The sequence below is a fragment of the Kryptolebias marmoratus genome, linkage group LG4 (genome assembly GCF_001649575.2).
Source record: "Kryptolebias marmoratus isolate JLee-2015 linkage group LG4, ASM164957v2, whole genome shotgun sequence".
Taxonomy (NCBI): domain Eukaryota; kingdom Metazoa; phylum Chordata; class Actinopteri; order Cyprinodontiformes; family Rivulidae; genus Kryptolebias; species Kryptolebias marmoratus.
The window spans coordinates 5,864,379-5,935,721 of NC_051433.1; the positions used below are offsets into that span (position 1 = coordinate 5,864,379).

Consider the following 71,343-nt stretch of genomic DNA (forward strand, 5'->3'; position numbering starts at 1 on the left):
TTTGCATGCATACAGTAGCTACAGCAGAGGAAATTTGTTGCCAATTTTTTTTATTTTATTTTTTTAATATGATCAAAATTCCAGCAACACGAGAGCGAGACCCTGCAGAACCGTCCCAAACGTTTTGAGACATCACGGAAACTCCCTCGGGAATCCCATTAGCAGTTTGAAATGAAGTACAAGCATCAGCTGTGGCGGCCATCTTGAACTGGGCAGACTCCAGACATCCATTGATTACTTGAGTGTCTGGGTAAAATCAGTCCACTGGTTCGGGAGATATTTTGCTAACAAACAGACAGGCAGACAAAAGCAATGACATAACTGTCTGCCTTTTTTTAGGTGATAAAAAAGTTGACTTTAAAAGTAAGAGTTTGTTACACAAGAAACAGTGACACCATGTTTCCAGTCACAAGTAAGAAATATTAAAACAAGGTTTTTAAAAAGTAAGTAAGCCATAAAAGTTTGACAAATGCTGAAAATAAAGAAACTTGTTACCCTGTTGTGTCAAAGACAGTTCTGTCACTGTTTGGAGGTTCTGGTGTTTTTATTCTGTCTGTCGGGATTTCTCTTAGTTTTCAGTTGTTTGGATCAGAATGCTCCAGTTGTCTTGTTTCTGTCAGCTCCCTGACGCTGCTCTGTGTCTCACACGTCAGTCTGTTCAGCCCTGTTGTTTGGTTTCACCTTCACTTCTGGTTTTGTTATCAGTTAATAAACAATATTTCTGGAGTCTAATCCACCTGCCTGCACTTCCACCTCACCAAATACCACCCGACCATCACAAGTACTGAACCTCGCAGCCCTTATGATCTATTTAATCATTCTTTACATACATATATTAAAAAAGAAGAAGCTGGAATGTCACATTTTTAAAGTAAAACAAAACGATTCAGGAGCTGTTCAGGGTGAAGTCAGTTTATTTATCAGATGCAGTCATTGTCTAACCATCAGTTTGGAACAGCAGAAACATTTGAGGGTTTAAAGCTGTTTGTTTATATATAAATGATTATTAAACTGCATGAAAGATGGCTTCAAAACATCTCTGACACTCATAAGATCCTATCTCACTGAAATGTTTCCATGTCTATCATTGTTTGTTTGTTTTTTACTAATTCTTTCAATAATTCTCAGAATAGACATCATTCCTTAAAGTTGTGATTTTCTTGTTCAATAAGTACCATTTCCATATTCCTGTTTATATTTAACCATAATCAGCAGGAAAGCAGGATTTTGACGGCTAAGTCCCAGATTTAAAGCTTGAAAACAGCAGATTAACATCAAGGGTATTTATGAGTTAAACCAATTAAAAAAAGAAAAACACTTAGATGTGTTAAAATGATGTGTAGCATTAATACAACGGCTGTACGCCTTTAATTTGGCATGAAATGAAAGTGAGTTCCAACTGATTGTATTTACTTACCTCTCACTGGGGGAAAGTTGTTTGCTTAAATGCTGACTCAGCATTAACACCTGTTCCTGTTTCTGTACATTTTTGGCAATTAAACTATTTCTTCATACCTGGCCCTACTTTAATCAGTTATATATCAAAATGTTTGGCTCAATCAGGAACAGTGTGCTGGGACTATTAGTATCTGTAACTATTTTGACATATTTACTTTATTTACAAAGATTTTCCTCATTTCCCTTCAAAAACTTTATTCTCTGAAATCTACTTCAGCATCTCTGCTCTGTTTTGGCTTTTTATGTTTCTTGTAGCTTTTAGCTACTGTCTTGATAATTTTGTCTTTTAGCTACCATTTTGCTAAATTTAGCTTTTTACTACAGTTTTGCAAATTCTAGATTTTAGCTACAATGTAGTTGCAATTTTTAGCTTTTAGCTGCTGTTTTTTTCTAATTTTAGCTGTTAGCTGTTCTGCTTGTTTTAATTAACAATTCACTTAATTTATTCTTGAACAGATTCCAGCAGTCATTCAGCTGTCTGCAGTCACTCTGTGTTTTTGCAAAAACTGCAAATTCTCTTGCTTTTTATTTATTTCTTTAATCTCTCACCACTTTCAGTTGTCTCACCTAAGAACTGAGGTCAACTATTGGAGTTCTGAACCAATCTTGAAGGAAATGCATGCCAACACACACACACACAAACCTGGGTTGTGTGCAAAAGTAAACACGGCTGCCCTATAAATATAAATTGCAGTCAATGGTGCTGGAATTCCTTTTCACTCAGTCACCGAGTCACTTGCCCTGGCTCCGTCTCCCTTTGTACACTCCCCCAGCAGGTGCTTTCACTTGAGGTTTAGCTTGCAGTTTTGCTTTAGGCTGTGTCTTTCAGGTTAACTGTAATTCTGCCAAAAAGCCTTGGAAGGAGGGGTCTCAGGCCTCGACCTGGGGCTCAGCGTCGACCAGCAGGAGGAAGTGGACCGAGGAGTCCCTGCTGTCTGCCTCACCTCCGACCTCAGGCTGAGCATCGATCGGAAAACTTCTGCCCATCGGAGCATCTTTGCTGAGGTGAGAAGACACTGGCCTGAAACAGATCGCTATTTCTCTTTAAGGGAACGATTTGTATTTTTGAAAAAGGTACATTTGTGTGGTCCAAGCTGTGCTTTAAGAGTGCATGTGTTGCTGCTCATGTTTAAACGGCCCAGATGTGCAGTTTGCACCTGTCTTTTTCTGCAGTTGATAAGAGAATTGTCATTTAATGTTTCAGAGAAAAGCAGAATAAAAGCAGGAATCACATCAGGCACAAGAGCAATGATGGGAGACGAACTGTCATCATTTTTAACAATAATTAATTGGCACAGAGACACTAAATATTATGTGAAAATAACATAATTAAAATGTGTTATAGCCACAAGTTTGGATTTTATTCTAAATCGAATAAAGACAGATATCACATGATTTAAACTAAGGTGTCTTAGTGATGTAAGACATTTAGGAAACTGCTGAATTCCCTGAAAATGAAGAAGAAAAAAAAAAGAGGGTGAGAGGAGTCAAAGTGTGTGTTTGTGTGTGTTTCTTGTAGTTTTCACTCCGATGGATCAAGTTACGGATGTGGTTTAATACAAGCTGCCTCTGGGGTTGTTGAAAGGCAAACACTACAACTTGTTTCATGAATTCAGGAATTTCCAACACTTTTGTCTTTGCTGTCCCAGTTAAACCAGTAAATAAATACTGTGTTACTTTCATGTAGTGAAAAAAAACCCTTAGAATTAGAGATAACACATCTGGATGGGATGTTCTGTTACTTTTGTTTTTTTATTGAATTAATGTACATCATTAATTCCAGCCCAACTCTAATCTGACTTTATTAAAACTGTATGAAAATCAAACGTCTGTCATTCCTTGGAGGAATGCATATCGCCCGCTACCTTTCATGCCAGAACTTGATCACGTTCTGTTGAGAAGGGACAGAGTTGTAGCTATTCTGGTCAAACGTTGAAAATGATTTTATGCAAGATCTTAAGAACTCACACACACACACGCACACACACACTGGCAAAAACATAATTATCCGTCTCCACCTTTTGGTTATAGGCGATAATTAAAAATGTTAATAGTTGAGTTTACTTTTCATGACTCAGAAAACTTAATAAAACTTGGCCCATGTTGATCTTTCGCTAACTATTTTGCGTCATCAACGTTTATTTAATGGGTAACTAAGAGGAAAGAAAACTCCAGCACCACCTTTTATTTTGATCTGTTTGTTCGGTCCCTATCCAAGGCACCGAAGTGAAACGTGTTAACAACCTCAGAAACACACGGCATTTAAATATCATGCACAAGAAAAGCAGGAGTGGATGCTCCTTGTCTTCTGGTGGACCATCTTCACATAACAGAAGGGTGTGATGAGACGACACACATGAGAATATGTTGATGTTAGAAAGCCGACTTTTTTATTTGTTTATGGGAATGTTTGATCTTTCTGTGCACAACTTTGTTCTCTCTCGTTGGCGGTGGCAATAATTACTGTCACACTGTTGATTAAGGCTTTTGACATGTTGTGATGATAATCTGTGTTTGTTCTTGGCGTTGAAAACTTTTAGTAGTTGATTGATTCTTTCTCTGAGGGTAAAAGTTGTTCTTTTTTTTCATTTTGAACTTCTGGCAGATAACTCCTTCATCTTTTGTAGGCTACAAAATCTTAAAAAAATATTTTATTTAAACTATTAATTCAGCTACCAAGACAGCAGCAATAAAGTCAAATACAGGTTAAAAACACTAAATGGTGAAAATATAGAGATTTATGTGTTGCTAATAAGCACAAAAGGATACCTATTTAATAGCATTTGTACTTCTAAATGTAAAAACAAACGACAGATTGAAGTTGTATTTATGATGGAAATTCTTCTCATTATTCCTCCCATGTTTCAGAAACATGGGAATCAGAAATTTGAAATTCAGCTTTTTTTTGTCAGTTCAACTTTAGAGAAAAACTCTAACCCTGATGTGCACCAACCCAAAAGACCAAACCTTCATCCACATCATCTCAGCTCTGCTGATTAGACTATTTCAAGGCAGATGATAATAAAAATAAAAAATTGAATAATATCAATTCTGATATTTTGAGCCACCCGGACACAAGTTTCTTGTCGGTCTTTCTATGAAGCAGATGACGGGTAAACTTCCTAATTAGTGTGAAAGTGTATCAGAGTATCTAAATACAAGCACCTGACAGCAAACGATTTAGACCAGCAACAAAGTTTTTGATGTGGTTCAGTTTCCAAGACTACTGGCCTGATGCCTGTGCACCTGACAGCAGGAATGATTCACCATCAATCCCCCACCAGCCGTTAATTTATCCCACACAGGGCTGGTGCAAAATAAAATAAAAAGCTGTAAAGGTAGACACACTTGAACAGATAAGAAGAGGGGATTTGTGATGGTCGGAGCAAATGATGCAAGGTTCTGCAGATAACACAGAATTAGCCTTTATCTGCATTTCATAAAATAGACTAATACCTGTAAACTCACGCTTCACAGGAGTTTATTTATAATGTGAACAGAGCACCTGCACTTGTTACTGTGGCCATAAAAGGTGGCTAAAGCTGCAGTACACAGATCCAAGTCACTTCACCCCCAACCATCCGAGTTTCTTTCAAGCAGCAGTTATATGAGAAGTCTGGTCATTTTGGACGTAATGTTTCCGTCAGATAGTTAACAATAGTTAGTACCTTATCAGCTGTGACTTCAGTATTAGAGCTTGGAGTTTGGAGAAAAGGGCAGAAGTCTTTGTCCAGATTTGGCTAACGGATGGACGAATGGCTAGCCACCAAAGACCCTTTTATTAAAATCAAATTAAACTTCTACACATTGTGTGACACTGTTTGTTTACTTTGTCGCTGGTGTGTGTGCTGTGCACAGCCCATGTATATAACAACGGTGCTGAGAGGCTGCTGAATGTATAAACCTGCATGTCAAAGTGCCATCAGTCCAAATGTTTACTCAACTCCAGCTGGACTGATACGTTTAGAAGCCTCTCAGCACACATACGTTCACGAAGTAACATGAACACTGTTTGATTGAGAAGCATGACAAACTAAACAAACACGGTCATGCAAAGGTTTAAAGGTTTAATGTCAGATAATGTAGTGCTCTGTGACAATGATCTGTTGTTTTTGAGAAAGACTTTTTTAAAAGCCTGAAAAACAATTTAAAAAATGGGGCCCTGCGTGGCTAACCATTAGCCTAGCCTGAACAAAGACTTCTGCCCTTTTCTCCATACTCTGCTCCGATGTCACGGCTAATACGGTACTAACTATTGAAAACTATTTGACAGAACATCACTTTAAAATGATCAGACTAACCCTTCAGGGAAAACGAAGCTCAACACAGGGATGAACCTCCTTCTTTTACTCTTGTTCTCAGAACAATAACTTTCTTAGTTGGCCCAAGTTTCCCATGAGAAACAATAAAGAAGAAAGGAAAAACTCTCCCTTTAACACTTACATGGCAAACAGTCACGCCTGGCTGTCCACACTCCCTAAACTCCAGACTCAAACAACACCAGCACAGCGCTCTGCCAACATTTTGGTCAACATTAGATAGATGGAGCATCCAAGTTAAACAAGACCAGACTTTTTGGTTGTTTTAATCCCTATTCATTAACTTTAATTTAAACATTAGCTGACATAATGTCACAGAATTGGTCAGCAACGATGATGAATTAGCTCACAGGTTAATCTTAAGCTACACTGGTTGCACAGGTTTTAACACCTTCTCAGTATGAGGCTTCGAAATGGAAAATCTTAGTATTTCTTATCGGCATCATAAGCTTTTGTTGGTTTCATTCTAGCAGTAATGTCACAAACAAACAGATTTAGTCAGTTTATCGAAGCAAATACTTTTGTTGAAAATATTACCAAGCATTTAAAGTAAAAAAAAAAAAAAAAAATCTGGTTCTCATGATGGATAAATGCTTGCAGTGAGTTATTTTCTTTTGGTGTCAAAGCCTGACTTTGCTCAGTAAATGGAGCGAGCTCTAATGCTCCTGAAATGAATATCAGCGTCTTGACCAAACTCATTTAGAGATCAGTCAGGGTCTTAATCCCTCTCTCCTTTGGGGGGTGTGAGTTTGTGTCTTTTTTTTTTTCTTGTGTCTCCTCTTCCTTTTGGAAGAAGGTAATATGGCTAAATTTGCTTTGCTAATGGGTTTAGCGCAAGCTGTTGCAGAGCAGAGTTGACCCACAGCAGCAGGCTGGGATGCCAAAAGCTTTTAATCTGACTCCTGATGGAGTGAAAGGGAGGATGGGTTGGAGTTTACGGGAAGTTTAGAGATAAAAGGAAGACCAGAGGGAGGAGGTTTTACAGCAGGGGGGTTAAAGACCAAGAAGCAGACTTTTTGTGGGATAACTTCATTTAACTTTTGCAAAAAAATAGTATTTTTACAATTCTTTGATCAAGTATAAATTTGTGAAATCTTGTAAAGCTTGGAAAAAAATGTCCCAGAAATTAGTAAACTAAAGTTGCATACAAGCTAAACTGCTAATGTGTGGATTTAAACCCAACATATCCACCTTTAACAATCTGTCACAGTCACCAAACACAGTTACAAATGGTCATTTTTTGTTCCAGGACCTTCATAAGATTGTTTCTGCGTGGGGAGAGACTTCCCTAATGGTGAAAAACACAAGCTTTAATAAAGCTTTATTTTCACTTACGTTCATCTCAGATTCATCCTTTAAGTTGTTTCTTGCAATCAAATATTTCGCAAACTTTACGAGACTTTAATTGTTTGCCTTGCAGCAAATTGAGCTAATCAAGCACTGAACATGTGCTCTGTGGAGACACACTTCCTTTACTGCCACTTCACCCTCAGCCACTGATAACCTGGTGTGTGACAGTAATGTGTCGTCCCATATGCCAGCTGTGGCAGGTACAAATTATTGGTGCCATATGTGAGATTACGCTTGTGGTACAGCTTATGTCCGTAAATGCTCACCTTTGCTGACGATCTCTGAGGATCAACCTCACAGCCTTCAGTTTTGGCTTCATTAAAAAAACCACCACCAACAACAACAAAATTAAAAAAAACGTATGAGTTGTTTTTCAAGCATGCGGTTTGTTTGGGGCACATTTTGTTCACTCTCCTCTCTGCATTATCTAACTTCTATTTGATTAAAATCTCCAGCTGACAATGGAGACAGAGGACTGCAGAGACGGCACCTTGAAGGCTCAAACAGGCGGCAGAGCTGCCTCAGGTCTCAATACAAGTCACCTACCCCCAAGACACGCGGCATTCTGGGCCACTGACCCACACATAAGAGACTCAGTCCAATCCATTTTGCCCCATGCCTGTCAGCGCTGTGTGTGCTTTAACTCTCCTCGGGGTTCTCTTCCCAGTATCTCCGTTAGAACTCAGGGTTCCTATAAAGCATTAACCAGCACAAGTTCACCTCACACACACAGGCTGAACTCTGATGGAGCTTCTTACAGAACAGATGCTGGTTTAGCAGCTAAAGAATTTCAAATAAGGAACTTTTGGAAAAGGTACCGCTCAATTTTTGTCAGCTTCAGCAGCTGTTGTTTTATTGTTTGCATGATTTTTAGATCAAGTTCAGATCAATGGTTAGAAATTTATCCTGGCTTGTTTCGTCTGCATTATTTTCAGAACGCAGTCATGTCACACCCAGTGGGAGGTTTATCAGAACAGTACGGGTCCAGAATCGGGATGACGGAGGACTCCCTCATTCTTCTGGAGCGAAACAGAGGCTCTGAGGATCCCTGGGAGATGGTTGAGACCAAACCAAACTTAGAAGCCCTGGAAAGAGGCATCCCAGGCCTCTACTTCTCCTGCTACGACATGCTTCTCACTGAGGACGCCACTTGGCTGGTGAAAGTTTCGGACGCCCCCCCAGCGCTGGCTGTTCCCATGAATCACATGGAGAACCTCGAGGAACCGGAGCAGTGCCCCATCATCGACAGCCAGGAGCAAAGCCTCTCTCCTGGGCTGGTGGGGCAGGAGGAGGAGCGGTCTCTGGAGCAGGTTCAGAGCATGGTTGTCGGAGAAGTGCTGAAGGACATTGAAACTGCCTGCAAGCTGCTTAACATCACCCCAGGTAGGCTGTCCCCCTCCACACCTGTAGCTGCAGTTTGTCACCTTCAAGAGGCAAAGTGTTAATGCATCTAACTGACAAAGAAAAAAACAAGTGTTGCTCACAATTTGCAAATAATGAAATATTGATTCAGAGATTTATGAGCTACTGAACATTACTCCCAAAATCAACATATTCTTAGGGCAATCTGACAGATGTTCTAAATCATCTCCTTTCTGGTGAAAAGATGTGTTTACCTGCTCCAGGATCTGTTTAATCCTGACCTTTTGAAAACATTTTTCTGAACTGTGACAGTGATGATTCTGCACTGCCTGCAGACGTGTACACAGTCTTAAGGGCGAGGTCTCTCCTGGTTGGAAAGCAAACAATGGAAGTTTTTTTATATATATATGTATTGTACAGCCTCTAGCTGTTATAAACCTTGCGATACTCAGTTATCTGTTCTCCTGATTAGAACTGGAGAGACATAAAAACATAATTACTTGTGGTTTCACAAGATTTATTATGTGTAACAATAAAAAGCCAAAAATTGACCTAGTATGACTCTTTTCCTGCTGAAAAATGATTTAAAACTAGAAAAATGCTGAAATTTGTAAAAGAAATTGAAACTGAGTTGTTAATGTTAAAACAATCTGAACAAACGCTAAAATTAGCAAAGTAATAGTTTAAAGCCAAAATGAGCAAAATGTTAGATAAAAAGATAAGACCAACAAAACAGTAGCTAAAAGCCAAAAATGTCAAAACAGTAGTCAAAAGATAAGAATGATAAGAGAGCAGCTAGAAGCCAAAATTGTCAAATCACTAGCTAAATGGTTAATTTCAGAATGCTAAAACCAGCAAAAACAGTAGCTAAAAGATAAGATTTACAAAACAGTAATTAAACGTTAAAGCTGTCAAAACACCAACCAAATGAGCTGAAAGTTCTGATATATGAGTGGCTCTAATTGTGTGAAAGCTGAGTTCTGAGTGCTTGGTTGTGACAGCAGCTGGTGGTTTTCTCACGCCTTCCCACAGACCCTATAGAGTGGAACACAGCGAACGTCCAGAAGTGGCTGCTGTGGACCGAACACCTGTACAGGTTGCCCCATGCGGGAAAAGCCTTTCAGGAGCTGGCAGGGAAGGATCTGTGTGCCATGAGCGAGGAGGAGTTTCGCCAGCGCTCCCCACTGTGTGGAGACACGCTGCACGCACACCTGGACATATGGAAGTCAGGTAAGTCAGGACTATTTATTTAGGATCCTAGCCAGCTGCAGCTCATGATGGCTTTGTTATCTAAAGTTTGGCCGATGTGGGGCAGCTTCCAGTCTTTGTTTCTCTAAAAGACTGTGAGAACATTTTGAGTCATTTTTATTCTTTGCCTTCTTGGAACTTTTTAAACCCTTTTTAAGATCGTTCAATAGTTGTCTTTTTTGGACACTGGTTACTTTTCCATACATTTTCATTGCATTTCCTGATTTATGATGCCCTATAAAACATTTGGACATAAAAACGCCAAGTTTTATTTCCACCAAAACAGAAAACTTAAAGAACTAACTCTAACTGGAGAAACTGGTTTTTCTGTGAAAATGCTGTGTGAATACTGAGTGCTGAATAACTTTGCTGAAGTTTACACCTCAGTTTTAGCTTCTTTTTATGACAACGTACAAGTACTGGACAGAGAATAAGTGAAAAAGTAGGCAATGTCCAAATAAAAACTACCACAGATCTCCAGGAAGTCCTGAGAACCGATTAGAGGTGCCGTAAAGACCGCCGAAACCTTTGGCTGCTTGGAATCAGAGTAAAACAACTTTAGTAATGGTTTAAAACTTCTACAATATTGAAATGTTTCTGTGGCATTAATTAATTTGAAGAAAAAAAGCATTTTCTCCTGACTGATTGTTGTGTGTCACTCTTTTATCTCCAGCTGCCTGGATGAAAGAGAGGTGTTCAGTCGTAGAGACCAAAGCTTCAGGTAGGATTGATTTCCTTCTAATTTAAAGACATTAACCAGCCTTAATGAAAGTCACACAAAGTTTGAGGAAATAAATCTAATGCACGGAGCACTTTTGGCTTTTATTACCTCGAACCCATTCATTTTCTTTTATTTAACCCAATAAAATCTGCAAAGAAGTGGTCAAAAAAACAACTTTTGCATTTTCCATTTCATCCGTATAGGGTTTCATAATCTTTTGGTCTCCTATCCATGAGCCACAACATACTGACCTAAAAAAACCCCTTTGTGTTCTGTTGATAGGACACGAGGAGCTGTGGTCCGAGGCAGATTCGTCTTGTTCGGGTCAACCTATTCATCTGTGGCAGTTCCTCCGAGAGCTGCTGCTCAAACCTCACAGCTACGGACGCTGCATCCGCTGGCTCAATAAGGAGAAAGGTCAACATCTCACAGAGTCGTTACACAATAAGAGCATGCTGGAGTTGTTTTAATGGACAGGTTGTGATAAAAAGGAGCCACATGGTCACCAATCAGTGGTGCCAGTTAGAGGAAGGACGAGTATCAGTCTCTGCTGAACTTTTCTTCTGTTTTGACTAAAAGTTTAAGCTTATATTAACCCTGACAATGAAGTTTTGGTGCCTAAACATACCTAGCACTATACATTAGCTAAAGGAAGAAAATCACAAGCTAAAAGCAGCAAAGGTTAGCTAAAAGTTGCAAAACAGTAGCAATAAATAGCAAAATGCAAGCTAAAAGTAGCAAAAGGCTAGCTAGAAGCTGAAACTAGAAGGCAAAAGGCATACAAAACAATACAAAATACAAAAAATCATGTTTTTTCTGTTAAATGGGAACAAACAAACACATTGAACAGAAAGTAATGTTTTACAGAGCTAAATGTAGAAGCTTTGTTTATTTCTCCACCACCACTCCTACATTCACAACCAAAAGGTTTTAAAATAAAAAAGCTCCTTCCTGAGTCTGAAAGACTCAGTCTGATCAGATATGAAGGTTTAGGTTTAAAAGTCTTCCTTTGTGATAACAAAACATCTGAAGCACTTTTACCAGCTTTTATTCATCTTTAAAACTGCATCCCATCTGCTCCCAGATTTACTCGTTACCAGTTCTGAACACCTGGCTGTAATAAAAACAATTAGCAAACATTTTCACTAATATACTGCTCACGACTTTTAATTTTCCTCTTTACTTATCAAAGTTGGAAGTAATAAGATAACTGCTATATTTTTCTCTACATAAGCCTTCATCAAACCCTACCTTGTGTTTCCCTGCAGGTATTTTTAAAATCGAAGACTCGGCCCACGTGGCGAGACTATGGGGACTCAGGAAGAACCGACCCGCCATGAACTACGACAAGCTGAGCCGCTCCATTCGTCAGTACTATAAAAAAGGCATCATCCGCAAGCCCGACGTGTCTCAGAGACTGGTGTACCAGTTTGTTCACCCCGTGTGAGGCTGCAGCCGACGACCGGGACAAGAAAATGAGACACTTGCACTTGAACACCTAAACCTGACCTGAAACGTGTGCACTGACCGTCCCCAGCTCCACTGCCAGCTCTGACGTCACATCTGGCAGCAGCTGTGTGGAGGCCTCCCTCTCTCTCTCTGCAGGCGGCTGTGAGACAAAACAAAGTGGCCGTGGAAGCCTTTCCCTGCTGCAGAATCAAACAAACACAGATTACAATAAACGAACTGCCTTATCGTTTGCATGATCTGCCTGTTTCTGCTTCCATCATGAGATTCATGCCACAAAACGTTACACTAATTACTCTCCCAAACAAGCTTCAGGCAAGCGCCACTCAGCTACTCTTGTGTCTTTTCGGTTTCAGTCATTTTCCACCGGATACTGCCGTGCTTCTGAACCTGTTCGGCTCTTTCTCTGCACCTCACCTGAGGAGGAAATTGGACCTGAGAGTGAGCTCCTGAAAGCCTCCTGCGGCTGAACTGACAATGCCCCGTGTGTCATTTTGTCTCCTTGGTGAAAAGGGATGTCCTGATGAGGAGCTCAGTGTTTTTTTCCTGTCAGCTCTGGTTCGTTCAGCTGTAAATTTAACTCTAAGTTGTTGATGTTTAAGAACAAAGGGGCTCAAAACTAAACGAGCAGAGACACATTTTTTTTTAATGAATGATCAGATAAACAGATTAAAGGCCTCACATTCTTTGCCCGTTGCCTTTCATGCCAGAGTTTTAGACCAAGCTCATTTTATGTTGAGAAAAGAAAGAGCTGGAGCCTAACCTGAGAAATAATGTGATCTCTTGCTGTGTTGTGCTCAGAGTATGTGTTATGGATGACTCACAGCTACTGCCACCTCAAATTTTAGCTCAGTATCTGCAAAAATAGGCATTTTTGTGTTGGCTAATATGAATTAGCTATGGTGACCATCTTGAATTGAAGTTAATCAGTTGTAGATGTGCATCCAGTCATTACTTTCTAAAGGTTTCAATAAAATCCATCCAGTGGTTCATGAGATATTTTGCTAACAGACAAGAGCAGAAACATCATCATCCACCTTTGACTTTTCACAGTGGTCACAATAACTAACCTGCTCTGTCTGACATTTAATTGAAGGAATAACCCAGAATAGTTTTCTTCATTTTGCGCCACTAACCATGTTTTTTTAACAGATGTTGGATTGATTGCAGATCGCTTGAGTTTTCAAATTGCAATCCAAATAAAATAAGTCAAAATAGTTCAGTTTTAGACCTAATCTGTGCCACAGTGGTCAGCTGTCCTACACTTAAATAAAACGATTAGAGAAACGAGACAGAAGAATATTAATCTCAGTGACACGGTTGTGCATATTGTTTATATTTAAATCTATATTATTGCTTTTGAACTGTTTCATACTGTTTGTTTTCCCACCTTTGTTTCCTGTTTTGTCTGCGAATTTGACCGGCTGAGGAGGAAAGGAAACAATAAACTATTTTTGAACTGTATTTGTGTGAGATTTTCTACTACAAGTAAATAAAACTACATCAGGGGAGAGCATAACCACATGATTGGTGTTCTCAGTCAAATTCTCCACCGCAGCTTTCTTTTATCTCATCCAACAGATTTTATAAACGTGTCATAATTACCCCTTTTTCTCGGCATGAGTCAGAGAGTAAACAGCAGGCAGGACAGGGAGGCCCTGAGCAAAATGAAACACGTTATTCCCAGATTTTGTTTTGTTTTTTGTTTTGTTTTTTTTTAACAGAAGGAAAGCTTCCCTTTTTTTCTCAACGAGTAAGAGGTGAACTTGCCCTGACGTGTTCTGCTCCGGATTCTGATAGCACTGAAGAAAACATCCAGAGTCAGCAGGAAGTGAAGACATGAATCCCTGAGAGGATTCAACATCAGAGTGAAATGGAAATATGGAGGGAAACGATGTAACATCTCCTACAGACATGCAGTTGCATTTTCATGTATTTAAATCATCTGTATAAATGAAGGCCGTTTCCATCTTCCCTGTTTTGTCTTTGTTTTCAAAATAGTTTCTCAAACTTCTCTAAAAAAAGCCACAAAGCATCCGATTTTTATTTCACGCTGAATTATTTGTCATTGTCTTCATAGAAGCATCATTAAAAATGTCTAACAAGTTACTTTTACTCATTCTGTGAAGAGTTTTCTTTAAAAAAACACCTGAAGGAAGTAATTGTACTTTAATTCTGACGGTAATTGTGGGTTAGGACTGTCAGTAAGCAAACTCAAAACACTGTGGGTTTAAACTAAATAAAACAAATAAATGGAAGCCAACCACAAAGTTTGCTTAGAGAAGAAGATAGAGGAGTTTGTTTTTCATGACTGGATTTCCTGGTGTGTTATGTGACATGATGTGTGTCAAGGAAACAAAGGAAAACACCAAATAATGCAGATGAATTTCATTCAGTCATTTGCATAAACTCTGAGTTTCTGCAGCCTGAATCGAAGTGTTTATATATACTTAAATCTTTACAGATAACAAAAGGTAAACAGTCTGCTGGTTGCGTTAAAGTAAATCCCTGGTTGAGAAGAATATCTGAACTTTGCTGCTTCTGACAGGAGGTTCTGTTCCTGACAGCTGGTGTGTTGGTTGAAATAAATGTCGGTTCTTTGGGCCGCAGGGTGCTGAGGTGATTCTGAACTGACCTGTGCGTGTAAAGCTGTCTCATGCGTGTCCTTGTTGGACCTGTGATGGACTGTTCAGATCCTACCTCAGCCTGAACAGTCTGAGACAGAAGACACCAGCCCTCAGAGATCCTGAACAAGAAGACTGAGAAGACGATGCTCAGAGCTCTGGTCACTGCTGACCTCTAGTGGCAGCTTCTGTTCAATGAACGCTGAGGAGAGTTGGACAGATAGGATGTTTTAGTTTTTACGTTAATCCTAAAACCAGAAAACAGGGAAGATCGAGCCCAGTTTTACTCTCAGTCTTCATTTCCAAGGAGCTTCAGAAACATTGTTTTTATATGGGAAATACTGGTAGAAAGGCTCTGTTCAGTCATAGAAACGTCGGTTTATTGTAATGAGTTTCACTCATTAGCCAAGTGTTTGTAAGTGTGAGTAACACTGAAATATATTATTTAAATTTAGAGGTAAAGCTTTTATAAAGCTTTCATCCCATGGTGCTTTGCTTTAATCTTATCGCATCTGACCAGTAACTAAACATGTCTGTTAAACAACTGGATCATTTTTCATTTCCACATTTTTCATTGCAAAAGACTTCCAGGTGACGACTGTTACTGTCTCTGCCGTTTTATTCTCCAAGACTTTTTAAAGTTCCCCGGTTTTCAGATGACATTTTTTTTTTATTTGTTGCTTATACAGAAGAACAGGCACTACAGTTTGGAAATGACAGCACTAAGCTAAAAAAAAAAAAAAAAACAGACAGAGAAGCCCTCTAAACGTTTTTCACTGACGTCGCAGCAGGAACGAGACAGACAGGAGGTGTTGGAGGAGTTTTAAATGTCTCACTTGATGTAAACAGTCCCATTCTGTTTGAAAATGAAGAGACATTAAGACAGAGAAGATTTTCCGTTTATATGGTTATCAATCAGTGAATGAAGGGGCTGTGTCGGTGTGAACTGATCCAGATCCAGATCCAGTGCGGTCCGGGTCGGTCTCGGTGAGGGCTGAACGTCTCTGAGGTGGTGTTTGTGACAGACGCACACAGAGCCGCGAACACAACGGGAGACGTTTTCCTCCTGCGTTCTGTAAAAATTTATTCTGCACCTGCAGCAGAAAAGTCGAACATCTCATCAATATTTCAAACACAGATCCTCTTTCCACTTTAAACGCTGCAGCGTTTTCCTCTGACTCCATCAGCATCACCTGCCTGCCGTTCTGTCAACAAACCAGTCCTTCCCAACACCTATAAGGACTCTCAGGTTAGATTTTCTGATTGAAGCAAAAATATTTAAAAAGAAAAAAGATTAAATTAGATCCAATCTGCATTTTGGTACACATGGAAATAGCTAATCGACATCTGGATAGTGTAGGAGTTTTAATTAAAATGAGATTTAGTCGATAATTAGGAGGGAGGAAATCAAGGCCATGCGCTGGAGCCGTTCAGTAAACAGTGAGTGGGAACATCAACGTGCAGAAAACCACAGAGGCAGGAGCTGCGAGTCACAGGCGTTCACTCAGAGTAAACTCATTAACTGCACAAACAAGTAAATTAAAACTGGTTGGGAAATGGAGCGAATCTTCGTTTTAAAAACCAGCGACGAGTCGATGTTTTTAGGCAGTTTGTGCTCACGAAGCCTGGATTTTCAACAGAGGGAGGAAAACACATGGGAAGTGGTAGATGCAACAGGCCCGTCGTAGCAGACGGATAAGACAACGAAGGTTAATGTAAACAATCCTTCTCGCAGCATTTTGTCGAGTAAATATTCCATTTCAAAGACGAGCCCCGCTGAGAGCGACTGGGAGCTTTATTTACTGACGACAGGCTGCCTTTCATCTCGTTTTAAGATGCTAATTCAGCGACAGACTGTGGGACGGGGCAGGGGAGCTCAGAGAAAATGTGTTTTTTTATGTTCTTTCAGAGTTAGATGAGAAGATTAAAACAAAACTCCATCTGAGCAAATATGACAACCAGGCTGTATGCTGGCGTCTGAGCGCTACTGCTCTCCAGGAAGTAACCTGTGTCTCCTCTGCCAGGATGAGATTTTTTTTTCATTTCTTTATTGTCTGTTAGTTAAACTGTAGGAAAACTACCAAGCTCACACCATCAACATATATTATAACACTACACCAAATGTAACTATCTGAGAAGTCTGTTTGTTTTGTTTTTTTTATCAAAAGGGAAACGTTCTGGTGGTTTATGTGGAGGAGGCGGGGCGAAAAAGTTGAACTAGGAGCAAATACAACTTCAGGGATCCTGTATGGTGTCCAGTTTTATAATACATGTGGATGGTTTGCACAGCTTGTAATTCTTCCCACAGGCAGGTTTAAAGGACTTTGACAGACAGATGTTTCATCCAATCTCATGTTTTCTTTTAAAATGTCCTATATGTCTTTCCAGTTGCTTTGCTGAAATAAAGCAGGAAAATAAAGAGCTCAAACGAATTTATCGCTGCAGATTTTTGGTGACAGTATCTTTCTTGTGCTGCCACTCTCTGAAGACGAGGCTGGAAGGTATTTTTCTTACATTTGACTGAGCGGCGCTGCCTGTTTCGTTGAGATTAGCTAACCACCTGCAGGCTGTAGCTCTGTGCATTCATAAAGCTGTGAAATCCAACCCACAAGATGAAAGATAAATGCATATCCAAAACTTCCAAACTACTCCTCTGAGGCTAAACATGTACTGTAAACACTAAAGAAGAAAACACCGTATTCAACAAGGGGAAAAAACTGTACAAGCATCCAGACAGTAAAAAAAAAGAATAAAATACATGAAATGCACAGCTCATTCTTGCAACTTATGATGCCTTATCAAGTTCGGCTGAGAGAAAATGTCATGTTAGAATCAGAGCTGATGACAAACAGCTACAGTTTCAGCTGCAGTTTCTGGAGGTGATGTGATCCCGAGCAGTCTTCTTCATGATGAAGGTGAAGAAAGCGCTCTGTGGCCCGACAGGAAGAGGAAGCTTTGCTTTGAAGTCTCTGGCAATGTGCAGGTATGAGCGGACGGTTCAGTCTTGGTTTTAGCGTCCTCAGCTGGAACATTTAGATTGGCTCCACATAATTGGCCGGGTACAGACCCAGCTGGCCGTTGTCAAGGCGACCTTTACACCAGCCCTGATCATCCTCATCTTCCAGCTTTGTCAGCATGTCACCTTGATTGATGAATAGAGGCAGAAAAGTCCATCAGAAAGTAAAGAAGTGACAATCATACAGATGTCAAAGAGAACATTTAAGGAGCCATGAAAAGTTCAAGCTTTGCAAATTTTTTTGAAGTTAGTTCTTCCCTTTCTTGTTGTTCTAACTTCCTAAATGTAGAAATTTGGGACAACTTGGAGTCACAACTCTAAAGCTTCCAAACAAAAGACTGTTGCACCAGAACAAACACAAAGAGCAGCCTAACCCTACCCTAACCTTAAACCCGAACCCTAAACCCTAACCCTAAACCCTAACCCACCCCTAACCCCACCCCTAACCTTACCCTAAACCCTAACCCTAACCCTACCCCTAACCTAACCCTAAACCCTAAACCCTAACCCTAAACCCTACCCCTAACCCTACCCCTACCCCTAACCTAACCCTAAACCCTAAACCCTAAACCCTAAACCTAAGCCTAAGCCTAACCCTAACCCTAACCCTAACCCTAACCCTAACCCTGCCTTTGGCTCCCTATACCAAACTGTTTCAAGTCCATTTGACAGATTCAGGGGGATGCCATCGTGATACTAAACCCACACCTAACAAACCCTAAACCCTAACCCTAACCTAAACCTAACCCTAAACCCCACCCCTAAACCTAACCAAACCCTAAACCCTAACCATACCCCTAACCCTAACCCTAACAAAACCCTAAACCCTACCCCTAACCCTAAACCCTAACCCTAACAAACCCTAAACCCTAACCCTAACCCTAACAAAACCCTAAACCCTACCCCTAACCCTAAAAAAACCCTAAACCCTAACCCTAACCCTAAACCTAAACCCTAACCCCACCCCTAACCCCACCCCTAACCAAACCTTAAACCTTTAACCCTAACCCTAACCCCACCCCTAACCCTAACCCTACCCCTAACCCTAACATTTAGCCTGCTGAGTTTTCACTCACTTTAAATATACGCTGTAATGTAACTTGAAATTGTCTACTGAATGTTTTTCAAACCCACCCCAGAGAATCGCTGAAATACTGAACTGTTGCAATCTTGGAAAAGAAAGATAACATAGGTAAGCTAAAGCATATATTGTAAACTATATGTACAATGTTTGCTAACAGTTGTTAGAACATATTTTAGTTGCCCGGATAAAGTGTAATAAATGTCTGATTAATGAGGGAGGACTTTTTTCTTGACCCAGGATCTAACAGCTCATGACGGCTTGTCAAAAATGTATATTTATGTAATTTATGCAAAATTACATCAGTCAAAGCTGTTTTTAAAAACAACATCAAATTATCTGACTGGTTGCCAAATGTCTTCCATGTTCTGACGATATTATCCCTGCGATGCCACACATTTCAGATGGTCAGTGCTTTTCTTTTACAACACTCACCTGCTCTAAAGCTGAGCTCATCCTGTTCTTGGCCTTCGTAGTCGTACAACGCTTTGACTCTCACACCTTCGCCTTCGCCTTCAGAAAAGGGGTTTGGGCCTCCATTCGTGTCGCTGCCTGAGTTCGAGCCCTTCTGTTCGTCGTCCGACCACTCCGTGGAGGCCGTGTACGCCTGGTTCTTCTCATAGCTGCTCACACTGAACACAACATTAAACGCATTAACCATCCGTCTTTCTGCACATTGATGCTTCCCCTGCTGCAACTAATACTGCCACTTGGAGCGTTTAGTGTTTTTTTATAGCGCAGTTTTGCTTGAATGTGACATCTGAAGTAGCAGTTTTACAATTTGAATCTGTATTAGTTACTCACGCCTGGTTGGAATTGTAATAAAATGATTAGTAATGAAGAGAAACCCTGGATATAGGAGAAAAACTGAAGCAGCACGTGAAGAAATGGTACAATTCTGGAGATTATTTGCTTAGGGGATAAATATAAAGATTAAACGGAACAGACGGTACCTCCCCCTGTCTCCGGACTGAGCGTTGACCGCCGGCGCCTTCATGTTTGTCAGCATAACTTCATCGCTTAACTTCTTTGACTTCTCCTTCTTGGAGATGTTATGGCTAATGTCTGGGTTGTACTCCTGCAAGGTAAATGAATGAATGAATGAATGAATAAACAGTAAGGAATGGGCACCACTTTAAAATGAGGGTACCATATAAATTACTAATGAATAATTAATAATGCGGTCATTAATAAGCCGTTAATGAGCAGTTACTGTGAGTTACATAAAAAGAATAATACTGAATCATTTCTTGCCAAATAGTGAGCCAACATTTATCTGTACTCTTCTTTCTCTCTGTTTACTTATATTTTTCATAATTTTCATAATTTATTTAGCAATAAGTTACCTGCATATTGGTACAGTTTGTTTTGGCATAAAATGTAAATAACTAAAATAAAATGATGAAATAGCATCATTTAGATTTTCCAATGTGTATTAAATTTTCCTTAACTTAATGCAAAAAAAGAGAAATAACGAATACAGAGGAAGAAATGAAGAAGTCAACCTCAAACTTTGGCCAGTTCATGTGCATGCCAGGGCCGTGGATGTTGCTGAACCACTTCAGATCTTCTTGGGGAGAGGCTGAGGTGATGATCCGTTCAAGATCTCTGTAAACTGTGGCATAACTGTGAACAAACAGGAGGAAATGAGCGTGTGCAGACGGATCACCTGTCCTCACACGTGAACAGCGTCACACTCCACCGACCTTTGGTTCTCTGTGAGGTTGAGGTGGCGTTTGATATCCAGCAGCATCTCCCTGAGGAAGCTCAGCCTCTTCTCCTCAAACTGCTGACACTGGTCAAACACCTGCTCCATGTTTTCCATGTACTGAGGGGTGCACTTACTCAGCTCCTCCAGAGCCTTCTCATACTTCTCCTTCGCCTGTGTGGAAACACACACAAGCAAAACACTCTTAAAGATATATTTACTTATTTTCTCGAAGTTTAGACACCGTACAAATACCAAAATAAAAGGGCACTTATGTATTTAATATATTATTAATATGGTGTAAAATAACTTTGTTACATTTTGTGAGCTATAGTTTATTTAAAAAATCTTCTTAGAGCCAGAAACACTTCACATTATGTCAGTGGATCCCAACACTCAAAAAGGCCACAAAATAAAAACTCTAAATTTGTGTTTCTAATATATCTTCAAAACACAGCTGAGTCATTTTTTTAAAGGTAGCACTTCCTCATAAAGGACCCTTTATAAAAGATTTATAAGTAGGTTATTCTTGAGTTTGTAAATACTTTATAAAACATCAACAGACATTTAAAAACTGTTCATACATTGAAGCAGACTCACTATTTGGCAATAACTGGTGTATTTTTATTCCTTAAGGTAAATGTACTTCATTGCTAGCTTACTCTTTTAATAAATAACATTTATGCCAAAGCAAACTTTGTATCTTTAAACACTCATAATGTTTACATGCAGGTAACTTACTGACAAATGGCTGATATTTCAAATCTAATTATGAAGAAATGAATAAAAGGGAAGCACTCGATCTTACCAAACAGTGAGTCTGCTTTAATGTACGAACAAATGCTTTATAGAGTATTTACAAACTTGTGAATAACCTGTTTAAAAAGCATTAATAAATCCTTTGTAAACGAGAAGAAAAATATAATATGAGTGACTCATTTATCATGTTTCCTGGTTTTTGTGAGAATCAAACTGATTGTTTTCGATGTTTTAATGACTCAAAAGGTTCACTTGCTTTTTACTTCTGTGAAAAAAAAGGCTGATAAAGTGAAAAGCTAAATGTTTCACACAGAAACAGGTGAGCACAGTCCATTTCAAGAAGTGATTTTAGAAATGTTTGCGTAATGGTTCCAGCTCATGTTCTCACCTTCTGTGAGTCCTGTTTGCATCTTTCCAGTTTCTCCTGAAGTTTCTTCTGTTCAGCAGGTGTCGAGGCCTCTCCTTTACTGTTGGCCTCTCTGGTGGCGGCCAGCTTCTCCTCTTTGCAGGCTATGTGGTACGACTTCTTAGCAACCTCGACCTGAGCAGGAACGGTAACATAAAACACCTCATCAGGAGGCCTTCACAACAAATAAGAGGCCAGTTTTCCAAATACCCATTTCTGATCCTAGTTTTAAAAGACACTCAAACCAGCACGCCTTCTCAGAAACAACATCCTAATAACCAATCAATTCTGTTAACACCACAAACTATGATTTATTTTAAAATTTTCATTTTAAAATCATTGTGAACATGGATAATCCACCTGAATATAGACCGTTCTTTTGGTTCTTTTGTATTTTTTAAACGAATGAGCCTTTGTTGCCCAACCTCCCTCACCTCTTTCAGCTTCTTAGCCCAGGGTTTCTGGGCCTTCTTAAAGCCCTCCTCTGCCTCTTTGGTCTCCTTGAATCCCCCCATCATCTGTTTGTGGTACGAGTCCTTTTGCCAGTTCTTCACCTTCTCAAAGTCTTCGTTGACGAGGCTGTTCCTCACCTCGTGGTGAAGCTCGCTCACCTTTTCAGCCTCACCCATCACCGCCATCCAAGCTTGCTCCACTGAGCCGTACTGAGGACCTGGTGGGGAAATAAATCTTTGTTTTCACCTCAATAAACAACAGAAACAATACTGATTTAGACTCTTTAAAGAGTTATCTTTAGAAACTAGAAAAATTAAATAGAACAGCATTTTTGAAACATTCTTTATTTACTTTTAAAGCCTGCCACTTCAGCATGGTAAACACGTAACCTTAATAAAAAAACCTCCACAGGATTATAAAACCTCTCTGACCTTTATCTACCAGCTGCCTCCATCTCTTGGACCACTCCGTCAGCTGCTGTGCGTAGGCCTTCTCGATTTTGGCACGCTCCTGGATGCAGTTCATCAGATCATTGCAGAGTCGATGACCATCGTCGATGCGCTTCACTGTGCGTTTGTAGTTCCCAACCTGACATAATGACCAAAGACCATTGTGTAATATTCACTGTCAGATAGACATATTACTACTATTACTAGTAGTATTACCAGTTTTTCTAAGATCTATAAACATTTTGTTAATTTTCAAAAATCCATTACGTTCATGAAGAGGAATTACATAAATATTTACTGTATTTGGATAAAATTAGATTACTTTACAACAGTTGTGCCAATTACCAGTTACACCTTGCTTGTCCTCTAAATGTTACATGCTGGAACTCTAAAATTAGAAAAACATCATAAAATCCTTTTTTTAATCAAAAGAATATATACAAGTTTTATTAGTGGGTAATTTAAAAAGCCTTCTTTGTCATTCAGCTAACCCTGTAGATCCTTTTAAGAATATATTTCTATTATTTAGGGCTGTTAGTGGGCACCACAGCCTCTGATTTGACTACAAATCCATTTCCTCTTTCCTCCTTTATGCAGTTTCCTGTCTTCATTCAAATATAAGCAAAATGACAAAAATCAGAGTCTAAGTTAATTGTTAAACAGACTTACAGACTATCACATGAAATCTGAAGCTTTTTGGTTGTTAGGAAATACAGATGCTGTGCTTTTAAGCTGTTTGGTGCGTTCCCTGTTACACAGAGCGCTGTGTGAGATGTCACTTCCCGCTCCTCTCAACCTGCAGGTGATGCACTGAACAGGCAGGAGGGAACAGCAGGGAAGAGACTGCAGCTGCTGTGTGAGGACTTACGCAACAAAAAGTATTGAGGAAGTTAATGTCATATAATTTACAACTCTCCAAGGATGCAGGCGAGCAGCACCCTCCCACGGAGCTAAACGTTTTGCCCGGATACAGAGCTGAATAAATAACGGGAGGAGACAGAAACTTCCGGTTGCTGCAGTTGTTTCTCACCTTTGTGATCGTGAACAGCTGAATACATTTTTTGCTCGGAGTCTGATAGATATTTCCCTTTACCTGACTGTGAAAAAGACAATCTACGAACCTTAAATTTGGACAGAAATGAAAGCAGCAGGAGGATAAACGATTGTATTCAACACGGGGTTTTGCTTCAGCAGCAGCCAGTCGAGTCAGCAATTAGCGGGCAGCACTGCAGCAGCTCTAATGTGATGCAGAGACTGACGGTGATGAAGTGACTGTGTGCTGGAAGCAAACATTTTTACTGCTTCAGCTGATTTCTGAGCACACAGCTGAGCTGAAGATAAAATTTAAAGCATGAGAAAAAAACGATTTTAAAACCTGAAACAACAAAGTTGTGATATTTCTCTTCAGTGTAAGATATCCTACTTTCAACTCTCTGGAAGTAAATAACTCACCTGTATGTGCTCTGTATTTGAGAGAAGGTGGATCTTTTCCAGGTTTGCACACTGAGAAGAGCCACCAGCTCTTATAAATAATAAATGTGCTTCTGGGAACTTGTAGCTCAAATAACCTGCGACTCTTTGTGTTCAAGAAAGCTCGTCAGTGATGTAATTTGATGGGAGAAACTAAGAACAACGTGATACCAGCTGAGATAAAGTCTTCAATTTATTTTGACTTTTAAGTTAGTATTTATTGGCACTGAAGGCGACGGCAGAGCAATGATGGCTCTGTCTATCTGCGTGTTTGTGTGTATCGTTAGACGTTAAAGAAACTTTCAGAAAGTAATCATTATAAGTACATCTACAACTGATTACCGTTAGAAGTAAACATAAATCAAGATGGCACCCACAGCGAATGAGTTTTAGTCTACACAAAAATGGCTGTATGTCAGTGAATTTTACAGATACAGAGCTAAAACTTGGCGTGGAAGTAGCTGACAGTCATTCATAACACATAGTCCAAGCAGTAACAGATCACCCAATATCGCACGAGTTTGCACATAATGTTCTTGTCAAGGTTTAACCAAAACAAGTCTCAGCATAAGATCATCCTAATCTAAAACTCTGCCATGAATACTAGGCCTTTAATTTATTAAAACAGTGATTATTAAGTAAAAAATGCCAAATATGTGCAACATCAATCATTTTACCTGACAAAAATAATAAAAGTACTGGTAGTTTGCTGCTGAAGTAATGTATTAAAAAAAACAATACCTGCTGAGGGAATAATCACCTCTAACAGAGAGATCTGAACAGGAAACAAAACCAAAAAAGCTCACAAAGAGAAAACTGTGACAAAGGATGAGTTTGGAATCCACTGAAGTAATTAATCTTCCAATTTCCGAGACATAATTGAACTTCCTTCTTGTCTTGTTCTTGCATAATGGCTCTGAAACTTAGCAGTTTGTTGGTTTGCTGGGAAACTGTGTGGGCGTCATAACTTGGTGCGTGAAGCTGAAGCATCCAAAGATCAGCGAACCAACTGTGTTGATAAATGTGTTGCTGCTGATCATGCCTGATTTCTGTGTGTCTGCACTCAGCTGATATCTTTTGTCTTCTCGCCTCCCCCCCCACATGAAGTAGGTTTACTGGGAGTTCATCACAAGCTGGTGCCACGCCACAGTTTGGTGTAATCTGTCAAAGGCTTCTGTCTCACCTCCCAGAAACTGTCTGTGGTCTCCTCCTGGATGGCGTACTCGTCGTAGGCTCCAGACATGGTCACAGATTTGACAGGATGGCTTCAGGCTGTGGGGGTCTGCAGCAGAGTGATGCTCCTCATGCACTGTCAGAGAAAATGAGCACGGAGGAACGTAAACACTGAGACTGTCAACTGCATGGAAATCAGGATGTGCGAGACAAATTAAAGCTCCTAAAAACTGCCACAGATCTCATAAATCTGCTTTAAAGCTGAATCTAATAAAGCAACAGAAACAGTGTCAGCAGTTTTATTCAAGACAATAACAATAACAAACATCATTCTGTAATGATAAAGTAATTTAAAATACCTTGACACTAATTCATATTTCAAAACATCTCAGTTTTAGTCTAAATGAGTTTTCTTTCAGTCACAAAACTATAAGAATCTGTTTCCAGTAAAATGATATTTAGTATGAAAAATACACAAAAAAAAAACATTTAACCACACAGAATCGATACACGTGAATAAAACTGTGGACAACGTGACTCTGTGAGTGACAAACCAGCAGCTAAAATGAGCAAAACTGAAGCTAAAAGCTAAATTTAGCAGCATAGTAGCTAAAAGCTTAAAGGAAAACAGATTAAGTAGCTCATTTATTCTGTTCATGTTAGATCTAAGAAAATAAAGCTTCTCATTAGACCCCAGATAACCAGTATAATAACTTCTAATGAAAGTGTTGTTTTTTCACCAGTATGAGCTGCTTTAAAGCGGAGCACAGACCAACATGCAGAGGTTTGTAGATGAAGACGATCGGCACTGATAAGCTACTACATTAGTACAAAGTTTAAACCAAAGAAAACACGATTACAGATGGTTATTAGGGGAAATAAAACGTCAGCTGCCATCTTTACCACACGCCGATATCGTGGGATTTCAAGTACTTTGGATCCCCCCCAATCTCCTTCATAATCTGAGTACTTCACGCTGCGTCCCTGTGAAAACTATCAGTAAATGCAATAACTATTAACTTTCAGAGGCATTGTCTCAGCTAGCTTTTTATACAGTTTCTTAACAGCAGAGTAATTCTGATCAGCTAACATCTCTTACTTGAACAACTGCAGAAAGAAAAAAGAAAAAAAACATGGACATGATTGCTAATAACAGCTCAAAACACAAAATCATGGAATGAAACGAGCACCAGAGCGAAGCAAGAAGGCCTTTTTCTGTCTGTAGGAGGGCCAGGATCTGTTTCTAATGAGCTACAAACTCAGCATAAACCTGAGCAAAGATAAACTCCCAACACTAACGTTATCCTGGTGCTGCTGCAGCCTCTCACCCACCTCCGTCAGTTCAGGTTCAGTTCACAACCCACACTGCAATTTTAAAACGAGCTCCGCTGTCAAACTGGCCTGAAACAAGCAGAGGTTTTTACTTAGCTTTCGCTAAGGGCTAATTAGCTGCTGCCGATTTTAAAAATACATCCCAGCTTTTGGAAACCTTTACACGCAAACAGTCAACACTCTGTAATCACTTCCCCCTGGAGTAAAAATGAGATATACTTTTATTAGAAGTAAAATGATGATAAATTATAATTAAAATCATCTGAGATCTGTTAGCAGAGTGTGTGTGGGGGGTCAGTCTCAGCTACTACCACACCAAAATTTAGCTCAATATCTGTAAAACTACAACCATGTTTGTGTTGATTAAGGTCGATTAGCTGTGGAGGCCATCTTGAATTGGACTGACTCAGTTGCAGATGCACGGCCAATAATTGGTTTCTGAGTTTCATTCGAATCCACCCAGTGGTTCATGAGATATTTTGCTAAAACAGACATTATCATCCTTTTTGCCTTCGGTGGTGGGCGACAAAAACAAGACATTTCTGTCCTCATTGTCAATCTTAATAAGTCCCCGCTGTGTGGTGAGCTTTATTTACTTTTATCTAAGCACATATTTTAGAGGGTAACTTAAAGATAAGGAAATCAAATAAACTACATCATCAGGAGTTACACAGTCCATGCAGGAGCCCTAAAAAACTGAAGTTTAGATGTTTACACAGGCTTCAATCACAAACATTACAAAAACATCTAATGTAAGATATGAGTGTGTGCAGACGAGACATAACCAACAAACCACAAAACAAAAGCAACACAAAAAGAAACAATGTCCCAAACACAATGAGATCAAGATAAAATGCAAAAGGAAGATGCAAATGAACTGGAAGGAAAAACATGACACGAAAACAACCGTACGGAGACTCGTCTGACAAAGCTGTTATCTGTGCAGGGAAATGCCATCTGCAGAGGCAGCAGCTTTCATGGAGCCTCTGCAGGAATACTAAATATCAATAAACAGATGATGTGACAGGGAGAGCATTTGATAGGGATTTGTAATGTGGTGCAGCACTGACTGATGCCTTTTTCACTGCAGACGTTCATTAAATGACCAAAAAATGCTGAGAAGCTGTCCAACCTGTGATGTATGACAAAGTTTGCAAGTTAAATTAATAATTTGGCATTTAGGGAAATGTGCTTATTTGCTTTCTGGCTGAGAGTTTAATGAGCTGATCAATAATGCTTTTTATGTCTGTAGCTAAATGTGAAGCTAAAGGGCTTGGCTTTGCAACCAGAAGTTGAAACAAGAAAGAAACAGGTGGAGTGGCTTCATGCAAGGAGGCCAATCCACCCACCAGGACATCTAAAGCTCATTTTCTATCTTTCTTAAAGACATAACTTAATCATCTATTGTTTAATAAAGAGATATGAGATAAGCCAGTAAGTATTTAAAGTTTTTAATTACACTATTTAAAGAAAGAGGAACAACTGTATTAGCCAATAAAATCAATAAAGAACTAATCAGGCCTGCTCTACAGCCTGTGTCTGAGCTGCCCACTCTCTTCTTGTAGAACCATGACAGTGTAACATGATGGATGGACAACAACAAATATCTCAGAGTTGAAACTGTTGCTGCAACATCAGCGACACAGAGTCACGAATAAAGAAAGAAGTTGTGTTTTCGGTTCATTCATTTCCCCCCCCTTCTCCTGTGCAGAAATGAGTGGTGAATTTGGCCAATTTGGAGGGGTTTTTTCTCCTCAGTCAGAGAGAAAATAGTCTGCACGTTGTCCCATATTTGATCCAGTTGGCGACAGTTAGCAGATTGTTATTTCTGTACATATTTCATTGGGTAGTGACACAAAAAAGTGACTCATTTTACAGTAATTTTACATTAATGAAAACACAGCACACCTTTCCGTTTGGCGATGAGCGATAAATACTAGAATGCTTTCTGAGGAGCAAATCTGTTTCATTTAGTTTATGTGAGTTCGTAGGCATTATTTCTTTCTTGTACACTCAGTAAAATTTAAATAAAATTAACAATAATATTTATATAGTTTGCAAAACATCAAGAGTGTTTTTATATTAAAGCATCTATTAATTAGTTGTTTTTCTGGGTAAATCTGAGGCCGTCAGTTTTAAAGACTGTCAGGATATTGTCTTATTTAATTTAAAAAAAACATTAAAATGCAAAAGCTGTTAATAAAAAAAACTATTTGATCCAGATGCAGCATGAATCAAACAATAGAAAGAGAAGCAGCAGCAGCCATGTGTTTTGATGGGCGCTCAGGGGGAGGGGTGGAGCATGTGATGGCTATTTGGGTCAGTCGTGAACCAGAGGATGGAGCGACACATTTCACAATGAAAGGGAAACGAGGAAGTGGAGTAAGGATCCAAAAACAAGCTCAAGCCTAGCTGATCAAAAAGGAGAGTTTCCACAGCTAACCCAGCAAATGAAAGCAAAACAAACGCAGCAATGCAGCGTGGAGCGTGGAGCGTGGAGCGTACGCTGGAGGAGTGGGTGTTTATTATGCTTGGTTAAGCCATTAGCTCCATGCTGAGAGGGGGGCTTTTGTTCAGCCTTTGCTTTGCTCACAAACAGATAATCACCAAATACCTTCTTCCACTTTTTAATAAAACCCACACACAGACATCAAACTGTCAGAAATATTCCACTGAACCAATAATTCTAAATTAAAGTACACAAGCAGGTGAGTTATTTATTCTTAAAATGCTTCCTTTACAAACAGCATCTTCTGAGGTTTAGTTACCGACCCACAGCTTTGACTCACTCCTCCTTCCCCTTTTCAAAAGTACAGACAGCAGGCTCTGACCAGCATCCTCATCTTTATTAACAAGAGCATCGTGAGTCTCCATCTGTCTATTGCAAGAACACAAGCATCGAAATCAACACTGCAAGCCTCAACATGTCCAAGTGAGAGAAACCACAAGACAAAGGCTGCAAAGAGACCCCGAGAGCAGAACACAGCCCCCCACAACAACAACAAAAGCCTACCTCCAGTCCTCCATGAACGGCGGCTTGGAGGAAAAAAAAAAAAAAAAAGGAACACGTGGGCTCCTCTAGCAGGCAGCCCCACTCCTCATTGCCTCCCCTCCTGAGTGTTGATCTCTGCTCGGTGCAGCCGATTTGTTCTGATGGAGCATCAGTGTGCAGAGCAGGGGGAAAACGAGCCGCTCACTCTGATCTGTCACCTAAGAACCTTCCTGCCTGGAGTGCTGAGAAAAGTTGACGCGTGCGTCTGTTTTCCTGAACGACTGAGCGATAATCCTGTGATATCGTGCTCGGATGGCTCAGACAGAGCAGCAGCAGGCCAGAGAGAGGAGGCTGGGGGAAAGGGGGTGGGGTAGGTGAGCCGCAGCGCTGGAGATGCTTCAGTGTGGAGACGTGAGGCGTTCAATGACCAGGGTTTGGAGGGATCACTTTAAATTAAGAATATTCACCAGAAAGCAGAGACAGCTGATCGCCTCTTCAAAAGAATCACACAACAGCTGCTCCATGGCTCTTCAGAGACGACGGAGTTCAGAAAACATGGATGCTTTTAAAAAAAAAAACTTCCTCCCACCTAAAACATGTACACAATCCACAAAGCAAATGAGTCTAGTTCTGAGCCAACTCATTGAGAAAATCTAAAAAGTGTGAATTGTAAAACCAAATCTTCCACAAGTGCTTCAAATGCTCAAAAATGTATTTTTAATAAAAAGGAACCAGAACAAATGAGGACTGTCTATCCTCATGCTATCGGTAGCAGTCTGGGGTTCTTTTGTGTTGTTTCGGGCAGTCACCTCTCAGTGTTTACACTCCACAAGTTGACCAACCATAAAACAGGAAGTGTGTGAGTTTGGTCTTCCAAACACAGCTCTGATTATTCAAAAGCTTTGAATCAAGGCAAACCACAGAAGAAAAAACTGCACAGTTGGTTTACATGCATACGAACACAAACCTTAAAAACTTCTGAAAGCAAAGCAGGTACTATAAGCTGACACTATGTACTTATATTTGTGTATGAATAATGTACATCTCGTATCTTCTGTAAGTACTGCTTCTCTTGTGTAGAGGTATTAGTTTATCAGTAATGAGTGATACCAACTGTTCAGGAGGGGAACTAAAGTGAGTTTAATGTAAATAATGATAAAAGCAGGACCAACAATATGGGAGAATAATCCTGGCTTTAAGATATGAATCTGAATCTGATCTGTCCAAATATTAAAAAATAATCATTCCAACACTACATACTGTAAGAGCTACTTCAGTAACACTGTTCATCCACAGTTTGTGGGATTTGTTACTGACATTTGATGATTCACAGGTTCAGAGCTCAAGAAATCACAGGTGTGAGAAACGTCTGTGAGAGGTGGATGAACATATTCTAAAAGACTTTCTGCAGTCAGAGAGGAATCCAAGAAAAGCTGTTTTATAATCACAAATTTGTGAGTCAAAATACACATAGATCTGTACTGGTCAAATGCTTGAGAACACACACACACACACACACACAGCTGTTTGAGCATTCTGACTGGTCATAATTCGATGTACAGTAAAATTCATTAATGCTAACAATGTTTTAATTAAAAAAAACATGGATTGTTTACAAGAGATTACAACAGTACCAGGGTGGTCACATGTTTGGTGGAGTCAACCCTGAAACATGTAAAATACGTAAGCTCTTTGGAATTTTTACGGTGTCCAGAGAGCATACAAGTGCTGTTGACATGGCATCCATAAAATGATAAATAATTAACTTATAATGAAATTCAAAGAGCAAGATAACTAAGTGGAAGTGAACAGAAGAGGTGGAGCGGAGGACACACAAGTTTACTGGTTTCTATGGCATCTCACAGCAAGTGGTTGAATTCATTTATGTTGAAAGAATCCCTTTTTATCCACGATTTAAGATTATTTTCTTCAAATTAAAAGTAAGAATATGTGTCTCAAAATGTTTGGCACCACCTCCCTTCCCTTCCCAGTCTCACACACACACACACACTTCCCCTGGTCTGCCTCCAACTCTGAAAAATATAAACCTGCAAAACATTTGGCCTTTCAGACATGGCAGGTTTAACCAGTTATTCAAAAGCTTTGATGCTAAAGGTAAAGTCAAGACAAATCACACCAGAAATGGGAAGGATAGCTTTATAGCTCAGGACCACAGCAGAAATGTGAGCAATCCCTCATCTGTGACCAAACCGGTCGCTGTACAACCTGTTTTAATGCTTTGTTAATTGGACCGAGATCAATTAACGATTTACACCATTCACAACATCCCCACACACAAACACAGACCTGTTCAATGAGATATTGGCCCCATTATTCAAACGCAGCTCCTTTTCGGCCTCTCAGGACAAACTTTCTGCTGCTGCCCTCATCACATCGAAGGCCTATATATAAAGCTGCATTCATCAATAATTCACAGAGCTGTGTAAACAGATAGAGGAGATGACCAACATGACTCAGGTGCAGACACTCTTTAAAGTTTGATGTAATCTCACGTCATTGACAGGACACTGGGATTATAAAAGAACAAGATCAATATTATACAATTGCACAATGATAAATACAAGCAAGCACTTATCCTACTATGTGTTTAAAGCTATAAAGTCAGTTGGTTATTGCATCCATGAGTCATCCTTATAAACAACAGCACTAATGAATTAACTCAAGGCCCAAAGTATCCAGATTTCTCGTCTTATCTGACAACTTTAGTGGTTTCATGTAAAGAAAATAAACTGCTGTATTTTCTCATATGTAAATTTAAATGTGAACCTAAAGCACAAAAATTACAGCAAACATGCCAACATCTTTAACATCAGACATAAATACAAGTTCAGTAGCCCTGCTTTAACCAGCTCTGGTCTTTACGAGATACAATCAATGTCTCAATGATCAATGGGAGCAAAAGGTGGTCACCAACTCAGAGGCCAATTATCCAAACAGGAAATGAGGCTTGAGGCCATCAGCAGCTTGGAGACTATTGTTGGCTGATTTGACCTTTGCAACAGATGGACACCTTTGAACCTCTGTCAGAGTGGGACATAACACCCCAGAAAATAAATCATGACTCTTATAAGAGTTTGGTGTGTGTGTGTGTGTGTGTGTGTGTGTGTGAAGCTGTTAATTTTAAGTTTGCCAGTAATGAGAGTGCGTCTTTCATTTATTTAAAGGTCTGGTATTCTTTGTGGAATGCATATCGCCCGCCACCTTTCATGCCATCATCTTGTTATGAGAAGGGACGCTGCCATGGCCGTTCTGGTCAAATCGAACCTTGTAAATGATGTTGTGCACAGTCACATGTGAGATCTGACGAGACGTGTTAGCTCTCAGAGAACGTGCTGAGGATGACTCTCAGCTACAACTACATCAACATTAGTTGCAGCCGTTCTTATGCTGGCTGTGGTAAAAGCTGTGGTGGCCATCTTAAATTGGGTCGACACCACAGCTGTTGATGTTCATCCAATGATTACTTTCTGGAGGTTTTATTAAAATCAGTCAAGTGGTTCACAACATATTTGGAAAACAAATTCAATCAAGCATTAGCAAGAACAAAACCACTGCTTCACCTTCAGTGGAGAGTGATTTTAAAGTACACTCAGTTACGTATATAAGCAAAGATCAATCTCCATGTGTTTTTAATTAGTTTTCTTGACTGGTTTGAAATGAGCTGTAAAAGTAACACAAAAACCATTAATAAAACTGCCTTCTTCAATATATGAGGTTGGAATATATCATTTCAATAAATGCAACAAGGATTCATACTCTAATTACAGAATAAATCCATCAACAAAACAAAATATTTACAGTATTCTTATAGCTCAGAGCAGATATTAAACCTTGTTAGTCCTACTTTTGGCCGCTCGTCAACAATGTTACTCCCAATAATTTCTGACAGATTTCACCAAAAGTGACAGCTCGACGTCTTCGCTCACCTGCGATCCTGACACATCCTGCAGTCTCACATGCCTTTTCCACTCTCCCCACAAGACAGAAAGGACCTTTGGTAGGACACATTATGCCATCAATAATTAGCCAGCTGTGAGGGAAGGAGGAGACACTCCCTGGTCATTCTTTAAAAAAAACAACAAAAAAAAGTGCCTCACAGTCAGGAAGCAGTGAGTCAGAAAGTTTTTGATCACAGAGATTAAAATGGGCAGGAAGGACAAATAAAGGAGAATCACATGGGTGGTCAGATAAAGTCCACTCTGTGGAGTCGGGGTATCACTTTAACCTGCAGTCAGACGATCAATACAGATTTTCTGATGCGGAGATTATAAATCGTCTGGCTGGATTTTTTTTTTAAACAAGGGCAAAAAACTAAAAAAGAACACAAGGAGAACAAGGTTGAAATTATGATATAACACATTTAACAGAAAAATGTGCAATTTCTTCTATTATTAATTGAAAGCAATTTAAATGAGAGGGGAGTCCTGCAGAAACGTTGATCAGGATGAGGCCCTGAAACCCTTTAAATGATGAAAGACCCACATAAATCCAGACCGCCTATCCACACAGGCGCTCTCCTCTCCAATATGTGCCATCTGTGTATCATCTAATCATGTTACTCCCTAAAGGGCCAACTCAGTTTGACCTCAGTGTTATATCCTATTACGCCAGGAAGTAATTTACGACCAACATACAAGCAAAGAGGACTGAGAGTGCTGCAGGTCTGCTCTTATGGCCCCATACAGATAAAACAATCTTTTATAATTGAGACTACTTTTCCAGCTGTGATTTCACAATATCCTTTTTATTGGTTTGGTGAAGCAGTTCAGCACAGTTCAGTTGGACCACAGTCGGCCATTACTGGCAGTAGTGGTCGCAAAATGTGCAATTATTTGCAATTTGCTAAATTTGTGAAAATATGCCACTGTTACTTTGGCAAACTATGTCATTGAAATGCTGAATAAACTTAAACTTTTTTAGTTTTGAAATTTAATACAGATGTTTGCTACACAGCCTTCTGGGTAACTGAGGAAGACATCAACAGGTGTTGAATGGTAAAACATGCACGACTGTTTTAATGAGTTTATGGCTAAAAGTAACAAAACAAACTGTATGTATGCAGCTGGTTGTGAAACATCCTTCAGTGTTCCCCACAAACTCTATACGTCTCACACTGCAGGGTCTGAAGACTTCAATAAATACATCCTCCAGGGGAAGGAGAGCCTCAGTGTTTTGCATCCTTGTTATTTTGTAATCAATGACCTTTTCTTGCTGTGCAGAGAGGCAGAGTGGAGCGGACATTTACTGAAGCCTGTGGTTCAGCTGCTGGAGTCCAAGCGTGCACGCACTCAGGGCCCTGAGTGAGGGAGGCTCTGCTCAAACCTCAGCGGGCGACAACGAGAGTGAGTCATTCAGAGAGAGCGCAGCTGAAAACGCTGCGAGGTACACATGCTCGCATCCGCACATGTAAACGTTTTGTTGTTATTCTCATAAAGGAGGAAAAACTCCTGGAGCTGAGAGATCCTCACAGAGGAAACACCATCATGATGCAATGATGTGCTCAACATCCTTCCCAGCCACGACTAAAACTACTTTGTTTTTACTGTTTGAGTAAAAAATAAAACCAACAGTATCAGCAAACAGTGTCGTTGTCTTGGAGAAGCTTGTTTACACTTTGGTTTTGAGGTACTGGTGTAAAAAAGACATACGAAGCAACAGCTTTATTCTTATAAGTACTGGCATATGTAAATTCCACAGTTTGCAAAAGTTGCACCAGCAGTAGAGCAACTTTAAGCACCTATTCCACCTGGGAACTTTCCCACATGACACAGATGTGGGACAAAAGTCCATCAAGCCAAGAGTTCAGGTGTGAAAACAGCTGGAGACTCAAAAGCTGAGTTACAGGGACGCTTAGAAAAAGGCAAAACTGTGATTCTTACTTAAGAAAACAAAACTTTAGGTATTCGTCGTGTTTTCTTGTTATTTTTAAACTTCCTGAAGATCGGTGCCAGCTCTGCATTGAACAAATAGTTTGTCTGAATTTGAACTTATCTGTAAAAGAACTTTAAAGTAAATAAAAAAACACCAACAGAGACATGATAAGTGGACTGGGCCTTTTATTTATTAGAGGGAATTTAAACAAAAAGTTTATAACAGCAAGAGGTGGACGACGAGGTGCATGTAAGACCTAATGATGAGGATTTAAAGTTAGTTTATAAAAAGGAAAACTAACTGACTGACTCATGTCACAAAATATTTTTTAAAGTTATGTATTTGTGTGCAAATGACTGCATCTCACATGACTATTTTTATGTGATTTATATCACTGTAAAATGTCTATTCTTGTTTATTTTTGGAAACATTGTCAACATTTTACAACCTAAACAACTACTGCTTTATGTGGAAAACTAACCATCAGCTGACTGATGATGTCTGAAGCAGTAATCCCAACAACACGTGTATATTTGCACTCATGCACCTACACACCGGCCCAAACACATGACAACATCAAACCCTCCTCCATTCCTCCCTGTTTTCCTGTAAGACATTTTACTGACACTATAAATCTGATGTGTTGAAGCCTCCGAGGAGCAGAGACAACCAGCAGCCGACGGCCTCTAATAGCTTCTGCTTGTTCCTCCTAAACTGTGGGATGGCTTTTGTAACGTACAATCTCCACCAAAGACACCCCAGAGACTCCAGCAGCATTTGTTCGCTGAAGCTCTCAGAGGCATCCATACAAGCCGGACTCACTTTAAACTAACACCTAACACTCAATAGGACACACAGCAGTAACATTTGTACAAGTTTAAAGTGAAGAAACACATTCTTCATTTAAAAAATACAATAAAATGTAATTACAAGACAAATCTAAGATGCATTATTCTAGTTTTAATAAAACTCAGTTTCTATCTTTAATTCATATAGGGATTAACCTGTCATCAAAGTTAGTTTTGACTAATCTAATAATAATTTGATTAACATCTGTGTTTTCTCCATATTGAGCATTTACAAAATGTGAAGAATTCCTAGCATATATCTCAAAAAATACTGATCAAAGTCTCTGTTTAAAGCATTTCTTATTATCTTTTTTGATTTTTAACTAATCACCTCAGGTCTAAATTTATTATTTTATTCAGAAATGCCAAAAAAAAAACAAGAACACATATCTATTTTATTGACTTAAAGCAGTGGTTCCCAAACGTTTTGTTTCTAACCTACAAAATAAAAGCTGGAAACTCCAGATTCTGCTGGCTGAGGTACACAAACGTGGCTAAAAATATATTTAACAAAGAGCCTAGTGAACCATTAAATACTGTATTATTTTTCCATTTATGGCTTCTGTTTTCATGTCTTTGTACCAGAATGATATAAATATGATGATATAAGTTCATTTTATTTCCATAGATCTTCTCAGGACCTCACTGTGTTTTACAGCCTAAAAGTACCTAAAACACAAGACGATGAATCAAATTAACAACTAAACCACATTTATTTAAGAAGACCAAGAAACCTTCAGCATTTTAACTTTAAATATTCAAACATTCAGTTTTAGCTCAAATGTTTATTTGCAGTATTTCTTTCTGCAGTTTTTAGATGATCTTACAGATTAGATGGAGGTTAAATGAGCTGCATGTCGAGACGGTGTTTGCAGCTGAGCTTCTCTTTTACAGACTGCTGCTTAGATTCTGCTGATTCATGGTCTGTAGGCTCAGTGCAGAGGAGATGAGGCGAAAACGAATCAGATCTGAGAATTACACAACGCCCATGAACATGAATGCTGCACAACTCTGTTTAAGGACTGCTTTACTAAACTAGCTTTCAGTTTTTAGGTAATTTTTGAGCATATAGGACAAAACCTCACTGGCTCCAGCTTCAGCAAATGAGAAAAAGTAAAAATCTTTGGTTTATGTCATAAGAATGAGTCCACCTTTTTCATACATTATCAAGAAATAAATCAGTATCTTAATTACTAGTTTTTGCTTTAGAAACTATAAACACATACAGTAACATGACTGTTTAGAAAAACAAGAAAAAAAGAGGAAATGTCTTCATCTTTAATGCAAACATGTTTCAGTCACTGACCACAGATCATTTCTCTCCTGCAGATTCAGTTTTGCACTAAAATGGCTAAAATGAAATTAATATTTGCCAGAGAGCAGCCTGAGCTGGAATTAATGGACGCTGTTTGTCTAACAGGTACCTAATCTTGAAAATGTCACCCCACGTTCACGAATCGCCGACAGCTTTTAACACGTGACATGAACTGAGCAGGAATGACAACAAATGCAAAGCCTGGAGCTTTAATGAAATGCAGCCTGCCAGTCAGCCATGATCCCCTGAGAGGATCCGGTCTCAGGCTCCAGTTACCCCACAGTTCAAGGCGAAGTCAAACACTCGGCCTTTAGGCCTGGGCACAGATACATAATCAGACAAACTCGTTGTTTTCAGTCATTTAAAAAAAAAAAAAAAAAAAAAAGCATTAAATGTGCTCACTGTTCTGCAGCGGCAGAACTTATTACTGTTGTGGTAATTCTCAGAGTAACACGAGACAAAATGTAAGAGTTTACCTGCACTGATCTGAAGGCAGACATGCACACTTTAACAGCTTACAATGACTGAATCTGTGTTTGAGATTACAGAAAGTGAAGGAAATCTTAATGGTTTCCTTTCAATCTGACATCAGGAGGGACCGAGAGCAGCAGATGGGATGTGACAAGCTTGTAAAAACAAATGGAAACAGAACGCAAAGTGTCGTATCTGTCTCCTCTGGGACTAATACTTCCATAATTATTCATACAGACGAAGGCACAGAGAGAGAAAAGACAACTTAAGGTTTACTTTAATTAATTGCATTAGCAGTGACACTTCATCTGTCATCCCTTCTGCTAAAAGGAGGAGTTAAACTAAACGCTGCAAATCAAATGAGTGTCCCTCATTTGTCACTTGAATTAATCCAATTAGGCGCTCGCAGAAAATCCTTTAAATGTATGAGTAAAGAGGGAAACATTGTCACTCAGGCCTCTGTCTTTAAGGAAAACACAGAAAATCCTCCATTCAGTTTTTACAAAACTGATTCACTTTCTCAAAATAACTCCTTGTTAAAGCAGAGCAGTGCTTGTTTATTGATTTAATAATCTCAGATGATTTACTCACATTGAAAAACAACAAAAGAGAGACAAAGAATTTCAGTCTATGTTCTCCGACAGAAGTGAGAACTCACAGCACCAATCAGCTGACTGAAGCCGACAGGTAAACACGGTGAGTTTACAGGAGCCGTTTGGTAAATTATGACACTACTTCCGCCTTGCTGAAATAACCACGAGAGGCTGAAAGCTTCAGGATCAAAGAGCAGATACGCGTCCTGATGAGGTGAGGTCGGGAGCCAAACCCAGTTCACATGCTAACTGCCCACATTTGCATTTGTTGCTATTTATTGCACTTTTCTTTTGAACCACTGAATGCAGCACTGTTATCTGCTTCATAAAAGCACTGGAAGGCACCACCCAACTCCAATCAGATATGGAGGACGACATACTGACAATCCATAATCTCAAAGCTGATGAATCCTCCCATGATGCAACTCAGGAGCATTTTATTCCTTAAATGTCCCTACATGGTAGATGTTCCTGTTTGTAATAGCCCTGGCTGTAACACAGACTTCCTTCACCAAATTCACAAAACTATATGTCCACATATATTAATACTGATGATGGATAATCAGTGTGGGTCTTTAAAGTCCCCCTGAGTGACTCTACGCCTGTCGACTGTCGTCCTCACAGCTTTTAGTCGTTGTTTCGTTTCAGAAGAAGAAGAACTTTACCTCTTAACTTCCTGCCTGGTGTCTCTGACTCCACTGTTCTTCCTCTGGCTCTGTTTACATCCGGGGATCATTTTATCCTCTCAATATCTGTCGCACGCTGAGACTATCCAGACTGAACTCATTAATGTTCAGATGTAAACAAACGACTTGTTGGCAAAACATGATTGTGTTTATTTCGCTCATTTACTGCAAATCATGCAGTAGACTTTTGGTAGTGGATGATTTAGTGTTTTTTTTATCATAAATGACACACATATACTAAAATGCAAAAAATAAACATTGTAAAATCCCATAGTTTGACAGCTATTTGGGCTTTAATACTGTAATCATCAAAGTTTGTGAACAGGTAATATTTGAGGTCAAAAGCCACCTGGAAGTGTTATTTTGTGGGTCAGAAGCTGGGAAGTTTGTGAAGAACTGGTCTGGACCAGGACTCCTTGACTCTTTGGGCCCCTGACTTTATCCCACTAAGGCCCAGTTTTAAAGCGTCTTCGTGCAAAGAGGCCAGCAGCCTGAACAGGACCGAGAGTCCAGAAAGGAGCCGACTTCAGAACCGTGGACAGAGCTCGTCTGCTTCGGCTCTGACCTGCTCCTCCATGCCCTCAGAGCAAAGCACAGGTTATCCACTGACACTCGTGCTTTTTTCACTTTAAAAGCCTCTACACACATACACCCAGCATCCTGACAGCGCTCAAAACATCACATCTTCTGCAGAAAAAACAAACAAAAACAAAAAACCCTATTACCAACTAATATGATATGTGTATTTGCTCCAGACAAACAGAAAATGAGAATAATCTGGGAAGTCTTTAAGTGAAATGAATGACATGCAGACCCTTAAAAAACCTGCAGTTTGGGGTAAAACAGGTAATAAGCACACATGTGTGTTGAAATTCCACTGTTTTAACATCTGTAGACATAATTTAGTCTCAGGAACAGACTGTCAGCTTTAAACAGACAATGCAGCAACATTCAGGCAGGGCTCCACCAGCAGACCTGTGCTAGCTGTGATATCTCAAGGGTATAAATAAATAAATAAAAATAAACATACCTGAAAGAAATGATATTCAAGCTTCGCTGGACGTGTTAAAACACACTCATAGTGCCCAGCAGCGGGACTGCCTCCGTCTGTGGGAATATTGTTTTGCAGATGGGGGATGGTTGGAGAGCTAAAGTCAAGGTCTCCAGACGTACAGCAACCACTTCCGGAAAGCTCCTTCAAAATAAAGATTTCAGCTGCGCCCGAAGGAACATCAATCATTACACGTTTTATAACATGTATCCAAATGAATTACTGATACCTTTATGTGTTTATTTCAAATAATAATTTTACCTTACTTATATTTAAACGTATGATATATATTTAAAAGGGAGGGTAAAGTGTTAGTGTCCACTTTTAAGGGTCCTTTTTAATAAATCTTCCTGATGCAATTTGACTTACTGACCACATTAGTTTTCTTCTTTTTTCTTCTTTCCCTGTAAATGTATTTGTTATGAATGCTGCCATTAACTTTGTGTTTTTCCACCTGTAAGCGTTTCCTTGCATTCACGTCTCTGTCTGTTTCTATCCTGTTCTCTTAACCCCAGCTGGTCGAAGCAGGCCATCCATTCTGAGGTCACTGACTGACATTGATTATAATAATACATTTCTATGTTACAAAGTGTATTGCATTATCTTTTGTAGCTCTGTCTAACAGTCGATACTTGAGGCTGGTTCAGCTGAATGTTTTTTTGCGTTCAAAGGTATGGTTCATCATACATGAAGCATGGTGAAGTAAAGATTTAATGCACTTTACTGGCTTCCATGAGTGAATTTGATTGTATTGCATTATAAATGGTCTGAATTAGACTGTATGTCATTATATTTGAACATGACTTTATTCTGAGTTGTAACCTGGTTGTACTGGAATGAATTCGATTCATTAGAATAAACTGAGTATTAGTCAGACTGGATGTAAATGAATCTGAACTGGACTTTTTTACCTGTTTGCAGAGTGCTCTGAAATCATTTTTACTGTGATTTGATGTGATAGTAAAACCCCAAACTTTATAGACAATTAGCATTTTCTAAAAAACATGTAGTGTGAAAGCTGAGTGCTGGACGAAGAAGCTGAAATTGAGTTGGTAAAGCTAAAAGAAGCAAACCAATAGCTAAAAGATGCAAAAAATGAGATGAAAGTAGCAAAAGGCTAGCTGAAAAGAGCAAAAAGATAGCTAAAAGTAAAGGTAGCAAAAAGCTGGCTAATAGTTAAAAGTAGCAAACAGCAAACTAAAAGTAGCTAAAAGCTTAATGTAAAATAAGAAGACAAAACTAGAACAAGACTAGAACAAGAACAATAAAATATATTTTACACAGAACAACGTTTTTGAAGGAGGTAAATAGATCCCTGAGTATTGATCCCTGAGAAAAAGTATAAACGTTACAAAGTCATAGCACCTGTCTCCAGAATGAGCTGAGGGTTTTGATATATAAATGACTAAAATCCAGTCAAGTTAAGTGAAATTTATTTATATAGCACTTTTTCAGCAACAAGGCGATTCAAAGTGTTTGACAACATGTGAACACAAAAATACAGAGTCATAAAACACACACAACAATATCTAAAACATGAGCTAAGATAATCTAAATAAGACACAAATGTACAGCTAAAATAGCACAAACTATGCAAAGAACTGAACAAACATACTGTGAATGCTGAATCGGTATTAACATGAATAAATCTACATTTCCTGATTAATCGTTTAATTAACCCCCTGCTGGCGTGTCTCCGCCAGGCCGGCAGGGGGCGGCAGACCGCGGGCGGCTCCGCGCTCCGAGCGTTAACCTCCCGAACCGACGACTGTCGGTCCTTCCGGCTCCGGTCCCTTCACAAGTGGAAAGGTAAAAAGGAACTCGATGTCAAAAATCCGAAAATATCTTTAACATCTTACGTTCGTTACTGTGGCGGTGTTCGTGGCTGATAGTTGTTTAAATTACGAACAAAAGCGTGAACGTATTTTAGCGCTAAACGCCTCGCAGTCACGTTTATAACGAGCAGAAAGTGGGGAAGTTAACCCGGCTTAGGTTCTCATGAACGGCTGCCATTTTTCCTTCCTTAGACGCGGGCCGCTTTCAACTAAACGTGTATAAAGTTGACTTTCTGTTAATGGTACTATTTGACGCTAATGACAGTTTGTAGGTTTAATAAATGTGCTCACTGTTTGATTAATTGGCGTGTAATTGACCCTCCCGGCCTGTCGCGCAGATGCTGATGCCCAAGAAGAATCGCATTGCTATCTACGAGCTCCTCTTCAAGGAGGGAGTCATGGTGGCCAAAAAAGATGTTCACCTGGCCAAGCATCCCGAGCTTGCCGACAAGAACGTGCCCAACCTTCACGTGATGAAAGCCATGCAGGTGAGGAACCGGAGCTGGGAGCTCTGTAGTAACAAGTGTCCAAATCTGATGCTAAGCACGTCTTCACTGCTCATGGGAAATGCTAGTAAAATGTTTTTACTCCTTATGTGCACTGTGTATGTTAACAGCTACCATCTACACACTGCTTTGGTTTTTCAGACACTTATCTCTCTTTAAACATCATTTCAAACATAAAACTTGACCCAACCCTGGTTTGAGATGCTTCCAAAAGTCCAGCCGATCACATCTTTGCCATATTCTTTTAGAAGCAGTAAGAACAGCATCCATAGATGAGGGAAAAGCTGTGTTTTTGTCAGGTTTGTGTTCGTATTTACTCCCTCGTTATGCTTGGCTTGTCAAAGGGGGTTGCAAGACCCTTCCAAAGATTTCTGTGGTCAGAAGTTAAAAAGTGTTGAGGGGACACACCCCGTTTTGTTTCGTCTCCACTGGCTTCCTGTTCGTTTTAGAACTGATTTTAAACTTTTATTTTTCACTTTCAAAGCCCCTAATGATCTCGGCCCATCTTATTTAGCTGATCTAGTATCTTTCTGTGAGTATGAGAGGATCTTAAGATCAGCTAATAAATCTGTACGGTTTGTCCCATAGTCTAAATACAAACGTTGGGGTGACGGGTCCTTTTCAGTCTCCACACCCAGACTGTGGGGCCAACTACCTCCGTCCTCTTCTTGTTCTCCTCACAACACTAATAATTTTACTTCTGATCTGCATTCTTTATTTTTATTTTCCTTGAGGCCTAGCAAGCTCAGAATCACGAAGCCTAACTATTTGATCTCCTCAACATCAGAAGAAATCACTGTTGAACTTGTTCTAACTCCCCCTTATTTTACCTGACCTTTTTTCAATCTAACATAATTTATATTAATGGCTTTGTGTGCTATTTTAAGACATTTAAAAGCACATTTGTTTAGAAACCTTGTTTTTGTGTCTAAATTTGAAGTCCGTAAGGTTCTTCTCCTGCTAGCTGCTCTGTAAGGTTGTTCAGGATTGATTGTTGAAATTAGACTTGGAACTTCTCTGAAGAATAACATCAAACCATAGTTAAAACGTGAATGCTCTGATTAGTTTTGTAAAGAGTTTTATGGGTAAAAGTTATTGTAGAAGTTTTAAAAAGTCAAATTAACCAAAGGGAACTTCACGTTAACGGATATGTTGCTGCACTTTACAGGCTCTTACTGGCTTTACATTTTTCAAAAACTACATGTAAAGAAGCACAGAAGGACGAGCCTCTTCATATATTTTCTTGGATGATACATGAAGAAATTCAGTTCTTTAAATAACCTTATTCCCAGTTGAAGTGTTTAACGCAGAAACAAAGTGTAATAAGGTGTGTGTGCTTCCCTTTCAGTCTCTGAAGTCCTGTGGGTATGTCAAGGAGCAATTTGCCTGGCGTCATTTTTACTGGTACCTCACCAACGAGGGTATCCAGTACCTGAGAGACTTCCTCCACCTCCCCCCTGAGATCGTGCCCGCCACTCTGCGCCGTCAGACCCGCCCTGAGACCGCCAGGCCCAGGCCCAAAGGTAGGGCGCCGTTAGTCAGGGTACAAACCCAGAAAAAGTTAAAATGATCTCAGCCTGTTGGTTCACGTTTTATACGTCTGTTAAACATTTGAATCTAAAACGTTAAATCTGCCATGTTTAAGTGCCATAAAGTTCTAATAAATAAATAAAAGGAAACTTACCAGGACATCTTTACTTTACATCTTTTACCAGAACATAAATCAGTTCTTCTACTTTTCATATCAAAAATGAATGTTGCTAATGATAAATGCGTACTCATTCATTTTACTGCAGATTTCCTGCGTCGAGTCATTTATTATTCTTTTTTAATTCTTCTGCTCCTCACTTTCATGTTTCAGGATTTAAAAGGTTAAATTAAATGAACTTAAATTCAGTTTCACGACGTGCTGCACAAGCGAGTCAGTCCTTGATGCTGCTGTAGATAAAACGTGATTTCTTTTCTGTAGTGCAAAACAAATTGGTTTAAAAGTCATAGTTTGTATTAATTACAACTTTAACGTGCAGGGAACACCTGAAGAGTGTTAAGGAGTCAAGTGGAGCCTCTAAAGTCAAAACGTTTTATTGATTTGAAATGTTTGAACTTCGTTTTCAGAACTGTATATAATCTGTTCATCGTGTACATTAGTTTTTAAAGCAACATGAAAGTATTTTTCTGTCTGTTTGTCCTCTGCAGGAATGGAGGGAGAGAGACCCGCCCGCCTTAACCGGGGGGAGGCTGACAGAGATGCATACAGGCGATCAGCTGCACCTCGTACGTATCGTACTGATGGCACCTCTCACCGTATTAATGGACTTGTTTATCTGGTCTTTGGCTGTAAAGTTAATTGAGCTGCATAAACACATTAAATGAGGCAGACCAACATGGCGCCATGGGCTCATTAGGCTTATTATTTAGGGTGGTATTTAACATGCAAATGCTTGTTCTTGAGATTAAAAAGGTAAAATGATGAGCGCCACCTTCAAAACATGGCTGCGTTAGAGGTAATATTTAAGAAAGTTGTACATTGTGAAATTTTAATTGAAGCTTAAATGATCTTGATGAAAATGGTGGCGGTCAAAGTTCAGCTGCTTCTGTTTGTTCCTCAGATGATAGGACTGATTATTTTCTACTAATATTCTGAGTGGATTAAAATTAAACAAAATTGTCAGACAAAATTAAATCAACTTGTTTGTTACACTGATATATTTTGTATAAATTTAGAGGAAATCAAATTGTCTGACTTGATTATTTTTTCTCTGCAGCTGGTGCTGACAAGAAAGCAGAGGCCGGTGCTGGAGCTGCCACCGAGTTCCAGTTTGTAAGTTCTTCACAGTTTGTTTAGCTGTTGTGGCAAAATGAGCAGCAGAATTACTCTCAGATACTGTGAGCTTTGTGTCTGACGTGAGCGTGGTTCTGTCTTCTGTTACAGAGGGGTGGCTTCGGACGCGGCAGAGGACAGCAGCCTCAGTAAATTTTACTGTTTATTTCCAATAAAGAAAATGAAAAATGCACATTGTGGCTTGTTTGTACACAAGATGAGCTGTTTGAAAGTGACTTCAGGCTAACAGAGCCCTGAAGCTGCTGAATGTTTGGACTCTCCAGGGGAAGCCTTGTTCTTTAGCAGAAAGCACTCGAAACTAATCGAAAATTAATTCAAACTTAGTGAAAGGTTACTTACTTTAGAATAATCATTCAGCTTCTTTTTATCCTTGGCCACTTAGTCTTTAAATTACTGCTTCATATTTCTCATTAAGATGGCTCTTGCAGCCAATGATTGTTTTCAATTAGTTTGCTGTAAAATTAAATATTTCTGTGACTGATTATATTTATACTTGTTTTAATTTGGTTACAAAATTCTAACTGTAGAAGGGAAATATAGCTTGTAAATTTCTCCTGATGGTAAACTGTCATACATGATGAAAGCTAAGCTTTTCAAAACTGGAAAATCATTTCTGCCCTTAAACAAATCCATACACATTTTGAAATATTAGCTTTAATGAATTGCTCAGTGTTTCTGAAGCTGGTTTATTAATATCTGCAATTTGCATCTTGGGGAAAAGTAGGATTAGAGGTGTCCAAATATGCTTATAAACTTGTATTTTTTAGTGTGAATAAATGATAAAACCACGAAGTCGGCTGCTTCAGGAACATGATGCATCTTTTGAAAAACCTTGAATTTGTCAACGTTAAGCAGCGGAGCATCTCGGTCTCCTCGCGTACCGACTTGTGTTCGTTAACTCGGTGAACCGTCAGGAGCGGGAACACAACGACAGGCACTGAAATGTGAAATACTGGTGTTTATTTGTTGGCACATTTATATTACAATCTTCAGTCTTCTCACTGGTTTTATTCCACAGTGCCAAATGACAGAGAGGAAAACAATATTCCAGTGACACCAAAAAAAAACAAAAAAAACTTTGGAGAACACATTTACAGGATGTAACTTCAAGGCTGAGGTGAACAGCTAGAAGTGCGCATGTTCGCAAGTCAGCTGAAAGTATTTTAGTAGATGTTTTATATTACCCTTTTTTTCAGTTTATTATCTGATAAAGAAAACCTTCAATCTTCCAGTGCCGGGCAATGTGCTTTAAATACTACAGCTTCGGCCACAAGATGGGGCCGGTTACCTGACATGGCAAACATAATTAAGCCATTAACCTATAGGGAAAAGAAGTGATTTTATTTAAAGATCCAGTTTAAAGAACATCCTTCATTTTTTGCTTCAGTCATATTAAAAAGGAAAAAAAACAACAAGAGCCAAGTGCCATCTTTGCTCTGCATTAAGTCCACCGAAACTGATTTGGGAAGATTTTCTTCTCAAGTTTTTTCCAAGATTTAATTTTTGTGAAAATCAGGAGCTGGTTGAGTTACAGGACACGTCAAAAACAACTGATTGAAGAACAGGAGAAAAAAAAAGCTCGAGACAAAGTGGTCTAATTGAATCATTGGCGGTTACTTGTGAAAATCCTCCTCACATTCACTTTGACAGTACCTTTCAGCCCCACTAAACCAGTAAAAGTTAATTCAATGTTTGCCAATTACACTGGGCTGATTTTCTGTTGTTTTGACCAAATCCCATTATGTTCCAATTGCACAATTTGTATGAAGACCGAAAGGCTCAAGCGACACAGAATCTGGTGTCAGGTTGGGCATTGTAAAGACAAACTTTGGCCGCCACACCCTTTAAATGTGCAGCAGTAAAACCGGCTCAAAGTCTCAGGCAGGAGGAGACTTTGGACCCATTGTTGCTCTTACTGGCACCGAGAAAAGCAGCTCAACTGTCACCAGTCGACACTGAGAGTTTATCTGAGGCTGTAATTTACTGAGACAGTGACGGGCCACCGGGTTCAGGTCAGCACTAGTGTCAAAAAAAAAAAAAAGCAGTCCTACTTCTTTTCTAGAAAAACTCTCTTTCAAACGGGTTCTTATTTTCTGTGAGGGGTTTCTCATCACTTTAAAAATCAAAACACTACAGTTTTTTGTACTTATCCATGTTTAAATCTACCATCTATTGCTGGATTTAACTGTGCATTACATCGTTAAAGGATTGAAAGCTATATTTGATTTCACAAACTGTTTACAAATCCTAACAACTGTGGTTGGAGATGGTGTACAGGAATGGAATCAAACTACCATAAATTAAACGATTTTATACCTCCAGGAATAAGAAAAATCAAACAGGTTGCTCAGATTTTACCACCTACTGAAGTAAAACCATTTAGGTCCTGTGTGGTTATAATCAGAGAGAGTAGGCAGCTCTTCTTGACTTTATGAATATATTCAGTTTATTTTTAAATCACAGTTTGGATTTTAAGGACTAAAATTTTAGGGATCAAGAAAAATCCCTCAACATTTAGCCTCATCAATTTAAAAAGTAATGTGGAAAAAAGTAAAAACTATTAAAGTTTTAAGCATGGACAGAAAACCACAGTGTTCTTAATGTGCTTTCAGTGAAGACTAATGAGAGAAACCCTTTACAGGAAAATACACCGATTAAATGAGAAACAACAGACTTATTTCTCAACCGAGTAGTGATTTGAAAACTTCGACTGCGATTTTAGTTTGACCAAGCATGTTACAAAATTTGACCTGGCCTAAGAACAAGCAAATTCTTCATGAATAGCCTTTATATACAGACTCTTTAATCTCGCCCACAGCCTCAATCCTTGTTCTTTAGCCTCGGATGGACCGCATGCTTTTTCCAAGAGAGCTCCAAAGCCAACAAGAAGTTAAATCCGTTTTCCAGCCTGAGCTGAAATGACACGTAAGCACTCACAAAATGTGTAAGAGGTGTTTTGTCATTTGTACTCTCACTTTTGATCTATACAGAAATAAACAATTTACAATAAAAACCTCTTACATGCTATCTACAGCGCCTCCAGTTTCACAGTATTGAGCCAGCGGCCTCGCGGCACACCGAGGCCAGGCGACGCAGCTCAGCTAAAGAGACTCGCCAGACGTTAGAGAGAACAACAAACAGAAAATAACTCCCCCAAAATATTAGTATCCAAAAGCATTTTACAAGTTAAAAACAAGGTCTCAAACTGTACAAGGCTTGTTTGTTCTGCATCATGCCAAAGACAGCATTATAGATCCTTTACTTTCAACGTCGAGCGTTTTCTGAGTGTTTTTGGGGGATGCAGATTAAATACTAAAAAAGAAAGGGTTAAAAAATAATAATAATAATAATCATGGACACAATGAAAAGTGCCCCCTAAAGTCATCTGTGCTATGTTATGAACAAAATGTAAACAAACTGTTTTCAACCAAACTGAATGTGAGGAGTAAAATATATGGACATGGGTTTTAATAACTTAAGTGATATGTGCTGCGTTTTAGGAGTCCATGATTTTTAAATCTAGTTTTCAATCTTTAGGTGTGTGGAGGAAGACTTTGTAGTCACAAGAAAACATTTTGGAAAATAAAAAAAAGAGACAAGGGGTTAAGAGGAGGTAAAACATGAAGGGGAAGAGGGGCCGGTGTTACATTAAAGGTCGACATTCTGCCACTCTCTGTACAGAATACTGTATATGCTCGGCTGGAGAGTGAAACTTGTAGTGCTTTTTCTAGCTTCCCAAATAAAAAGAGAAACTGCTGAAAGTTCAGTCAATGGAAACTGAAAACCTATTTGAGGGTTGTATTATTCAGTTTAAAAAACACAGCTACAGTAAAGGGAAACATGGAGAAAAGCCAAAGACCTTGCCACAAGTCTGTTGCACAATCAGAATAAGATCACTCGAGTGAGCGAGACTCAACATAACAGTGCTCATGCAAGACACTTTCCACAATTCTGTTCATTCAGATACAGACAATATTTCCTATCCTTACAACAGGGGAGGGAGCACGCTAACGGGCATCTTCAAGCCCGGAAAAAAAATAATAATTAAATTAAATAATGGTGAAGACGTTTAAAAAGACCACCAAAAGCCTTCAGCTTAAGCACTACGTGTACACTTTTACATTACAACAGTGAAAAGTAGTTCTTGCATTCAGTAAACACCACGCTAAGGGTGCATAAAAGACTGGAAATGAGGGAACACTTCATGCAACTTGTCAGTATAAAGGGAAAAAAAAAAAAAAAATGAGGGTTCAAAAATTACATTTACATTTACAAATATTTCAGACTATTCACCCAACACTTCTCATCGAGTCTGTGCCACAGTTCTGGCACCAAGGAGTTGGCAAGGCAAATCCATGTTATTGAGGAGAGAGAAAAAAGAAACAGAAACAGAAGAGAGATAAAGGGACAGGAGAAAGAGAGAAGTGACACAAGTAAGAGCGCAAGTGGTGGCAAAAGCTCCTGGGGAAGTCAGAGTTGGGGTTTTAGTTATCTGATACCCGAGACGGAGCTCTGATTGATGCTGTAGGTAGGGGACAGGTCCCCACCTATTGTGGTCACCAGTGGCGTTCCGTTACTGGTCAGGCAACTCTCCTGGAGAGCGTCGAAGTAGGTGGCCTGCACAGGCTTGTGACACTTCAACACTTGTATGGCATCGTCTATTTTAAACCATTCCCTTTTTCTCCCTGTTGACAGAACAAAACAACCACTGTAGAGACCGTTCACTCATGACAAACAACACAGTGAGAATAAAAAGCAAAACGAAAACTGGGTCTGGACGAGCTACCAGAGCTTTACACAGTGCTGATGTGAAAATCACAAGGGCAGGAACTAAAAGTCTTGAAAAAAGCCACAGTTGAAGCATGTGACTGCCTGGGAACTTTGTCCGTATGATCTGCTTTCTGCCAAGTAAACAAAGAGAGCTTTACCAATGTTGACCGAGTCCTCCCAGTCTTCCAGCACCTCTGTTACAATAAGAACATAGACGTAGGTTCTGTGTTTCCTCTCCTTGTTCTGTGGAAGCAAAATAACCATTACAGGGTTTCATTTCTCAATCGCAATCATAAAAAAGTATGGTCGACAAACTAATCCGCAGTAACTAAACAGCAGCTTACCTCAAATATTCCAACTAGGCGACCTAAGGTCCCCTTCACGCCAGCCTGCAGAACAAATAAAGAGAATAGAAAATGTTGCCACAATATTAAGGACAGACAACACCGACTCCCTTTTCCTTTGTAATACACAAAAGGGCTATTCATATATATATATATATATATATATATATATATATATATATCCTGTAGTACAATGTAATGCAGCTTAATAAACTAATAATTATATCTCTGAACTTCAGGGTGTTTTGTTCAGATGGATTAAGAGGTGCTGATGTAATTTGTATGGTAATTTGGAAAATAGCCTGTGTTTCTGCTGCAGTGGACTATGTTGCACCAAAAGACACTTTTTTTTTCCTTTGCAGGGGTTGTCGGGTCCTCCAAATAACACAAGGAAAATAAATCTGGAGACTCGAGTCATGTTCATTTTTTTTTTCCAATTCCTGTGATACTTTTGTTGCACTGACATTTAGCTTAGCTGATACTAAAATACAACTGTCCTTTAAAAGATAGATGGACGTCTGATTTTAAACTTAAATTGATTTGGCATTTTAAAAACATTTTTATTAATTACATTAGATATAAATAACGAGACTCTGATATGTCTCGTTTGTTTGACAAACAGTTCAAACTACAAATATTTTACAAATTAAATAAAATTAGAGAAAGATCTTCAAATTAAAGAGACAGATTTTTGTCAAATTTTACTTCAAATGAAACCGTTGCCAAATAATAAATCAGTGAATTAGCAGATATTTTTTAGTGAGTGTTGACGTTGTGGATTTTACAGCAGCAAATAGACAAAAAGCCACTGTTCAGATGATACTGTCACCAGAAAATCCCTCAAGAGTCGAGTAAGATTATGTTAAAAGGTCAGAAACAACAGAATAAACCTTTCACTGTCAGTTCACTCATAATCCTAAACAACAAATCAGGGAGCAAATATTACTTTCCCTCCTCTGAAGATGACAGCTTCAACATTTCTCAACATTTTTTTACCTTAAAGCATATTTTAAGACCAATAACTGTCCTTAGGATTTCAGCTCCCAGGTGAATAGTTCCTGAGGTTTAAATACAGAGGAACGTCATTGCTGACAGGTTTGGAGCAGCTTCTTCAGGTTACACTTTCAGTCTATAAATAAATGTCGAGTCCGCACACGGCACCACGAACTCGGTGTAGCACTCTTCAAGTCCTCTGATAGATCACATGAGAAGGAACAACAACTCCCAACCATGCCAGGGATTAAGTAATAGGCCAAAAGTCAGCCTGGATGTTTTTATGACATGGAAAATGTCTCATGGCCCTGATGTAATTGAAAACTACAGGGCATCATCCCGAAAGAGGATGGACCGCACTGAAGCGGCGTTACAGTTAAGCTATGCTGTCCTGTGTCTTCATACTGCAGGGCTGGGTGTATCACCGACACCAGAATAAGGTCAGGTAGCGGGTGAGTTGACAAAGAGACGCTGTTTAACATCTGGCCTGCTCCTGAGAGCTGAATTTTTATTACCCCCACCCTGGCAGGACTCTAAACCAATAAGCATAAGCAATGGCTCACCACTCTTATGGTAATCAGAATAAGCTCGCCAGGATTAGAATATGTCCTGTTACACCACTGTCCAATAAGAGGCTTAGAAAGCCAGAGAATATGGTGATGTATTGAGCACCACTTAAAATCACAATTGCATTTATGCGTGCAGCTTTTTAGCACTCTAACAAACCGCAGTAAAGAAGTGATGATACTTTTGACCCCGTGGAAATGTGCTGGCAAGCTGCAATGTCTTGCACCCACCAAAGGAGACGCGATAAGAAATCTGATCAACATCGATGGATCACACACACACACAGAGGATTGGCTTTATTTCAGAGGCTGGTCATGAACAAAGTGCTGGGTGAAATTTACAATCTGCAGCATTCCTGTGTTCATTCTGATCAAAATGCCCCAAGAGATGAATAGGATACATACCAGAGGAACACCTGATCTAAAATAATCCTCCAATGTGTGGGAGGCATTAGCAGGATATTGGTGTGATATTGATTTGTAGTGAGTTTCACTCACTCATTCCCACCAATCCACCCAACATACACAGACAAAAAACTCAATATTCTGTCTTCACAGGTACAGATGTAATGAGGGTACTGTTGTAAAACAAGAACCATTAAACTTATATAAAAGAAGAAGTCAATTGTTATTATTTTTAGTGCACACACACACATATATGTATATATAGTTGGTCTGGCAGTGCAACAACTGAGCAGCTAGTATTCAGTCTCTTTTACCCGTTTGACATCTGATACAGCTTACATGTTGCCAGGCTCCCTCTCTTTGTCCGTGCAAACAAGATGACCGTATTGACAAAAAGGATTCTGAGAGCAAAGTATTAGTCCCAGTGTTAAATACAGATGTAATTACTGGAAATGTAACACAATGCTCTTCTAAGCCTATACTCAAGCTAATTTGCTAACGGAAATCAATTCAACACCACTTTTGGTCTGAAGAAAGGCATGTTTTACATCAGTTTAAACGAAAGGGTAAAAGTAAAGTCTAACAGTTAGGTCTACGCAGGAATCACCAATGACCACACCTGTAGTTTAGAAGACAGATTAGGAAATGTGGAGTCTGATAATACTGAAAAGGGGAGGGGGGGTAAAAACGAAGCAGAACCAACCTCTTCACACACTTCTCGAGCAGCAGCGACATTAGGCTCCTCTTCAGGCTCCATTCCCCCTCCAGGAACTATCCACTTGTCGGGATGTCGACTACTGCTCACTAACAGCACCTGGGATGCATCGCATATAGGACTGCTTGATTATACATCACCTCGACAGTGTCTCTTATTTCTCTATTCATTGAGCTCATAACATACAGTTTTATAAAACCAGTCACCTACCTACCACACAGAAAAATAAATCTAATCTTCCCCTAAACAGGTAAGGCAAGTTATGGGTGTTATTAAGAAGCTGTGCAACAGGTGAGGCTGGGCTGGAAGCTGATCATCCCTAGAAAAACAAAAGTTTCTCTCCGTGTGCTGTCAATACTGATGTATTACCTGCTATCCATGATTGATTTTGTTTAAAATTCTCCCTCTATTATGACCAGGATGGGGAACTGAGTTGGTCTGATTTGCCCAGGCTCTCCTGGTAAAACTCTTCTCTTACAGAGACACCTTTGTGCTGCTTGTTGACAGCACAGCAGTTTCTCAAACAGCAGAGGAGTTTCAATCATTGCGGGTCAACTCTCCGCAACTCCGTGATTTGTGGACAAACAAGGCGGGTTTTTAATTACATTTAGCCGATGCTTCAAATCCTAGGTCGTAAAGTTTACGCCAAAAACAAATAAATAAAATGCATTCACTTGAATGCTGACTAGCCTGCCAATAACAAATCAGTTGTTTAAATTATCCCAGCCAGACAACAGTCCAATTACATGAAGAAAATACTAGTTACTGCCAGGGCTCGGCGTTACCTAGCATACAACATTAAGTACACAAAATTGAATATTTTAGCTTGTCTATTTAAACAATAAGCTATATATTCTGCGCAGTTGTCAGCTCACCACCAATCTCATCAAAGCCAATCTGTAGGCTGTGGTTGCTGGCTGACAGCCGGCTGCCCAGAGCAACAACACGGCTAGTTAGCATGCTAACGTTAGCATTAGCACGCAGCTAACACACAAGCAATGTTAAATACAAAAAACCCGAGGCTTTCCTATTGCACAGCTAAAGAGGCTTACATAACACCGGGGTAAAGTACGACCTAAAATTTAACTTTTGACACATACACTAGGAGGGCGACATGAGGACCTGTGATACGAGTTGATAATCGTTAAAACCACCGATGTATTCATAAGTCTATCGATTTCAAATGAGATAAGATAGTGAAAGCACCTACGGGTGCTAATCTTAGCATGGCCCAGCAGTCGGCAACATCCCCGAACTCACCTCCTCCTCGGTCACGCTCCTGAAGCACAGACAGGCGGCCCGCTTCTTGTAGCCATCCCCGTCGTACGTCCGGGTTTGGTTGGACTTGAGCTTCATCATTTCGGGAGCACGAAAGTTCAAAAGTACAGCTAAGTTTACCACTTATTGAGACGACGGCTGTAGACGCAAAGCCCTCCTCCGGGGAACCTCGGCGTTTTACTTAAAAGAAATAACTTCTTCTTCGCTTCATTTTCACAAACCTAGGCACATCTACGGCACGGTCGCCATTACAAGGAGCCGTTACGCCCACGACGTAATGTAACCTTTAAGAGCACGAGCAGCGTAAGGATTTTGCGTAACTGGGGTTGAAGAATTGGAGCAACAGACACTGAGGGGGAAATGCAACACCACGCTCTGACTGGAGTGAGCCGGTGAGAGAAAATAGCGGTTTTGGCTCCGACTAGCTTGATAAGGCCACATGTTTGAGGTTGATATAACTTTGTTCTTCTTTTTTTTATTAGGAATTTAAAAAAAAGGGAAGGTAACGTAGTCTGAGTCACATGCTGTGAAAATAACAAGAAATTTCAGATTTATTTGAACAATTTCAACACTGTAATAATAATAATAATAAACGGCATTAACATCATTTTCAAAATTAAAAAAAGCAGGACTTGTTTTATTTATGTCACAGCAACAACATACAAAAAATGTTTATTTATATAGTGACAATTTACAACAAACAAGATAAAAAGTAAACAGCTCACTTCAGACCTTGTACTAATTGATTTTGTGAATTAAAGACAGAGTATATATTATAAACTAACTCAATCCAGTATTAATGTGGATATTATAAAATTTCCACTGTCAGAAAACACATTAAAAAGACATTTCACAAACTCCACAAGATGATGAACAATTTCCTTCAACAGCAGTATTTCAGAAAAATATGATTAAGGTCAACTTTACATGAGGTTAAAAGTCCATAAGCAATAAATAAATTAAAAACAATTAGTGCACAATGCTGTGTAAATTCTCACATAAAGTTTGGGTTTTCACCATGAAAAAAATATTATTTTATATAATTATTTATCTTCTGAAAAGTAATTTTATGAAACTTTGTCATGTTTCTGTGTTTTTGTTTTTGAATAATGTCGTGTTTCACACATAACAGCCACTGTAATAAGATTCAGATTTTGAAGAAATACCTCAAATAGTTATGTACTTGATTATCAAAATCAATGCCTCTTTTCTGTCCCTCCGAGTTTCTGATTATATCAATAAAACACTATAATCACTAATCCAAATTAAAATTGTTAAACTCTGGTATCTTTTATGAATTCGGCCTATGTGTGTTCTGGTTTCTCCTTCATGAATCTTTCCGCTTTAGGTTGACACAAATGAACATTTCTAAATTGTATTACTCAGAAATGTATAGAAACATCAACGTACAGCTGAGATAATGGATGCCTACATGCAGACATTAAGCAGCAAATTATAAATTGCTCCTTCTGCACCCAGAATGACATTTAGATTGCACTGAAAACATTTCTGAATGTTTGACATTCTATTCAGCTGCAATAGTCCAGATTTGACTTCATCTTAAGTCGGTTCTTTTCAGAGGAAGATGTCTGTCCTCGCTGTCAGAGTTTTTCCATTAAAATAGTACACATGCTTGTGTCTCAAAAACTAGCATTGGAATTATTTCTGTGCCATTTTCCTTCAAGGTTTTGACCTTTTTTATTGAATCAAAGCTGACTCATGTTGCCAAAAAACATTTACCTTTGATAACCTAATTTCATTTAGTTCTGGACCGAGCTGGACATTAAACACAAAAGGGAATAAAAAAAACATTTAGGCTTTCTAAAAGCCTCTGAAATTACATTTTCATGTTTCTAAATAAAAACAAATGTAGTTCACATCGTGACTTCTTAAACTTTTCAGTCAATTCAAATCCATATGCAAAGTAAACAGCTTTAAGTAAACTTCTGTCTGATTGTAACAACATGTTTCACCTCCTCATGTACACAAGCAATAAACAATTTTTGCAGTCTCCATCTATCACACTAAATGGTACATAAAATGATACAGCATGGTGATTTTTATTTAAACTAATAACTCGTGGGTTTCTATTGATTGTTCAAATTGTTCAGCATTTTATTTCTTTCCTCACACTTTATTTTATCTTAATATCCCATTTCTTTTTCTCTCTTGAAGTCATATTGTCTTTATTGCAGCAGGAATCTAATTTCCCACCAGTGATCAATACTGTTTCTTTTAATCTTATTATTTATATTCTGCTCAAGTTTCTCCCCACGGGTGTTGACATTTGAAGTGTCTCCTACCTTCCTTTCACACTCTGGACTCTTTTAAGAGAAATCTTTGCTTTTCAAAACGCACATAGAGATCCACTGAGATTCATAGCACATATTTGGTTTTATATATTTTATTACGCCTAAATACATATTTAAAAGTGTAAAATATGCTAGCTGAAGGATTTTGCTAATATGCCTTTCACAAAAATACATCAACTTCAAAACCAAAAGGCTGTGGAGTAAAAGAAAGAGATTTCTATCGATTGCATGAATTTATCTTAAACTAGAAACTGATTTATTTTATTGTGCTGAATTTCAAGAGGTATATGTTTGGATTTATCCTCATGAGCACAGAACCTTCTTTTTGCTAAACTAAGCAACCTTGGGCTCCATGGTTGAGAAACACTTGAAAAATGCATGAAATAGCTTCCTTAAAACTCAAGTATGAGCTAACGTTATTCCTCATCCTTATCAAATCTGTAAACTAAGTTGTTCTCTTTTTTTCTCTTGACAAAACAAGCAGAAAGTTTGAAGAATCTGATCTGACTGACTCGTTGGCGCAGCCAGAGATTGGTGTTTGCCCTGATGTGAATAATGTGTTTGTACAAACCTGCGAAAACAAAGGCTGAAAAGAGAATGATGCTTAGCAACTGTTAGAAGGACTGAAAATTACCTGTTTCGTGCCGTTTCATCTGGTCGTTTTTGTGGACCTTTTATCGTGCGAAGGCGGAGCAATTATGTTTTTATGTGTGTTGGTTTGCTTGTTTGTACCATTCGCCAAATATCTCATGAACCACTGAACCGGTCAACTCAAGTCAAGATGGCCACCACATTAAATCAGACACTAGCAGATTCAAAAATGGCTATAACTTGGTCAGTTTTACAGATAAAAAGCTAAAATTTGCTATGGTAGTAGCTGAGACTGATCCCAAACTTACACACCGAGCTTTAACTAATTGTGCAACATCTGTCTTTAAAACTTTGTTACCTAAATTCAAGATGGTTGCCACAGCCAAGTGACAAAAGTGTCTTTACTTCAGTGAATTGTCCAGATGTTGAGCTACAGTCTGCTGTGGTAGTAGCTGACCATCACCCCCAACAATACACTGACAGACATCTTTGCTTAAAACATGTTCATTATCTGTTGGAGTCAACCCAATGCAAGATAGCCACCATAGCTAATCAACATTAGCCTACACAGAAAATGTTCATACCACAATGACGTTTACAGATATTGAGCTAAACTTAAAGTTAAAAAATCTTAATTGGATTACAAACTTACATAACACAAGTGTATATATATTTTTTTTCTTTTCTTATTCGTTTCTTTTTTAAATTTCTTTATTTTTGATGTTATTTTTTGTCATCCACATGGGGGTGCTGTATCACCCTCTGCACCCACAGTTCCCACAGCCTTGTCTGCAAGAAAACAAATCACTGACACCCTCCAGAACCCGTGTACAAAACTTATGAGCTATGAAAACTGAGTAGCACAGTTTGTTGTTTGTCTTTAGCAAATAAAATCAAACATCATTCAGGGTTTTTATGGTGACAGAGGTTAACAATCCCTGACAAAGTCTGAAGAAAAAAAAATTAATTATATGTGTAAAACCTGGCAATTAAACAACATGATATGTCTTTGATTTTAGCTGTGTTGACAGATATTTATTGAAATGCTTCACAAGGTTTTGGAAAAGGAAAAAAGAAAGAGAACAACATTTACATACTAATGTAAGTAAAACAATTGTGTGTTTGTTTTGAAGAACGAGTCAGACAGAGAGACACTTTAACTTTCTATAATTACACACATTCAGTGAAACCACAGCCTTAGCAGATGATTGTTACAGACCAATAAAAACATAGAGTGTGACACTTCAAACTGTAGAAAACATGATGCAAACCCTATTTCTATACAAACAATACACACCTACGTCTCAAAGATGGCTCATCTGTGAGGCAGAAGCAGATTCAATAAAGTATTTGATTTCTGTGGGTGTATTAAAAAAATAATGTACTATTTATCCTATGTGGCAATTGTATTCTCAGCTGATTACCTTTTATTTGCCAGTTAAAAAGAGAAGGAAGCCAAATAGTATAAAAACAATGTTAAAACTTTAAAGTACGTGAACAACAGTAAAACACACACACAAAACTTAAAAACAAAACTTAAACTTTTTACAATAGAACAAACAAAGATTGAGATTTCTTTGTTTTGCCTGTAAACTGTATACCAGCCTGTTTTTGTTGTTTTTTAAATTCCCATTACATAACTTTCAGCAAACACTTGTGGATAAGAGATTATTGTGGTCAAGTTCAAAGGGTTAAATCGATTATTTCTTTTCTGCCCAGAGAAAGAATGAACACGAGCCAAAGGAGGATGAAGCTAACGCAATGTTTTGACGGCATTTCTGTTTTAATATACCAACACATGCAGCAAGGACAAACATGAAACATCCGACGCTCAGAAAGAGTTTCACACAGAGACAAACAAATCCCCTCTTCTTTCCCCCCCATCTCTTTCTGTCTCCTTTCTTTCAGGCAAACAAGACCATGCCTTACACAATTAAACATAACTGTGCAGGGTCACTCAAGGGGCTGCACTTTTACTATCTGCTGTTGCCACGGCAACCCATTCTCTTTGCAGCTATCTGGTGAACCGTTCACACACACAGACTCGAAGGCTACAGTCCCTGCCCTGCCCAAAAGAGGGCGCTCACCAGGTTTACTGAACAAACTTCGGTTAAAGACAGGCTTAGAAGCAGACGCCTTTCAACACCTTTGACAGTTTTATTTTTGGTCTTTATTCAGTTTACACTTCCACCATTTCCTGAAAAAAAAAATCATTTTTAATCCTTGCAGAAAAATCTTTAAAGATTTGTGACTTTTCAGCTTAAAGGTATACAAATGGGTAAAGTTCAAATAAATGTGTAATGTCAAGGCTGTTTTAAATAAAAGTGAACTGATGCAGGATGGCAGGCATTAACTTGCTTTGGGGATTGGCCTCTAAATGACTGTGAAATGGACATTCTGATCTTAAGAATGTTTGCAGGTTCACAGACTTGGCTGCACCCTTGCTCTCGAGTTTGTGCAAAAAAATGAAATGACACCTATTCTGAGAAAGTCTGGAGACGTGATTTAGGTTTGGAAGAATCTCTGATGTCCAAGGAGCTGCTTTGTGTAGACCAGTGGAGCTGAAAAGACACTGATGGCAGAAAAACAAATGTTCAGACAAATGATGTCAGGAGAGGTAATCAAACCAGTGCACAATCTGGGAGAGCTGATGAAGTTTAGTCTACAAGGTAATTATCCAGTGCACACAAAGTCTGTTCAGCACAAGAGAACCAAAATGTCCTCTTTCTTTTGCATTTCACTTGCAAAATTAGAGCTTACCAGATTGAAAGAAATGTCTGATCTGACAATGGTTAGTGGATGCAAATGCCAATCTGGGCTGCTCTGAAGTTATTCTTCCAGGCTGGCACTCGGGGGTGTTCCTGCCCAGTGCACAGATATACAAGGAGGTGCTTTTGTCTGCCTACCTAATAATAATCAGTAATTGGGAATCCTTTTTTTCTGCACTCAGACAAACTTTGTCAGTTTACACAGAAACGTTTCAATGTATGAGTGTACACTGACCTCTGTGAGACAAAACAAAGATTAGTTTGGGACGTGCTAAATCTGATGTAGCTGGAGTGGTGTTCCAGTTGAATATTTTTTCTTATTAAATCAGAGAATCTGTTCTTTTTTTTTTTAGTTCAAAAGAACCAGTATTAGCAGCAGGCCGGGCACCCTGAGGCCTCTGGTCCTTCTGAGCTTCACTCACTCTGACACACGACCCTCCTACAGACTGATTTCTCAGCTCGGTTTGGACTCTTTGATTGCTTTGAGCTGATGATGTTCTTTGGGGAGATGGAGGCAGGGTAGCTCTGCCATGTCTTTGCTGGTTTTGTCATTAATTGATTGAGTCATTCAGTTCGGATCAGCCACGCCCACTTGCCCTGCGTTCCCGATCGTCTCATCACCTGACCTTCTCCACCCCTCTGCTCACTTGTTCCTGCTCTGCTCATCACATCTCTTTCACTGAGGTCTTTAATCTTCCATCCTTCTGCAGCTCATTGAATTACATCCCTTTGCATTCCAGCATTTTGCACCTCATCTTCTGCTTTGCTTGTTTTCTGAACTTCTCATTTATTATTCTGTATACTGCTTCTACTTTCTCACCCATTTTTGTTGCATAATTGGTTTGTGTGCAACCTCACATCAACCTTTTGTTAATTAAACTGGATTTGTGCAGCATTTTGCCATCATTTTGGATCTTCAAACTGAACACAAGTCATAATTTACGCATCATTGAAGTCCAAAATAGGAAAGACATTACATTTCATTGAAGCAATGAGATTGACTAAATCACCAGAATGAAACTACATTTACCACAACATTAGACCTTTCACGCAATCTTGGTCATATTTTTAGGAACGCTGGTAACTGCCGTGGACTAACATGCTCTATAATCTCACTGTTGGGAGTGGGTTTATTTTTGGAAGTGCACGGAGGTGATATGAAACCCAGATGAACCCAGTGTGTTCTGCCCTTCATTTGAATAAAGATTGTCTATAGTGCTAGCAGTCAAACAGCAGATAAGCAGAACTGTTGCAACCCAAGTGTGCCAAAACTAATTGAGCTGAGAAATTTGGCTTTAGTGCCGTATCTCAGAATATGGGAATCTTTAAAAGATAAAACACAACCAAAGGCTACGCAGCAACTGAAGTTTGTTCAAAAGAAGACTGCTAAGATATTGGAAACATTAACCTTTCAAGCTCCTTTTTGTCTCCAGGTAAATACGCAAGTTAATGACTAAACAAGCAGGAGATTGTGTTTTCTTGCCCAGGGCCACAATAGATTGCAATTGGCTTCACACATAAAAGAAGTTACTGTGCTTGATTTTTTTTTTTTAAGTCTTTTTGTTTTCTATACACTTGGTCCTTTGCTGAAACATCAACAAGTTGACACCACTTGTTACTTTTTTAAACCAAATATTGCATAAAGTTAGCATATATTGAATCTAACTGAAAAACTGAATTGGTGTTAACCATGTGTTGGTATGTAAATAGATTTTCTTTGTGCAAATAGTTTTAAGTTTTCACTTTTTTTTTGTTCCCCTCTCTCTTAAAACCATCCTATGACCATTGTCTGAGCCATGTTTTATGTAATTCCTTTAGCACATTTAAAAACAACCATAGCTGACCAAAGTGATTTACAGGGCATCAGGTTGGTGACCCAACAATGAATTAAACTTCAATAAAACCTAAATAAATAAATATATCAGTTAACGTGTGCAATAAAAAAACAAGATGTCCAACTAGAACTGAAAACCAGTGGAAATAAATGGTTTTTTTTAGCTCAAATTAAAGAAAATTAACCATCTGAGCTCTAATTTTCAAATACAGGCTGTTCCAGAGGTTGGGGGTCACAACTGAAAAATCTCTGCCATCTCTGGTTTTTAACCCGGATATGAGAGTGTCCGAAAGCAACCTGTTTGTGGACCTGAAGAGCTCTGGTTGGAGTAAAGGTGTAAAGGTTCAGATCAGACGGTTCTAACAAGCCCGTTAGGATCCAGTTTGCAGTTAAACTTTAAAAGCTATTCGAGGAAGTTAAATGTCATAACCACCAGGGGCTGCTGTCATGCCAGTAACAAAAAGCTTTTATGTCCACTCTCTTTTAATATTTCAACATGATGTTTATCTGATAACCTGTGAAATGATCATATCTACAGTGAAACCACTGAAGTTTAAATTGGGTGAAAAATATATTTATTTCCAGCTGGAACTTTAATAAAAGAAGCAACTTTTAGGATTTTAAAAGTTGAAGATTTTTTTTCTCTTGTTATACAGAAACATTAATATCTTCAATATCTCTGATCTTAATGCTTTCTAACATTATCCTGATTTTTTTAATAAAGCCTCTCTTGGTTTTATGACAGCACATCATCATAGTGACATTTATTACACCTCATGAGAGGCATTTTCTAGTGCTCCCAGGGTAATATCCTGCGAGCATTTAGCTTACGCATCTGTGGGTGTTTTGAAGTGTTGTACAGATCAAATGTATTGTTTTTCATTTTCTGTATCTTACAAAAAAAAGTTATTGTAAGCTGTCAGGGATACAAAGGCTACACCTGTAACAGCTGCCAGCCAGCATCTCAACAAAATAAATCCCTCACACACAGATCGTACGGTCAGACTGTCTGACCCCGCTGCCTTGATCCATTGTTGTAACATATTGCTTCAAATAAGAGTGAAAATGTGACTCATTTCAGCGTCCTCCCACTTGTTGGTGAGACTGTGAGCGCCTCGATGTTATTAAATCCAATGTTTGCAATCTTTTTTATCTGCCGTATTAAATACCCCAGACACTGATGAAAAGATTTGACACAGACATCACATTTAGTTCCATTAGATGAATATTTATTGAACTAACTGAGAATTATCCACCTCTTGTTCACTCAGCTTTCTTTAATTGAAATCCTACCTCACCCATTTTAATTTTGCTTTATTTTAATGAGGCAAACAATTCTACATAGAGGTTCTTATATATCAAAAAGGGACTGTAGTAGAGGAAAATAAAGGGGGGAAAATGGAGTTCAGAAGCATAAAGTTACTCTGAATCAAATAAATCCTGCAGAAGTCTTGGTCGTTATTGTAAACCATGAATAAAATGAAATTCTTTTCACCTTAGAATTTACATTTGGATTTATTCCTCCTAATGTTTCCATGAAATGAGACGTCTGGGGGCAGGCGATTATGCCTGAGTGGCTGGTCTCTTTGACTTGGATTTTCACTAGTGACTGGAATTAACATGGCTTAAATTCTCCCCGCCCCGTAGCTAATTGAAACAAGTAATCTCCAGAGTTCGTCCTGCACCGAGGGATGGAGGGACTCAGCTGTACTGCATGTTATCCTCGGCGCAGACACGTTCAGCAAGGCCGTCTCCCAGTGCACTGCAGCAGAAAGCAAGGCGACAATGAGCCTCCTGGAAGAAATAACTTTTATATCCATTCTTCACAGCTGAATAATTCACTTGCGCTAACCATGGCAAATAGGAAAAAAAAGAATGTTTGAAGAGCTGGCAGATGGAGGGGATCTGATGTTTTGACAAGTCTAAAATGATGCAGAACACTCTGTTCAATAATGTACACAAGTTAGCTGTGATTCTTTTGCATGACTTTTATATACGGCACCATTACAGCCCACAAGACTGTCATTCAGTAACGTGTAGCTAGAATTTATCCAGCAGAGGTGTTGAAAGGGGCAGGATTAAGGAAGGTGTGGGGCCCTATCAACAAATTTATAGAGCACATGTTTACAATATTGAGCTTGTACACAATAATTTTAAGGGTTCACACAGGAAAGAGCCGCTCTTAATATCCCAAGTCTGAAGCACAGATAAACTAAAAATGTTTACTTTTTATATATTTAAATAATCTTTTTTCTTCATGCAGCAAATAATTTAAAAATGTCATGGCAATGAGAGCAAAAAGGTCAAAATACAGAATATCAGCGAGCCAAAAAACACCACAACAACCTTTTATATAGCAGAACAAACACTTTATCCTAATGTTTCGAGATTAAAAACTAAACCAAGTGAACTGCAATTATAGAGTTCTGGTTTTAAAAACAGCTATAATCTTCCTGTCTTTATTAAATATAACAAGGTTTCTGATAAAATCTACATCCATAAAACACTTCTGCAGGTGAAAACATGATAATAATAACATAAAACAACACTGTGTCAGACTTCTACAAAGGATTAGAAACATTTACAAACCTTTATGGCTCAGAATTACACTGATTATTTAGCAGTAGTGGCATATTTATTTTTTTTAAAAACTAAAAAATCTGAAGCAAATTAAACAGAAACCCACCAAAAAACATGAAGCAGTTGCTGTTTATTGATGTGTTCTTCAACATATTCAAATTCTTTCCAGTGATGTGGGCTTGCATTGGAAGTAAGTAATCCATTCATTCAAAAACAATGTTTTGGTCCCCTCCAAACTTCGGGGGCCCTAGCCTACTGCTCCTGGTAAACCCTTTAGAAAGTCCGGCCTTGGTGATGATGAATATTCAGAGGCTCAGCTGCCTGCAGGGTTCCTCAGAGACATGACACACACCCCTCAAAGGACCCCACCTCCCCGTTGAATGTATTCTCTCTCACACACACACACATAGACACACACTCCTCCACTTTGCCTTGATCTGGTGGAGTGGCTCCAAAACTCCACAGGTGTGAGCCACTCAGACCTGTGAAAGCCCCCATACACTGCTCAGTCCTGTGATCAGGAAAAAAAGAGAGCAGCTGCGCATATTCAGGAAGTAAAGGAAGAATGATCACCTCCTGATGGGCAACAAGATGAAACCACCGTTTAACTGAAAGACGAGGAAGTCTTTTGTCTCTTCCACAAAAACAATATTAGGCTAAATTTGTCACACCGCGGTGCAGGTCTCAACTAATAACAGCAATTTCGGTTAAATTACTTTTCAACCATGGCTGGTTAAAAAGTAATTTCTCGCATTTTCTTGCAGGATAATGTTGAATACGCAGAGGCATGCCCTTGGACATAATTTCATAAATGTGCTGCAGAGAGTGGCTGCAGCCAGTCAGGGCAACACACACACACACCCCACACACACTAACACAGCTGTCAGAAGCACACACCTACAAAACACAAACCTGGTGTCTAGATTGAGTTTTCGCACTTGGTGATTGGACTTGATACGTTTGTCATGGTTTACGCACAGCATCCCAAGCGCTTTGAGACTCAACATGCTGCACGAGCTGCAACAGCACCTGGAACGTGCGAGGCAAGACAGAAAACACGGACCAATTAATAACAACATGGGAGGAAAATCTGAATTCACGATCTCATGATGCAGATCAAACATGCATTCTCACTCCAGATGATCTGTCAGCTGTAATTCGCCATTAAAAAAAGCCAATATTTAGCTTCAAGTTTCTGTGGCAGATGGTATCCTTTTTCTGCTTGATTCACTTTAGAAACAGAAAATCTGACACTGAGGTCTGAGAGGCTTTAAAAGCGGCCAAATCAACGTTAAAATGTAAGAATTTGACGCAAACGCAGCGTATTTTACGCAAAGCTTGTGGTCTGTATTCATTTTGACCCATTCACTGCTGGCGCATTTCTTTTTCTCTCTCTTTAATAAAGACGCTGAGCTGCGATGCATTTAACATCAATCACATCCAGCGCACGGAGCGCGTGCAGCCTCCCGTCTCAGTTGGAGAGGAGGAGGAGGAGGAGGAGGGGGGGACTCTCGCCTCGGGTGTGGGATATGCGCGTTCTCCGCTCCGTTATCCCGTAAAAATCTGATCCTCGTGTCGCCGGGGCAGCGTCAGGCAGAGCGGTCGTTAATCCCCCCCGTCCGCGCGCAGCCTAAAGTTGTGGACTTGAGACTTTTCAGCACCACTTTTCCGTGGACAGCGCTCGCAATGATTCCGAGACATCGACGCGTCAGCCTCGAAATGCGTGAGGATTCCTGTTGGATACTATTAAGTAACAAGGTTTCAACGCATTTTCTCTGAAAGACAGCCATAATTGTTTTTACAGGAAACTCCCCCTTTTCATGTTATAAAACAAGAAGAAAAAAAAGAACGATTCTTCTTGGATATGGATCATTTTATGTAGATTCCTCGTGGGCAGGAGAGCGGGGTAAGTACTGCCACCCAAGCTGATAAAATGGATCATTTATTGCAATGTGATGTTTAAAAAAACGTCGTGACTTAAATTTTCCTAAAGCAGAACATTCATAGGATGGACTGATAATTGGCTTCCTTACGACTCTAAACATTTTATTTTTTTGCATGTTTAAGTGATGTTTATTACTTAAATATGTATAATGATAAAAAGTTGTACAGTTTTCACATGGTAAATGCTCATACTGTGGTTGAAGAGAGTGCAACGCCCTGAACTGTAAGTGTATCGATTGTTTTTTTTTTTCTTTACGTGTTAAGGCGCAGCGTTATGTGTGGAGCTCTGCGCTGCAGAGGCGCCTGAAGTCTCCACAAAATATGAGAAAAAGAATGACTCAACATCAAGAACCTGCTGCAGCCGCAAGGGTTTTAATATAATTAGAGTTACGGCTCTGAATGGAGAGATTAACCAAACCATGGACGAATCTTTTTTTTTTCTTCCTGTCTTTAAAAAGCCAATCCAGTTGAAAAGCAACAACAGGATGCAAACAACTGCCTCGTGATTCGCAGCTCAACCCTTTATTTATCACCCCCCCCCCCCCNCATCTCTCCCGGTGTCTCCCTCTCAGCACAAGAACAAGTTGATTCATGGAGGGGGAGCACCCTGGTGTTTGGGTGGTGTTCTGTAGAAGTGTGTTGGGGGCTGAGAAAACCAACCATTGTCAGTGCAGTCAGATGTGCAGCCTCCTGGTGGAGACAGCAGTGGAAGAGCTGATGCGAAACTTTAAAGATACTCACTGCAAAGTATGAAATCAAACATATAAAAAGGTTACCCTGAACTGCACCAAATGGTGCAGTTTTAAAGAGTTTACTTCAGGAGCTTTCCAGATATGCTGTTATGCATTTCTGAAATGCAGGTATGCACTCAATGTAAACAAAGCACTGCATACTCCATTCAAAAAAATCTGAGAATAAATAAAAATAAAAACTGTTGGACTTTTTAATCCCAAACAGTCCTTTCATGGATGCAGACTCTTGAGTGATTTTCACTCACTTCAACTGTTTTCGAACGCACAAAGTAGCATCCAGTCACAAATTTTGCTTACAAATGTTTAATTTAAGGACACATTCATTAATCATTGATATGACCGACAAAATTGTGCAGGTACTCATTGCAAAGTGTGAACTAAAGATTATCCTGAACTATAATAAACGGTGCAGTTTGAAAACGTTTAGTCCAGTAATTTTCCAGATATACTGATATGCAGTTATGAAATGCAGGTCCACACTCAGTGTAAACAAAGGGCTCGGCTGAAAATCATGTTGATACTTGAGTGATTGACCTACATTAAGCTGTCCATACTCTGTATATGTAAACAGAATCAGACAAGCGTCAAGCCGAGGAGAAGATGTTTAGGTGGCAAATGTGGGAAAAAAGAGAGGAAAGATTGAGTAAGACAACTTTCGAGAATAAATATCAGGGATCACAGAGGGTGATGGAATAAAGACAGAACTCGGCATTCATAAACACGTAGCTTTCACAAAAAAAAATTCAGACTGGTAAGTTGAATTTTTACTCTATTTTCAGTCACTTTGGCTCTTTCCTTGGGTAAACAAACACAGGTAGTAGTATTTGGCATCTGTTCACAAATTTTGCTTACAGACTTTTCATTTAAGAATGCATTACCCATCAATTTGAGAGAAATATTGTGCAGATTGAATTTATTACTTTATTAATTTTTTTGTCCAGTCTTCATGACTTTGCAGTAAGTACTTTTATTAGGTTACATAGACATCTATGGCTGTTGCTCCGAGGCCATTCTTCTGTTGTCAGGGATGTATATTATGCCTAATTTGTTGCACTGTGTTTGTCCGTAGGCATATAACACAAGACCAGAGTTAATGGTCAAGGCTCATAAGGTGTACTGTATACTGGATACACAAAGAAACCTTGAATTTATACTGTTTCCATTTTGAGCTTCTCCCTGGGGCCTTTTTGCGGCGCCACAGATTAGCTTGGTGCTCTTGTATTCTCATAGGTTCAGTTCATGATGCGGGGCTGCTATGATTACAGCCAAATATGCCATTGTATGCATTCCCCCTGAACTTCCAGGCAGGAGGGGAAATGTTTTTCATATCAGCGGGTAATTATCTCAAAAGTGAGACTCAGCAAAAGAGAGCTTTTAATTCGGTCTTGTCCAGCCCCCTGAGCTCCCGTGAGGCAGATTTGATGTCTTATGCTGGGTTTTTCTTTGTCGGTGTGTTGTTGAGTGACTGATAGCCATACCTGGCTCCTGCAACAAAGCATGCTTAAGAAATCTCCCCTAGAGAAAGATTGGAAGGAATACTCTGTGTGCAGATTGCTGGCAGGGAGGTGCAGGGCTTTTTCAAACAGCTTTAGATTTACTTTTCTAAGCTTTGCTTTGCTTATCTTGTCTTCTGAGTTAGTTTAGCAAGTGCAAACTCAGCATATAAAGCCGCTGGTTTGCCTGGTGCTAAGTTCTCTTTAATATGTCATGGACTAGAGAGCAAGCAGCAATGAAGAGATACTGTAGCTGGGCCTCATTCTCTGCTAAATAATACATGAGGACTCAGCAGCATACTGTAGATTATTAGCTCGTCCACAGAATACATGCTTCCTTTCATTTCATTTTGTTCGCAAAGGGGTCAACTAATGAACATGCTGCATTTACTTGATGGAGACCATGATGATCAAAGTGACTGAAATCTTTCTAGGAGAAAGGCGGGTGTTTGATTTTGTTCTTCAGACTGCAGAGAGACTCCCCAGTCGCCACAGCTTTTACTGTAGCTGCTGCATAGATCCAAGAGCAGGACTGAAATAAACAAACGTGTGCGCTGTTTCCCAAAACAGACCAGTGTGGTTAAATTCCCTGTGGACCCGAGTTACAAAAGCTTGTGGTGAAAATGGGGAAAACGTGTGTGCAGACCACAGAGCCCAGGTTCCAGCTTCATTCTCCTCCCGGCAGACGCCATCTGCTCGCAGGGGGAGGTTTTCCAAACAATTCATAGTAAAGACATGCGACGTGAGAAACATGGCTGATGCTCAGTTTTTCTCTGTGGATAAAATAATAACAGGTAGCTTAAACTGAAGGAAACAAAAGAAGCAATTAAAAATCCAGCATTCCTTGACAGAATGCATATCACCCGCTGCCTTTCATGTCAGAGTTTTAAACTAAGATCATCTTTTGATGAGAAATGATGGCGTTAAAGACATTTTGGTCAAACCTTGAAAATAAATGTGATATTTTGTGTAATCTGTCGCTTGCAGTATGTGTTGTGAATGACTCTCAGCTACTGCTGCACTGAATTTTAGCTCAATTTTTGTAAAAAAAAAATGCTGAGTTACAGTAATTTTTGCTTAAGCTATGCCATTTCTGTGCACTATCTTGAGATCGTTCAACTCCAAAAGTTAATCAGTTGTAGATCTACAGGCTGTAATTACTTTCTGAAAATTTAATTGAAATCCACCCAGTGTTTTATGATATTTTGCTAACAGACAAGGCTGACTTCATCCTTTAATACCCAAGATGCCACACAATGTGTGGTGCTGAATGTATGTGTTAGGGAAGATGCTCAGCTACTACCATGTCAAATTTTAACTCAATATCTGTAAAATTGACTGAGTTATATACATTTTCATGTTTCCTAAGTTTGATTAGTCGTGGGCGGCCATCTTGAATTGAAAACACCTGTAGCGTGGCTTTTTGTATTGGCAGTAATTTAAACAATTCTTGCAAAATAGAATAGCTTTCTATTGTTTGTGATGTAGGTTATGAGAACAGTTTTTTCTGTATAATGATCTGGTTATTGAATAAAAACTCAATGTTTATTGTATATTATCACACATAAACAGACTATTTTCTCTTGTGGTTCAGTGCATCCATCCATTATCTGCCGCTTGTTCCAGAGTCGGGTCACGGTTCTCTTCTTGTTGTTCTGTTTTATTTGTTTGTGTATTAATGTGAATGTAAAAAGCAACAGGTCGCATTAGACTTTCAAACTGCAATTTAATGTTTGAAATATATCTATATATTTTTTACAACCAAACACTGACTTCAACTAAGGGGTGTCATTCTCCTGCGTTACACGGATTCATTTCTCATTATATTTCTGGTATATTATTAGCTCTAAAATGGCATGGAAAAAAAATAATTGGAAATTAATAACAAAGGAGGAAAGCATCAACAGAAAGCTGCCGAAGAGTGATGTTGTGTGCTTCCTGAGTCATCACACACACAGATTTTTCTAGGGGCGGCATTGTGTGAAATGGAGTGTGAAATGAGTGCACTTAACATCTTTGCAGTGGATTATGTACATTATCTTACACGGGGGTTTGAAACCATCCTGGGTCCTGCCTGTGAATCTGCCATCTAGTTTCATTCACCTTTTTCTCACTTCTTTCATTGTTCCCCATTTATTCAGTCACTTCATGCACAGACCTCCAGACCAGAGTGAAGTAATGCCTTCAAATAAATCCTACAGTTTACCTCAGTTAGGGCATCCGCGTCAACAGGGTATTATATACTGCCTAAAGTACCGAGACTTATTTTAACACCCTTTCTTAGACTTTTTTCTTGTTCCTAACAGAAACTCAGAGGAGGCGTTCTAAAAAAAGAGACGCGTATGCAGCTCTTTATGTAAACCTTAACATATCTGCTATTACAGATTTAAAGTAAAAAAACAAAAAACATGCTTTTATAACCATTTTGTTTTCCCTTTTCTTACTTATCGCACTTCTCAACCACGGTAGAAAAACTGTCCATTTGTGAGATCTCAAAAATGTTTCACTACAAGTAAAAATTAAACTACTGAACTAAAAGTACACAAGTACTATTAGCAAAAATGGTAGCAA

General features: G+C 39.2%; 5 protein-coding genes across 9 annotated transcripts in view; 3 read left to right on the forward strand and 2 right to left on the reverse strand.

Annotated features, from left to right (window-relative positions):
- Positions 1-2,180: 2,180 nt before the first annotated feature.
- Positions 2,181-13,389, forward strand: LOC108231572 (SAM pointed domain-containing Ets transcription factor). Its single transcript, XM_017408660.3, has 6 exons — positions 2,181-2,463; positions 8,063-8,510; positions 9,522-9,719; positions 10,411-10,458; positions 10,741-10,875; positions 11,727-13,389. The coding sequence occupies exons 2-6, from the start codon at positions 8,072-8,074 to the stop codon at positions 11,903-11,905; spliced, it is 999 nt and encodes a 332-aa protein (XP_017264149.1). The 5' UTR covers positions 2,181-2,463; positions 8,063-8,071; the 3' UTR covers positions 11,906-13,389.
- A 1,645-nt stretch (positions 13,390-15,034) lies between these two features.
- On the reverse strand, positions 15,035-40,333 carry pacsin1b (protein kinase C and casein kinase substrate in neurons 1b). Of its 5 annotated transcripts, none has more exons than XM_017408894.3 (10): positions 40,224-40,333; positions 25,075-25,200; positions 22,404-22,560; positions 21,954-22,189; positions 21,502-21,654; positions 20,353-20,528; positions 20,152-20,272; positions 19,600-19,724; positions 19,082-19,278; positions 17,582-17,691 (listed from the first exon to the last, which is right to left on the reverse strand). In XM_017408894.3, the coding sequence occupies exons 2-10, from the start codon at positions 25,132-25,134 to the stop codon at positions 17,582-17,584; spliced, it is 1,335 nt and encodes a 444-aa protein (XP_017264383.1). In that variant the 5' UTR covers positions 25,135-25,200; positions 40,224-40,333. The 5 variants fall into 5 exon arrangements, with proteins under 5 accessions (XP_024860086.1, XP_017264383.1, XP_017264384.1 ...); XM_017408895.3 differs by lacking the exon at positions 40,224-40,333 and adding an exon at positions 33,336-33,430; XM_025004317.2 differs by lacking the exon at positions 40,224-40,333 and adding an exon at positions 31,696-31,716.
- Positions 40,334-41,939: 1,606 nt separating this feature from the next.
- Positions 41,940-45,599, forward strand: rps10 (ribosomal protein S10). The gene is made up of 6 exons (XM_017408600.3): positions 41,940-42,053; positions 42,418-42,567; positions 43,934-44,108; positions 44,782-44,859; positions 45,351-45,406; positions 45,518-45,599. The coding sequence occupies exons 2-6, from the start codon at positions 42,418-42,420 to the stop codon at positions 45,557-45,559; spliced, it is 501 nt and encodes a 166-aa protein (XP_017264089.1). The 5' UTR covers positions 41,940-42,053; the 3' UTR covers positions 45,560-45,599.
- Positions 45,600-46,370: 771 nt separating this feature from the next.
- On the reverse strand, positions 46,371-54,776 carry nudt3b (nudix (nucleoside diphosphate linked moiety X)-type motif 3b). Its single transcript, XM_017408871.3, has 5 exons — positions 54,481-54,776; positions 53,209-53,319; positions 50,542-50,586; positions 50,356-50,440; positions 46,371-50,112 (listed from the first exon to the last, which is right to left on the reverse strand). The coding sequence occupies exons 1-5, from the start codon at positions 54,577-54,579 to the stop codon at positions 49,916-49,918; spliced, it is 537 nt and encodes a 178-aa protein (XP_017264360.1). The 5' UTR covers positions 54,580-54,776; the 3' UTR covers positions 46,371-49,915.
- An 11,282-nt stretch (positions 54,777-66,058) lies between these two features.
- The window catches only part of LOC108231655 (metabotropic glutamate receptor 4), a 173,065-nt gene continuing 167,780 nt past the window's right edge, over positions 66,059-71,343 (forward strand). The window contains exon 1 of the mRNA XM_037975497.1: positions 66,059-66,489. The gene's annotated coding sequence lies outside the window, so the exon portion shown is untranslated. The remainder of the gene's footprint in view (positions 66,490-71,343) is intronic.

Coding starts and splice junctions, on each gene's coding strand:
- LOC108231572 (XM_017408660.3), top strand. CDS start 8,072: ATGTCACACCCAGTGGGAGGTTTATCAGAACAGTACGGGTCCAGAATC. Junction 8,511..9,521: donor GCTGCTTAACATCACCCCAG/GTAGGCTGTCCC, acceptor GCCTTCCCACAG/ACCCTATAGAGTGGAACACA. Junction 9,720..10,410: donor CCTGGACATATGGAAGTCAG/GTAAGTCAGGAC, acceptor TTTTATCTCCAG/CTGCCTGGATGAAAGAGAGG.
- nudt3b (XM_017408871.3), bottom strand. CDS start 54,579: ATGATGAAGCTCAAGTCCAACCAAACCCGGACGTACGACGGGGATGGC. Junction 50,587..53,208: donor CTCGAGAAGTGTGTGAAGAG/GTTGGTTCTGCT, acceptor TTTGTTCTGCAG/GCTGGCGTGAAGGGGACCTT. Junction 50,441..50,541: donor GCCTAGTTGGAATATTTGAG/GTAAGCTGCTGT, acceptor TTGCTTCCACAG/AACAAGGAGAGGAAACACAG.
- rps10 (XM_017408600.3), top strand. CDS start 42,418: ATGCTGATGCCCAAGAAGAATCGCATTGCTATCTACGAGCTCCTCTTC. Junction 44,860..45,350: donor CAGGCGATCAGCTGCACCTC/GTACGTATCGTA, acceptor TTTTCTCTGCAG/CTGGTGCTGACAAGAAAGCA. Junction 45,407..45,517: donor CTGCCACCGAGTTCCAGTTT/GTAAGTTCTTCA, acceptor CTTCTGTTACAG/AGGGGTGGCTTCGGACGCGG.
- pacsin1b (XM_025004318.2), bottom strand. CDS start 25,134: ATGTCTGGAGCCTACGACGAGTACGCCATCCAGGAGGAGACCACAGAC. Junction 20,529..21,501: donor GCAAACAGGACTCACAGAAG/GTGAGAACATGA, acceptor GTTTCCACACAG/GCGAAGGAGAAGTATGAGAA. Junction 19,279..19,599: donor CAGTCCGGAGACAGGGGGAG/GTACCGTCTGTT, acceptor TGTTGTGTTCAG/TGTGAGCAGCTATGAGAAGA.